We start from the raw sequence: 72089 nt of genomic DNA, 5'->3' as shown, positions 1-72089 counted from the left end.
TGGTTAAAACCTCTCGAGATTGGTCAAAGAAACTCTCTTTTGTGTTATGGGCATACCGTATCTCTTTTCACAGCTCTACAAGAGCTACACCTTATTCTCTAGTGTATGGCATGGAGGTTGTTTTGCCAGTCGAGACAAAGATGGGTTCATTGAGAGTAGATCTCGAGCAGCAGATTTCTGAGACAAAGTGGGCTCATGCTAGATTTGATCAGCTTAACCTTTTAGATGAGAAGAGATTGAGAGCAGCAAATCATGTTCATGCCTATCAGATAAAGATGGCTAGTGCTTTCAGGAAACAGGTTAAGCCTGGACCATTACAAAAAGGAGATTTGGTTTTGAGGATTCTCAAAGGCTTAGTTGGAGACCCTAGAGGGAAGTTCAGACCTAGTTGGAGTAGGTCTTATGTTATTCGAGAGTTGACTTCAAAAGAGGCTGCATGGTTGACTGACTTAGATGGAACTAGTTTTCAGAGCCTACCAATGTGGACCAACTAAAGAAATATTACGTTTGAGATTATGGTCGCAAAATGGGTTGCCATCATTTCAGTTAGCCTTACACCTTATCACATTTATTAATATATTAGACCGTTGCTAGCCCATTGAGCCTCACGTGGTATGTTATAGCATTTTCTTTTCTATAGCCCTACTTATCATTTCTACACCCGAGTTGGGACCCTTTGATGTATAGTTATACTTTGCTAGGAAAGACTCATGAGCTTTGGACTTATAGGCTTATCTTTCTCATCTTTTCTATTATCACATCACCACCCTGTCTATTACGTTCCACTATTTTCACATTTTCATCTCTATCTTGGCTTTCATTATTAGTCGTTACACTTCATATTCTCTTCACTAGGAATGCTGATTTTTCACATATTGATGCATAGAGGGCAGTCGTATCACCCCTTTCATTCCATCATTTAGCATTGATTCGGAGATTTTAGCTTAAGAGGTTGTCTCATGGATTGGAGTTCATGTATTCATTAGTGATTGGAGAGAATTGATTCATTCCTTTTAGTTTCTCATTGGAGTAGACTTATTGATGACTAGAGTATGTTCATGCAAAAAAAAAAAAAAAAAGTGATATGTTTGTACTTGACATCCTACTCCATTGAGCAAGTGTTATTATTTGAGGGTTGTTTATTGGGTTTATCATTAAGGGTTTGTGCTAGTTTTCCATGAGGACTTTTCGTTCCTTGAGCCACTTTTGTTATGCATTTGGAGTGTCAAGAGTTCATATGAGAGGTCTATGATATCCTATGCTTCTTGGATCATAGTTGACATGTATTAGGTATGAGATATGAGTAACCTTTTAGTAGGGTCTTTGGGTCATTGTCTTACCCACCATTCCATCATTGGTGATATTACTTTCCTTTATTGCACTAATATGTGTTGATCATCATTCATTCCACTTTCTCATTGCCTTCTTTTGTGTGTCATCACCTCTATCCAAATCTTTGTTCCACTTTTTATCCATTTCCTACATATTGATACACATTTCTGATTTGATACCTTCTTCACATCATTCACATGTTTCATTGATGGTTTGACCACTTATCATTTCTCTTGTTTCTCCATCGACATTTCCTTTTATTACCTTTAGGTCCATGGCTCGTGAGATTTTTTCTATGCATTACATCTTGTACACGAGTGTATGGTTTGATTAATGGGTATTTGAGCCTAGTTTCCCTTCATTTCTTTCACCCTATCACTCTGGCCTACATTACATCCCTTGTCTTAAGACCACCCTAAGGTCGCAAGATCAGACGTTATCTTTGACAGTTTTCACTTGGACGGGCTTATGTAGATTGGTTGAAGTATAGTCATTACCATGTTTTCTTTTATGGGAAATACTTTTGGAAGCATTTGGTTTCTCCCTCCTAATTAAAATATCGATGTTTTCTGGATTTTTTAGTTGGAGACAGGCCATTGATGATGTTAGATTCATCCTATTGTTGTGCATCAGATATCTACACTAGGGAATATTTTCCCTTTGCTCTAAGATCCTTAGTCGTGGTTGGGTTGTGTGGCTATTCTTGATCTTGATCATTAAGATGTTTAATTGATGTTATCAGGTGATTCATTGACGTTGACAGATGTTTGGTTGACGATGTCATGTTGTGTACCAGATATCCATACTGGGGCATATTTCCTCTTTGCTCTAAGATCCTTAGTCATGGTTGGGTTGTGTTGCTATGCTTGATTTTGATCATTGAGATGTTTGATTGATGTTATCAGGTAATCAATTGACATTGACAGATGTTGGGTTGACGATGTCATGTTCTTTATTATGTACCAAATGTCCATATTAGGGCATATTCCCCTCTCCTTGATGAGATCGTGCATAGATGGATGATTATTGTTGGTTGTTTACCTCATGATTCCAACATCAAATACTATATTGAGGCATACTACGCTCCTTGATGAGATTTTGTTTGCGCAGTAGTACAAGGATGAATGATAAGTGTTGGTTATTTACCTCATGACTTTGACACCAGATCTTATATTAGGGCATATTTCCCCATTTTCTTTAGGTATCCTTTAGATTGGGAGAGCGGACAGCTTGGCTTTAGATCGAGTACTAGTATAGGGCTTCTAATGTTTGACTGTATCAGGACCCCTCCTACATGGATTTGTTGAGATAGAGATGACTCGCGTCAGGTTTCATCCGAGGAGCATAGGTGGATCCTCTAGTTAGATGCTCATGAGATAGATTACTTTTGTCATTGATTACCTTGCAGATTGGGTTATCCGGATGAGTAGTATTTTTCTGCACTTTGAGATATGCTTTTAAATGAGTTGCGATACACATTCCGAGGTTTACCTTTTGAGGTTTGTTACCAGTACAACTTGTGAGACATAGAGAGTTCATTCAGTTCAGATTTTTTAGAGGTTCGCCATGATGCATCGGTTTCGGACTCATTGATTTCAGTGGATGATTGGTTTATTGGTTGTTTTAGCAGTGTGAGCACCTTGGATACTAGGGCACATTTCATTTCCTACCTAGTAGTCCCACACTTGGCATTTCGAGTATACGGCTTTGAGCCTATTTGCTTCCTATCCACTTTCGAGTTGGTTTTCATTTCTTTTCCATTTAGAGCCCAGAGCTCTCGACCCAGAGTCGTTTTTCATTTACGACCCAGAGTCGTTTTTCATTTATGACCCAGAGTCATTTCTTTTTCATTTAGAGCACAGAGCTCTTGACCTAGAGTCGTTTTTCATTTATAACCCAGAGTCATTTCTTTTTCATTTAAAGCCTAGAGCTCTCGACCTAGAGTAGTTTTTCATTTATGACCCAAAGTCATTTCTTTTCCATTTAAAGCCTAGAGCTCTCGACCCAAAGTCATTTTTCATTTATAACCCAGAGTCATTTATTTTCCATTTAGAGCTTAAAGCTCTCGACCTAGGGTTAATTTTCATTTATGACCTAGAGTCATTTTTTTTCCATTTAGAGCCCAGAGCTCTCAACCTAGAGTCGTTTTTCATTTATGACCCATAGTCATTTCTTTTCCATTTAAAGCCCAGAGCTCTCGACCCAGAGTCGTTTTTCATTTATGACCCAGAGTCATTTCTTTTCCATTTAGAGCCTAAAGCTCTCGACCTAGAGTCGATTTTCATTTATGACCTAGAGTCATTTTTTTTCCATTTAGAGCCCAGAGCTCTCAACCTAGAGTCGTTTTTCATTTATGACCTATAGTAATTTCTTTTTCATTTAGAGCCTAGAATCATTTTCTATTTATGACCCAAAGTCATTTCTTTTTCATCTAAAGCCTAAAGCTCTCGACCTAGAGTCAATTTTCATTTATGACCTAGAGTCATTTCTTTTCCATTTAAAGCCTAGAGCTCTTCACCCAAAGTCGATTTTCATTTATGACCCAAAGTCATTTCTTTTCCATTTAGAGCCCAAAGCTCTCGACCAATAGTCAATTTTCATTTATGACCCAGAGTCATTCCTTTTCCATTTAGAGCCCAAAGCTCTTGACCCATAGTCTTTTTTCATTTATGACCCTGGGTCATTTCTTTTCCATTTAGAGCCCAAAGCTCTCAACCCATAGTCGATTTTTATTTATGACCCAGTGTCATTTCTTTTCCATTTAGAGCCCAGAGCTCTCAACCCAGAGTTGGTTTTCATTTATGACCTAGAGTCATTTCTTTTTCATTTAGAGCCTAGAGCTCTCGATCCAAAGTCGATTTTCATTTATGACCCAGAGTAATTTCTTTTTCATTTAGAGCTTAGAGCTCTCAACCTATAGTTGTTTTTCATTTATGACCCAAAGTCATTTCTTTTTCATTTAGAGTCAGGAGCTCTCGATTCATAGTTGATTTTCATTTATGACCTAGAGTCATTTCTTTTTCATTTAGAGCCCAAAGCTCTCAACCTAAAGTCGTTTTTCATTTATGACCTAAAGTCATTTCTTTTCCATTTAGAGCTCAGAGCTCTCGACCCAGAGTCGATTTTCATTTATGACCCAAAGTCATTTCTTTTTCATTTAAAGCCTAGAGCTCTCAACCCAGAGTCGTTTTTCATTTATGACCCAAAGTCATTTCTTTTCCATTTAGAGCCTAAAGCTTTCGACCCGGAGTCGATTTTCATTTATGACCCAAAGTAATTGCTTTTTCATTTAGAGCCCAAAGTTCCTGACCCAATGTCGTTTTTCATTTATAACCCAGAGTCATTTCTTTTCCATTTAGAGCCCAGAGCTCTCGACCTAGAGTTATTTTTCATTTATGACCCAGAGTCATTTCTTTTCCATTTAAATCCAAGAGCTCACGACCTAGAGTCTTTTTTCTCATCTATGACCTGGAGCCATCCTTTTCCACGTAGAACCTTGAGCTCACGACCTAGAGTTGTTCCATTTTTATGATCACGACCCCATGTTCTGAGCTTACTCTCGTCATGTGCTAGGACAAAATCTCTAGTCCTTTTATTTTAGTTCTTCGATATAATACACTTCGTTCCGCTGATTATTTGTATTTTTACTCACATTCTCTACACCCATGATCTCTACCAAAAATTGGCATATTTGTAGACCCTCCATTTTGTCCTCCTAGCATATGTCCTATTAGGTGTTTGTTCTGTATTGTACAGCAATTCCCTAGTGGCCCATTACTACTCATGTAGCCTTTTTTTTCTAAGCCACCTTGGGGACTTTGGTTAAGGGATTTATCTAACTCCATTGTGACTCTTGGCAACCCTAATTTAGACTTAGGCTCACTTAGGCACCTTAATGTCACGGACTTAGTCGTTCACTAAGCTCGTGCGGCACTTAGACAAGCCAAGACGCTTGATCTTGCTAAGTCAGCCTTGCTCCCCCAATGCTTAGCTCGCTCGGCTAAGACACTTGCGACTCAAAAGCTTAAGAAGCTTGGTAGGCAACTCTTGAAAGAATGGAAGCTTTCACTAACTCAAGGAAACCTTTACAAGTGCTTGGATGCTCACTTGCTTGGTGCCTTGGCCAAATGAGGCCCTCACCTATTTATAGGCACCAATGGAACTCTTTGGAACCTTAGAGGGTTCCTTACAACTCAAGACTATTCTAGAATGTCCTACACCATTCTAGGTACAAGCCTATATACAAGTATATACAAGAGTCTTCTAGATTTCTCTAGAAAGCCCCGGACTCCTCTCGTGCCTTCCATCATGGTGTAGAATTGTGTGGATTCCTCCAGGCTTCTCTAGAACCTTCCACACCCTTCCCACTCTAGGAGTCTCCAGAAGCTTCCTTGCTCTATATAAGGCCATGGGAAGGCTCATTTGAATCAGCTTGTGACACTCTCCCCCACCTATGCCGTAGACGTCCTCGTCGCGCCTTCTGCCCAGAACCACTCGATCTGCTCCTGGAACTGCCATAGTGCCTCTGCTGGCTCCCAGCTAGCCTCGCTTTCTAGTAGTCCCTTCCACTTCACTAAGTATTCTGTAGCAGGAGGTACCCCTCGTCTCCTGATGACCCTATCTGCGAGGACGTGTTCTACCTCCTTATCATAGGAGGTCACGACCGCTGTAGGTGCCCTCTTAGACAACCCTCGGCTTGGATCATCCTTGTCTCCGTGATAGGGTTTCAAGTAGCTTGCGTGGAAGACAGGATGAATCTTCAACCTCGGGGGCAGCTCGACTCTATAGGACACCTTGCCGACCTTTCCAAGTATGGGGAAGGGTTAGGGACTTGAATTGCTGAGGAAGGAGCTTGACAAGCACCATGTCTCCGACCTTGTATTCCATGTGTCGTCGCTTCTTGTCAGCCCACTTCTTCATTTTCTTAGCTGCCTTGTCCAAGTATGAGCGTGCTATGTCAGCTTGCTCGTGCCACCCTTTCGCGAACTTGAAAGTTGCTGGACTTCTCCCCGTGTAGCCAATCGTTAGAGTGTGAGGAGTTAACGGTTGCTCCCTTATGGCTAACTCGAACGGGCTCTTATTGGTTGCCTCACTCCTTTGCAGGTTGTATGAGAATTGGGCTATGTCTAGCAGCTTAGCCCAATCCTTCTGATTGGCACTCACGAAATGCCTTAGGTAGAGCTCCAGTAAGGCATTCACCCTCTCAGTCTGCCCATCCGTCTGTGGGTGAAAGCTTGTGGAGAAGTGAAGCTCCGAACCCATAAGCTTGAAGAGCTCTGTCCAAAACTTCCCAGTGAAACGCGGATCGCGATCACTAATAATGAACTTTGGCAACCCCTAATACTTGACTACGTGTTTTAGGAATAGCCTCGCCATCTCTTCAGCAGTGCATTCAGTCGGAGCTGCTATGAAGGTCGCGTACTTAGAGAACCCGTCCACCACCACTATGATCGACCCACTGTCTTCCGACTTGGGTAGCCCGATGATGAAGTCCATGGTGATGCTGTCCCATGGACGCTCTGCTATGGGTAGTGGCTCCAACAGGCCTCTAGGCTGTCGTTGCTCCACCTTGTCTTGTTGGCACACAAGACAAGTCCTCACATAGGCCTCAACCTCATCCCGTATCTGAGGCCAATAGTAAGCCGACTCAAGTAGTGCCCTTGTGTGTCGTTGCCCAGGGTGCCCTACCCACTTAGTGTCATGGCACTCCTTTATCAGATTTCTCCTTATGTTCCCCCACTTAGGCACGTAGAGTCGTCTCCCCTTAGTGTAGAGTAAGTCGTCCTCCACCCAGAACTGCTTAGTCTTCCCTTCATGAGCCAGGGCGATGAGGCTCTTAGCCACTGGATCATGTTGCAGTCCCTCCCTTAGAAGATCCATTATGTCTCCTTGGGGCTGACTCGTCATGGACGCTAGCTCGGCTTTGCGACTTAGGGCATCGGCCACATGATTAGCACTTCCTGCCTTATACTCCAGTGTATAGTCGAACTCGGCCAGGAAGTCTTACCACCTAGCTTGTTTAGGACTCAGCTTCTTCTGTGTCTGGAAGTAGCTAGTGGCCACGTTGTCGGTCTTCACTATGAAGTGAGACCCTAGCAAATAGTGCCTCCAGGTGCGCAAGCAGTGGACGATAGCGGTCATCTCCTTTTCCTGCACCGTGTAACGCTTCTCCGTGTCGTTCAGCTTGCGACTCTCAAATGTGATTGGGTGCCTTTCTTGCATAAGGACTCCCCCAATAGCAAAGTCTGAGGCATTTGTGTGTACCTCAAAGACCTTGGTGTGGTCGGGTAGTGCCAACACTGGCTCCTCAGTCACAGCCTTCTTCAGATCCTCAAAGGCTTGTTGGCACCTTTCATCCCATTCTCATGCCTTATTTTTCTTAAGAAAATCAGTGAGTGGAACGACCCTTGCCGAATAACCCTTTATGAACCGCCGGTAGTAATTAACTAAACCAAGGAAAGATCTGAGTTGAGGTACCTTGGTTGGTGGATCCCATTCTTGGATGGCCTTCACCTTGCTATTATCCATCATCAGCTTGCCATCTCTGATGCGATGCCCAAGGAAGCTCACTTCCTCCTTAGCAAACGAACACTTCTCCTTCTTCACGTATAGCTCGTTCTACCTCAAGATCTTAAAGACCTTCCTCAAGTGCTCTACGTGCTCCTTTAGAGTGTTACTATAGATGACTATGTCATCCAAGTATACCACCACAAACTTGTCTAAGTATGGGTGGAAGATCTTGTTCATGAGGGTGCAGAACGTTGCTGGGGCATTGGTGAGTCCGAAAGGCATCACTAAGAATTCATACGAGCCGTACCTGATCACACATGTAGTCTTCGGCTCATCTCCCTTCGCAATCCTGACTTGGTAGTAGCCGGACCTTAAGTCTAGCTTCGTCAAGTACCTTGCCCTTCCAAGTTGATCGAACAAGTCAGCAATGAGCGGGATGGGATACTTGTTCTTCACCGTCACCATGTTGAGTGCCCGGTAATCTATGCACATTCGTAGGGACCCATCATGTTTCTTCTAAAATAGGACCGGCGCGCCATAGGGAGCCTTGGATGGTTGGATGAACCCCGCATCTAGCAACTCCTTGAGTTGTCTCCTTAGCTCCTCCAACTCGAGTGGTGCCATCCTATATGGCCCCATAGCAGGGGGCTTGGCTCCCGGCTCCAGCTCAATCTTGTGATCTTCCTCTCTCCTAGGAAGAAGTCTCTTGGGCAACTCGGGCGGCATCACGTCCTTGAACTCATCAAGGACCCCCTCGATTTCCTTAGGCATGGGTTCTCCCGACCCATCATCCCTTTCTTCCTTAAGGGTGGCAAGGTAGGTCACCTCTTCCCTCTTTAACCCCTTCTTTACTTGCATAGTGGATAGCATAGGGGTCTTGAGCGTACCTTCAGTGACCGTAGAGACCATGCATGGCTTCTCCTCCTCTAGGATAGCCATTGAGCGTAAGAAAGGTAGTGGCATGGCCTTGACCTTCTGTAGGAAGTCCATTCCTAGCACCATCTTGAAGTCGTTCATGGGTGCCACTGTGAAGTCGACCCTTCCTTCCCACGAGCCGATGTGCATAGTCACCCCACGAGCTACTCCATGTGATGGCTTGGCAGCTGAATCGACTGCCTTGAGCCATCCTCCTTCCTTGGATGCTTGGAGCTCCAACCTTCTTGCCTCATCCTCCGAGACAAAGTTGTGAGTGGCACCTCTGTCCACCAGGGCCTTGGTGGTTTTCCCATTGACAAGGGCTTCCACATACATCAGCCCTTTGCTTTGAGGCGTCTTAGGCAACGGCTAGGCCTTAAGGGCATTTAGGAGCTGCAACGATCCCACTTTAGCATCGCCTTCCTGCTCATTTTCCTCAATCATAGCATTTAAAGCCTTCCTCTTAGGGCAGTCCCATGCCCAGTGCGGACCATCGCACAGGAAGCAATTGGTCCTGGGCGTGAACTCCTTCCGCTTGTCCTTGCCTTTGCCATCCTTGCCACTAGGGCCCTTGCTTGACCCTTCCTTAGAAGTATGGCCTTGTGACCTCTTGTCTCCCCCACCTTTGGCCTGGTTACCCTTTGGTGGTGGCTTGGGCTTGGAGAAGTCTCCTCTTCTATAATCCACCAAGGATTCGGCTACCGCCATGGCCGTGGCTAGGTCTTGGACACCACGTCTCCTCAACTCTTGCTCGGCCCAACTTTGTAAGTTGTCCATGAAGTTAAACAGTAGCTCCTCCTCGGCATCGTATGCATGCTTGTGAGTTTAGAAATAGCAAGCTGCATATTATCAATCTTTTGTGTGAGATTGGTTTGCAAGCTATCAAATTTCTTATTGAAAGATGTCTCCACATGATCTATTCTTTGATTTATTTAAGTATTGATATTCTTTTGATCACCAATAAAATCTCCCAAAATTTTACTCAAGTTTTCAATAGCTTGCTCAACCAAAGAAACTTATTGTGGAGAGTCTTCCATGAATTGTTGGTTTTGTGAGTATTGCCTTGAAGAAAATTGCTCTTGTCCACAATTCCATGACATGTTCGGATGATTCTCAACAAGTCTTTCCCCCATAGCTGGTATTGTAGGACAATCATTCACTTTATGTTCTATACATTGACAACTAGAACATTGCTCCATATAAATTGGATTATCATATATTGCATTCACCTCATGAAATCCTTAGCTTCAAGTTCCTCTAGCCTTTTTGTCAAAGCTATCATTTTAGCTTGTAGATCAACATCTTCTTTCAACGTATACATTCCTCCTTTTGAATTGCTTCGAGACTTGGACTTGTGTAAATCCCTTTCATGCAGCTCATCCCATGACCTTGATATTTCAGCCACATAATTCAAAAATTCAAAGGCTTCATCGGGACTTTTGCTCATAAAGTCACCTCCACACATGGTTTCTAGCAATTGCTTCATAGTTGGCGACATGCCCTCATAGAAGTAACTCACCAATATCCATGTGTCAAAACCATGATGAGGACATGCATTGACTACTTTCATATATCTTTCCCAACAAGCATAAAATTTTTCATTGTCCAATGCCACAAAGTTGGTAATTTGCCTTTTCAAGCCACTTGTGCAATGTATGGGGAAAATTTTCTTTAAGAAGGTTGTTTGTAGTTCCAACCATGACCTTATGCTTTGGGGCCTCAATGAGTTGAACCACAACTTAACCTTATCCTTCAATGTGAATGGAAAAGTGATTACTACTCAAAAAGTGCTATTTGATAGCTTTTAATTAATCCTTTTTAACACTTTTGAGTAGTAGTTAGTGCCTTTTAACCCAATTAGCATGTTAAGGCCCCTTGCAATCAATTATAATCAAATAGCCTTAAGTTTTGGTGTTTTGATAGCATTTTGACCACCAAAGCATTACGAGATTGAGGAGAGTGATATGGAATCCTTAGAAAGCTATGGGAAGCTAAGAGGCATGAAGAATCAGAGCCTTGAAGCTCTTATGCCATAAGCAAAGTGGAAATGCAAAAGGGGAAGCAAAGAGGATTCAGCCGTGGAGCACTCTTGATGACAGTCACTGCAGCTAATTTTGGAGCCCTTCCCGAAGTCCATTTCCTTCATACAATATGTCATTTGAAAGCTTGGGAGTCAACAATCCAATGCCTCAAACCGTGTGCAATTTGGATCTGAAATGAGGAAGCTACAGCCGTTGGAAGATAACTGCTCCAAGCTGAAGGAAGGAAGACTTCAGTAAAGTGCTGCGAAATCACCATTCTTGTTGCAGAATGGTTTCGCAGCCTTTTTGCACAGTGCTATGGAGTTCCCCTGAAGCTTCGCGCCGCGATGGAAGCCAAACACCTCAAGTTGGAAGTTCACTTTGCAAAGGTGTTGAAGCAGCTGGCTGCTATGAAGGAATTTCGCAGCTCCTCTTGTGCACCTGCGAAATTCCGCAGACCTCATCTTTCACCTGCGAAGTGGTCCTTAGTGCTTCCTGATATTTGTAACCGACTCTTGGAGATATTTTTCATTAGATTTTTGTTGCTTAAATGCCTAAATTCTCCTTGTAAGTCACCAATGATAGATTTCCTTAGCTTTTAAGTTAGGAATTTAGCAAAATACCATGATATAGCTGTACTTGGGATTTTTGGTATAAAAGAGAGCCCGAGGAGCCTGTTCTGTGGGTGTTCTGGCTGTTGAACTTTTGTAAGTTTCCAAAGAAAGAAATACAAAGAGCTTTAGCTCTTGACTACCTTACCTTCTCACTTCGTATTTTAATATTTTTTCTAAGTTATGCACTCTCTGAGGAATTTTCCCCAGAGAATGAGTAGCTAAACCTTTTAGTTCCTTGGAGTTAAGGTTGCCGGGAAAGGTTCCAAGTGCATCAAGCAGAAGCTTTGTGGTTTCAGCTATGAATGAAGAGTAAGTGTGTCCCGTGAATGGTTTCTAATGTTTTTAGTTAACTTAAAACACCTTGGAGTCACCTGGGCCAACACTTGGTAAGGCAAGTGATCTTCACCCATGGAGATGCACTAGTTTACCCCTTGCGAGCCTCTGGTAGGTGACTTGAAGGTAGGATTTTCTAGAATAGCCAACACTTGGTAAGCTTTTGGACTCTTAGGAGACATCCATTAGTTACCTCTTGCGAGCTTTTGACGGGTAATCCAAGGTTAAAGATCACCTTGAATGGTAAAGGCTAGTGAGAGGCTCAAACCATTACAAGTTGCATCAGTGAGAGAATTAAAGCTGAAATCCAATTGAGGGATGCATTTATGCAGCACCCGTTAGAGAATTGACTTAATGTTAAGTCTCTAATGTGAGGAATTGAACCAAGTGACCGGAGCTATGCTTTTGCATGAGAAACCTCCCCTGTATACCTGAATCTCCAAGGAATGCTTTTCTTCTTAAGTTATTTTCATCACTTGTTGTGTTGTTAATCTAAGTTCAACCCTTTTTCAACCAAAGTTTGTGTTTTATTTCTTAAGCTAATCTTGAAATGAAACAACACCAATTCACTTTGAATTGGTATCATTTTTTACTTGAGTGTCCTTCCCAGTGGAACGATCCTAGAGCCACTATGCTATAGTAGCTTTGTATTTGCTACCCTAGTTTATGGTGTTATAGGTTAAAAATTTTGTTGATTACACCTGCCATCAAGGAGCACCAGCTGGACATACATCAGCTGAGACACCAATTAGGCATGAATCAAATGGCGCCGTTGTCGGGGAAGGTGTCAAGAATCAGTGATACTATTTCAGTGTACTTGTGATTTTCATCACAAGTGTGGTAAAGTTTCTTTAACTTTATTAATTCTCATTATTTTCGATTTACTAACTCATAATCTAAAGTTAGTTTTAAATTCAGCTTAGTTTTATTTTGTTTTGGTAGCCCTGTTTTCTTTTGTTGTCCTGTATTTTCATTTTAGTTTTAAATAGTTGCTAGTTGTGTATGCCAAAGTGGATACGAGGTAGTAGAGGAAGGCTTGTTAGAATTGATTCACCTCATACTAAGGAATTGGAATTGAGCTTGAATATCATGGAAACTGCTCCTGAAGATCAGCATAGTCACCAAGTTCGTCAAGACAATCTCAATGAATTTGGATCAATGAGGGACCGTATGCATCCACCTCGTATGAGTGCACCATCATGTATAATACCCCCTACAGAGCAGCTAGTTATCAGACCATATATTGTTCCACTTCTACCAACTTTCCATGGAATGGAAAGTGAGAATCCCTATGCACATATTAAGGAATTTGAAGATGTTTGTAATACATTCCAAGAGGGAGGAGCTTCAATTGATTTGATGAGGCTTAAGCTATTTCCTTTTACTTTAAAGGATAAAGCCAAAATTTGGCTTAATTCTTTAAGGCCAAGGAGTATCCGTACTTGGACTGACTTACAAGCTGAATTCCTTAAGAAATTTTTTCCCACTCATAGAACAAATGGCTTGAAAAGGCAAATTTCAAATTTCTCAGCTAAGGAGAATGAGAAATTCTATGAGTGTTGGGAAAGATATATGGAAGCCATAAATGCATGTCCTCACCATGGCTTTGATACTTGGCTGTTGGTGAGTTATTTTTATGATGGGATGTCATCCTCAATGAAGCAACTCCTGGAGACAATGTGTGGAGGAGATTTCATGAGCAAAAATCCGGAGGAAGCTATGGATTTCTTGAATTATGTAGCTGAAGTTTCAAGGGGATGGGATGAGCCAACCAAAGGAGAAATGGGAAAAATGAAGTCTCAACTGAATGTTTTCAATGCTAAGGCTGGGATGTATACTTTGAAAGAAGAGGATGATACAAAAGCAAAGTTTGCAGCTGTGACAAGAAGATTAGAGGAGCTGGAACTGAAAAAAATGCATGAAGTGCAAGCTGTTGCTGAATCACCAGTGCAAGTGAAGCTTTGTCCTAATTGTCAATCCTATGAACACTTGGTGGAGGAATGCCCTATAGTTTCAGCTGAAAGGGAAATGTTTGGAGAGCAAGCAAATGTAGTTGGACAGTTCAAGCCCAATAACAATGCACCTTATGGAAATACTTACAACTCAAGTTGGAGGAATCATCCAAATTTTTCATGGAAGCCTAGAGTACCTCAATACCAACAGCCGGATCAGCCATCTCAGCAATCTTCAAGTCTTGAACAAGCCATTTTGAATCTCAGCAAGGTAGTGGGAGACTTTGTTGGAGAACAAAAAGCCATCAATAATCAGCTTAATCAAAGAATTGACAGAGTGGAGAATATTCTGAACAAAAGGATGGATGGAATGCAAAATGATATGACTCAAAGATTTGATAATCTCCAGTACTCAATATCAAGGCTCACAAATTTGAATACAGTGCAAGAAAAGGGAAGATTTCCTTCTCAACCCCACCAAAACCCCAAGGGTGTCCAAGAAGTGGAAAGCCATGAGGGGGAATCATCACAGATGAAAGATGTCAAAGCCTTGATCACTCTGAGGAGTGGTAAAAAAATTGAGCAGCCACCACCTAAGCCACCTGTTGAAGAAGAAGAGACAATGAAGGACCAGGAAATGAAAGTCAAAGAAGGAGAGATCAGTGATAAGAGAGAGGACTCTGAGTCAACAGTGAATGCCAATCCAGAGAAGGAACTTCTGAAGGAAGAAAAGCTGAAGAAATCAACTTCTCCACCTTTTCCTCAAGCATTGCATGGGAAGAAGGGGGTTAGAAATGCAGCTGAAATCCTTGAAGTATTGAGACAAGTTAAAGTCAATATCCCGCTGTTGGATATGATTAAGCAAGTCCCAACATATGCAAAATTCCTAAAGGATCTGTGTACCATCAAAAGAGGGTTGACTGTAACTAAGAAAGCCTTCTTGACTGAGCAAGTAAGTGCAATCTTACAGTGTAAATCTCCTTTGAAGTACAAAGATCCGGGAAGTCCTACCATTTCAGTCATGATTGGAGGAAAAGTAGTGGAAAAAGCTTTATTGGACTTGGGAGCAAGTGTGAATTTGCTTCCATATACTGTCTATAAGCAATTGGGGCTTGGTGAGTTGAAGCCAACAGCAATCACTCTATCTCTAGCAGATAGATCAGTAAAAATTCCCAGAGGAGTAATTGAGGATGTCTTGGTTCAAGTTGATAATTTCTACTATCCAGTGGATTTTATTGTTCTTGATACGGATCCTACTGTTAAGGAAGCTAATTTAGTTCCTATCATCCTGGGAAGGCCATTCCTTGCTACTTCAAATGCAATCATCAACTGTAGGAATGGGCTCATGCAACTCACTTTTGGCAATATGACACTTGATCTCAATATCTTTTATATGTCTAAAAAGCAAATCATTCCGGAAGAAGAAGAAGGTCCAGAAGAAGTGTGTATTATTGATACTCTGGTTGAGGAGCACTGTAATCAGAATGTTCAAGACAAGCTGAATGAAAGTTTTGAGGATTGTGAGGAAGGTTTGTTTGAACTTCCTAAGGAGCTTGCTACTTTACAAAGTTGGAAGAGGATAGAGGAAATTCTACCCTTGTTCAATAAAGAAGAGGGAGCAGATGCTGAAAAAGGAATCCCAAAACTCAATTTGAAGCCTCTACCTGTGGAGCTGAAATACACATATATTGAAGAAGATAACCAATGCCCTGTTGTAATATCTTCATCTCTGACCAATCATCAAGAGAAGTGTTTAATGGAAGTTCTCAAGAAGTGTAAGAAAGCAATAGGATGGCAAATATCTGATTTGAAAGGCATTAGTCCTTTAGTTTGCACACATCATATATATATGGAGGAGGAAGCTAAGCCAATTCGTCAATTTCAAAGAAGATTGAATCCTCATTTACAAGAAGTTGTGCGAGCTGAGGTGCTGAAGCTACTTCAAGCAGGTATTATCTACCCTATATCTGACAGCTCTTGGGTGAGTCCTACTCAAGTGGTACCAAAGAAGTCAGGGATCACTGTAGTTCAGAATGAAGAGGGGGAAGAAATCACTACACGTCTCACTTCAGGGTGGAGGGTGTGTATTGATTATAGAAAGTTGAATGCAGTAACCAGAAAAGATCATTTTCCATTGCCATTTATTGATCAAGTTTTGGAGAGAGTCTCTGGCCACCCTTTCTATTGTTTTTTGGATGGGTATTCAGGGTATTTTCAGATTGAAATTGCTGTGGAAGATCAGGAAAAGACTACTTTTACATGTCCATTTGGAACCTATGCTTATAGGAGAATGCCTTTTGGTTTATGTAATGCACCTGCTACTTTCCAAAGATGTATGTTGAGTATCTTCAGTGATATGGTGGAGCGAATTATGGAGGTTTTCATGGATGACATCACCGTATATGGAGGTACATTTGAGGAGTGTTTAGCCAATTTGGAAGCAGTTCTTCACAGATGCATTGAAAAAGACTTGGTGCTTAATTGGGAAAAATGCCATTTCATGGTACAGCAAGGAATTGTCCTTGGTCATATCATATCTGAAAAGGGTATTGAAGTTGATAAAGCAAAGGTGGAGCTTATTTCCAAATTGCCATCCCCAACAACTGTAAAAGGAGTAAGGCAGTTCCTTGGCCATGCAGGTTTTTATAGGAGGTTTATAAAAGACTTTTCAAAGCTTTCCAAACCTCTTTGTGAGCTTTTAGCTAAGGATGCTAAGTTCGTATGGGATGAAAGATGTCAAAATAGCTTTGATCAACTGAAGAAATTTTTGACAACAACTCCAATAGTGAGGGCCCCTAACTGGCAATTACCTTTTGAACTAATGTGTGATGCCAGTGACTTTGCTATAGGAGCTGTGCTTGGTCAAAGAGAAGATGGGAAGCCATATGTGATCTACTATGCAAGCAAAACATTGAATGAAGCCCAAAGGAATTACACAACTACAGAAAAAGAATTGTTAGCTGTGGTATTTGCCTTGGACAAATTTCGTGCTTATTTGGTAGGGTCTTTCATCATTGTTTTTACTGACCATTCAGCCTTGAAGTATCTATTGACAAAGCAAGATGCAAAAGCAAGGTTGATAAGATGGATTCTTTTGTTACAAGAATTCGATCTTCAAATCAAAGATAAGAAAGGAGTTGAGAATGTGGTAGCTGACCACCTCTCAAGGTTAGCTATAGCACATAATTCTCATTCCTTGCCTATTAATGATGATTTTCCTGAGGAATCACTTATGTTCCTAGTCAAAACTCCTTGGTATGCTCATATGGCTAATTATTTAGTCACTGGTGAAGTTCCAAGTGAGTGGAATGCACAGGACAGGAAGCACTTCTTTGCAAAAATCCATACTTATTATTGGGAAGAGCCTTTCCTTTTTAAATATTGTGCAGATCAGATTATAAGGAAGTGTGTGCCTGAGGAAGAGCAACAAGGAATTCTAATCCATTGTCATGAGAATGCATGTGGAGGTCACTTTGCCTCTCAGAAAACAGCCATGAAGGTGTTGCAATCAGGCTTTACTTGGCCATCTTTGTTCAAAGATGCCCACATCATGTGTAGAAATTGTGATAGATGCCAAAGGCTTGGCAAGTTGACAAAAAGAAATCAAATGCCCATGAACCCTATACTGATAGTTGAATTATTTGATGTGTGGGGCATTGACTTTATGGGACCTTTTCCAATGTCTTTTGGTAATTCTTACATCCTGGTGGGGGTAGATTATGTTTCTAAGTGGGTTGAGGCAGTCCCCTGTAAGCAAAATGATCATAAAGTGGTTCTCAAGTTTTTGAAAGAGAACATTTTTGCAAGATTTGGGGTGCCAAAAGCTATAATCAGTGATGGAGGTTCTCATTTTTGCAATAAGCCTTTTGAAAGTTTGTTAGCCAAGTATGGAGTGAAGCATAAGGTAGCTACACCTTATCATCCCCAGACTTCTGGCCAAGTTGAGCTAGCAAATAGGGAGATAAAGAACATACTGATGAAAGTGGTGAGTACAAGCAGGAAGGATTGGTCTGTTAAGCTTCATGACTCATTATGGGCCTATAGAACAGCTTATAAGACTATTCTTGGCATGTCCCCTTATCGTCTTGTCTATGGTAAAGCTTGTCATCTCCCTGTAGAAGTTGAATACAAAGCTTGGTGGGCAATCAAAAAGCTGAATATGGATTTGATAAGGGCTGGGACAAAGAGGTGCTTAGACCTTAATGAGATGGAGGAATTGAGAAATGATGCTTATATCAACTCCAAAGTTGCAAAACAAAGGATGAAAAAGTGGCATGACCAACTGATTTCTACCAAGGAATTTCAAAAAGGCCAAAGAGTTTTACTCTATGACACAAGACTCCATATTTTTCCTGGAAAGCTTAAGTCCAGGTGGATTGGTCCATTCATTATCCATCAAGTACTTAATCATGGAGTAGTGGAATTATTGAATTCTGATGGCAAGGAAACCTTTAAAGTTAATGGATATCGTCTCAAGCCATATATGGAGCCTTTCAAATCAGACAAGGAGGAGATTAACCTCCTTGAGCCTCAAAAAGCCTAAACAAAGAAGGGTTTGCTGGACTTGGTTTTACCAAAGTCCAAAATTTTTGTAAATTTTGTAAATTTTAAAGTAATATTTCTACTTTTGATCTTAGTTTTTTATCTTAAATTATATGTTTTTGTGTAATTTCATCTATTTGAATGATTTCAGATGGGGGAAATTGCAAAGGAAAAAAATCGGGATGAAATTGGAGCCGAAACAGAGCTGAAACAGAGCAAAAACAGGGGAGAATAAGAGCTCTGCGAGATTTCGCAGCCAAAGAGGATTTCTCTGCGAAAATGGTTTTTTGTTGCGAAACCACTTCGCAACGCTTTTGAGCCCTCTGCGAAAATTTTCGCAGCTGCGAAACGACCTTTTGGCACACGAGTGCCACTTCGCAGCACAGGAACCTCAATTTCGCAGCTGCGAAGTGCTCTGCGAACCGCTAAGGCTTAAAAAGCGCCATTCCGCAGCATAGTGAATTCAATTTCGCAGCTGCGAAGTGAGCTGCGAAAGCGATTTTTGAATCTGAAGCGCCCAATTTTGCTGCGGAGCCGTTTTTCTTCTGCGAAACCCCAAATGACCTTTCATATTCTTATAACCGTTATAAATACCGGTCATTTGGGCTGCGAATCCATTTCAGAAAAGGGCAAAAATCGCAGCAACAGGCCGTTCGTCTCCTCTCCATAGTCCGACGCCGTTAGCAGCTCCAATCGCCCCTTCCGTTCATCGCCGCCGTCCTAACCCTCGTCAGTTCGCAATGGCACGAACCAGGGGCGCGAAGTCTTCATCCCCTTCCACCCGAAAGCGAACGCCGCGCGAAATGCCAGTGCAAGCTTCAAGTTCTGAGCCGCCGCGGCCAGAAACCGTTCCGCCGCCGGCAAAGCTCTCGCCAAAGAAGAAACAGGCCAAACCACCATTGCAAACCCCTCCGGCGAAGCGCTACCTTACCAGGTCAGGGGGCCGGCCCCTCCAAAAGCGAGCTAGGGTAGAAAGCTCGGAGCCTATCGATTTAACAGGGCAATCCCCTGTTCCATCCCCTGTTTCTTCCCCTGTTTTGTCCCCTGCTGCGTCTCCTGCCCCGTCTCCAATTCCATCTCCGGTGCCATCTCCGGCACCGCCTGCGAAGCTTCCAGCAATCCAGCCGCCGCCTGCTGTGCCTCAAATTCCATCCGAACCAACTCCGGAAGCGGTAATTAGGCGGCCAATTCTAGCTCAGCCTCCAATTGAAGGCAATTTGGATTGCCGAGACCGGCCATTCCATTCGGAGCTATGCTTTGACATAGCTGCTTTCCAGCTGCGCCCGGAGCTTGAAGAAACGTTCCAATTGCTGCGAAAATACCGAATGGAGCAATTTCTGACCCCGCGAGACTTCTTCTACCCCAGAATAGCAATGGATTTCTATCAATCCATGACTTCTCGACAGGTTAGGGATCCTACCTCAATTCATTTCGTTATTGATGGTAGGCATGGTATCTTGGGGGCTCGGCAAATAGCTGATGCTTTGAACATTCCATATGAGCCCAGTCATTTCGATGACTTCAGAGCTTGGGCCAATCCATCTCAGCTGGAGATGGTGCATGTTTTGTCTGGAGGAGCATCCAGAAACCCGTATTTGCTGAGGGGGGAACTACCCCCCAAAGATGTTCCTTATTGATGCCCTGTTGAGGCATAGTATCTATCCCCTTCAACATTGGACTCAGAGAAGGGGAATTATGTTGGAGACCCTGTTTAAAATGTCTGAGGGCTATTATTTTGGCCCTCACCACCTGATCCTGGCAGCCCTTCTTTATTTTGAAGAGAAGGTGCATAGAAAAAAATTGCAAAGGGCTGATTCTATCCCCCTTCTCTTCCCACGACTGTTGTGCCAAATCCTTGAGCACTTGGGATACCCAGCAGAGCCTCAGCAGGAGCAAAAGAGGATCTGTAGAGATGTTTTTACTTTTGAAAGGTGGAGCAACAAGAACTTCCACAACCAGTTCAGGCTCTACCTGCCAGGAGAGTATCCCCACGCCTCATACCTGAGGGTATGCCTGCAGCCTCTCCCTCCATGACCAGTGCATCTCCAGTTCCTCCAGCAGCCCCTGCTTCAGCACAGCCTTCTACATCAGCCGGGCCTAAGATGGTCGTCCCTATTTCTGAGTATAGGGATCTATGCCAGGCATTGGAGACATTGACAGCCTCTCAGAGCAGACTTGCTCAAGAGATGGCAACTTTGAGATCTCAACAGCAGCAGATGATGGCCACTCAGGCTCACCATACTTTCATTCTGAGGCAGCTTCAGCAGCATCTTGGCCTCCCATCAGCTGAGGAGGAGGCCACTCCTACCACCACAGAGCCTCATGCCCCTCATCAGTCAGCAGCTCCAGCTTCAGCAGAGCCATCTTCATAGGCTATCAGCTTTAGCATTTCCTTCCTCTGAACATTTCTATATCTTTAATATATTACTTTTTTGTGTATTTTGTTTTGGTTAGTCTTTTGTGAAATCTCCTACATTTTGATAATATATTTGTGTAGATTCTTTGGATTGTTGTATTACTCCCTTTTTATAGCTGTTCACAAATGAGTAAAGTAATACAAAATCTAATTTTTGTTGTTAATTCTTAACATCAATTTACTCTTTCTCTCTTTGCTCACATTGTTTATTCTTTTTGAAACATGTGGTTTCTCCATTCAATATTCGAAATTGAAATCGATCAGGAGGTACCACTTCCTCCCTTTATTTTTCGATCACCCATATCACATTGGGGACAATGCTTAGCTTGGTTGGGGGGGTGAAATGAGGAAGGAAGTTTGCTAAGTTGAAGGAAGTATGCTAAGTTATTTTGATATTTTAGCTTTGTCTAGTAAAATAGTTATGTTATTTTGATAATTCAGTTGTGCCTAGTAATTTAGTTGTAGTTTTTTTTGCTTGTTACTATAATCTCCATGGATTTTGAGGAAAAATTTTCGAATTAAAATAGGAGAAACTGAACTTTTGCTTTGCATCTAACTTAGAGTTTGGATTATGCTTGCTAAAGTGGTTCAATTGTTGAAACTTCTATTGAAATCAAATTTAGTCCTTCCACTTTAAGCTATCCACATACTGTGCACAATAGATTCCTTTTATAAAATGAGAAACTATTTCCCCCTTGACTTAGAAAATTTTGGGACTTGGTATCTTTGACCTCATTTTAATGATATTGAGACACCTTATGAAAGGCCAATGAGCCTTTGAAAAAAAAAAGAAGAGAAAAAAAAAAAGAAAGAAAGCAAAATGTTTGCTTGCCTTGAAACCCGAGCAAGGTCTGAAAGGGTATATGGTGAAAACCTTTTAAACCTGGTGCCCTAAGCCTTCATTGGTTGGGAGTCACCGGCCTCAATGCTCGTTACAAGGGTGAAAAGGTGGAGTTAGCATATGATAGGCAAAAAGGGTATATGAAAAAGTCCGGGGTGAAATCCGAGGAGTAAGTGGTTGAAAGATCCTTAAAGCTTGATGCCCTAAACCTTAATTGGTTGGGAGTCATCGATGGACCCCCGTTACATGGACAAAACAGAAAAGAATGCCCCTTAAGCCTGCTCATTAGCTAAAAAAAAAAAAAAAAAAAAAAAAAAAAAAAAATGTGTTCTCTGCTTATTGAATTGGGTCAGTTTACTAAAGTGTTGAAAAGAGATAGGTTGGGGGGAGAGATTAGTTTAGCATGCTATATTTGGAACCTATCATATTACACTTAGATTTTTGTGGAAGATTAAAGTTTGGTTCTTTGGAAGTGAAAATGATTCTAAAACTTCAATTTGCATAATGCATTCCCTTGATCAGTGGTATTTAGCAAGGTTGCTGATTTCTCTTGTTGAAATATTGAAGTTATAGTTCTTTAATGATCCATGTGAGAGTTTGATTAGTCATGCCACTTAAACATTTTTTGGAAGTGATTAGCATGATGTTGTAAATTATGGTAATTTTGTTTTGTTTTTCTCTCCTTCATTGCTAAGGGACTAGCAATAGGTCAGTTAGGGGGAGTGATTACTACTCAAAAAGTGCTATTTGATAGCTTTTAATTAATCCTTTTTAACACTTTTGAGTAGTAGTTAGTGCCTTTTAACCCAATTAGCATGTTAAGGCCCCTTGCAATCAATTATAATCAAATAGCCTTAAGTTTTGGTGTTTTGATAGCATTTTGACCACCAAAGCATTACGAGATTGAGGAGAGTGATATGGAATCCTTAGAAAGCTATGGGAAGCTAAGAGGCATGAAGAATCAGAGCCTTGAAGCTCTTATGCCATAAGCAAAGTGGAAATGCAAAAGGGGAAGCAAAGAGGATTCAGCCGTGGAGCACTCTTGATGACAGTCACTGCAGCTAATTTTGGAGCCCTTCCCGAAGTCCATTTCCTGCATACAATATGTCATTTGAAAGCTTGGGGAGTCAACAATCCAATGCCTCAAACCGTGTGCAATTTGGATCTGAAATGAGGAAGCTACAGCCGTTGGAAGATAACTGCTCCAAGCTGAAGGAAGGAAGACTTCAGTAAAGTGCTGCGAAATCACCATTCTTGTTGCGGAATGGTTTCGCAGCCTTTTTGCACAGTGCTATGGAGTTCCCCTGAAGCTTCGCGCCGCGATGGAAGCCAAACACCTCAAGTTGGAAGTTCACTTTGCAAAGGTGTTGAAGCAGCTGGCTGCTATGAAGGAATTTCGCAGCTCCTCTTGTGCACCTGCGAAATTCCGCAGACCTCATCTTTCACCTGCGAAGTGGTCCTTAGTGCTTCCTGATATTTGTAACCGACTCTTGGAGATATTTTTCATTAGATTTTTTGTTGCTTAAATGCCTAAATTCTCCTTGTAAGTCACCAATGATAGATTTCCTTAGCTTTTAAGTTAGGAATTTAGCAAAATACCATGATATAGCTGTACTTGGGATTTTTGGTATAAAAGAGAGCCCGAGGAGCCTGTTCTGTGGGTGTTCTGGCTGTTGAACTTTTTGTAAATTCCAAAGAAAGAAATACAAAGAGCTTTAGCTCTTGACTACCTTACCTTCTCACTTCGTATTTTAATATTTTTTCTAAGTTATGCACTCTCTGAGGAATTTTCCCCAGAGAATGAGTAGCTAAACCTTTTAGTTCCTTGGAGTTAAGGTTGCCGGGAAAGGTTCCAAGTGCATCAAGCAGAAGCTTTGTGGTTTCAGCTATGAATGAAGAGTAAGTGTGTCCCGTGAATGGTTTCTAATGTTTTTAGTTAACTTAAAACACCTTGGAGTCACCTGGGCCAACACTTGGTAAGGCAAGTGATCTTCACCCATGGAGATGCACTAGTTTACCCCTTGCGAGCCTCTGGTAGGTGACTTGAAGGTAGGATTTTCTAGAATAGCCAACACTTGGTAAGCTTTTGGACTCTTAGGAGACATCCATTAGTTACCTCTTGCGAGCTTTTGACGGGTAATCCAAGGTTAAAGATCACCTTGAATGGTAAAGGCTAGTGAGAGGCTCAAACCATTACAAGTTGCATCAGTGAGAGAATTAAAGCTGAAATCCAATTGAGGGATGCATTTATGCAGCACCCGTTAGAGAATTGACTTAATGTTAAGTCTCTAATGTGAGGAATTGAACCAAGTGACCGGAGCTATGCTTTTGCATGAGAAACCTCCCCTGTATACCTGAATCTCCAAGGAATGCTTTTCTTCTTAAGTTATTTTCATCACTTGTTGTGTTGTTAATCTAAGTTCAACCCTTTTTCAACCAAAGTTTGTGTTTTATTTCTTAAGCTAATCTTGAAATGAAACAACACCAATTCACTTTGAATTGGTATCATTTTTTACTTGAGTGTCCTTCCCAGTGGAACGATCCTAGAGCCACTATGCTATAGTAGCTTTGTATTTGCTACCCTAGTTTATGGTGTTATAGGTTAAAAATTTTGTTGATTACACCTGCCATCAAGGAGCACCAGCTGGACATACATCAGCTGAGACACCAATTAGGCATGAATCAAAAAGGCTTTAATCTCATAAGCTCAATGGATGTGTTTTCCTCGTGAAATGTATGACAAACCTCTTCAAAATCCTTGATGTGAGTATAAGGATTCTCATTCTCCATTCCATGAAATTGAGGTAGAAGGGGTACCAAGTGAGTTTTATCACAATAGGCTCATTAGGAAGAACTATACATGATCCCATTCCTATCCTTTGAGGATGCATATATTCTCTCATTGATCTAGACATGTGAGAATTGTCATTGTTTGGTCCTTATTAGGTTTGTTGATTTTTCCATTGATTTTCCATTTCCTCAACAATTGGATCACAAACCAAAAATGATTAGCAATATAAGTCCTTTTCAATCTCTCCCTTGAGTTTTATTCTCAATGTAGCATGCAATGGAGAGCCTACAAAACAAGCCAAGAAAAACCAAACCAAAACAAAAAGAACAAAAGAGAAAAATAAAAGATAAAAAATGGAATTAAAAAAAAATGGAGAATCGGTAAAGAGAACTTCACCAATCTTGTGATGTGGATCAAAAGGGTTAATCCTCACCAAAAAAAATGCCTAATCACCTAGGCACCATCCTCAGCAACGACGCTATTTTTGATCGCTCAGATTTTTGTCATTTATTAGTTAAAACAAAATTTATAACCTAATTCAATATTCTATAGTAGCTTGTACCCGATCAAAAAGTGGTTTTAGTACAAACTACTGTAGTATAGTGGTTTTTAGGTGTCGTCCACAAGGATGGATTATTCTCAGTAATTAAGGCTTGAATGAGATGATAAGAAATGATTGTGATCAAGTGAAATTGATTTGAAAAGGCATGATAAAATTTCAAAATAACAGTGATTTCAAATTGAGAGGAAAATGAAGAGTAAAATAAAAGAAAATTAATAGGAGGTGAAATTCTTGGAGTTAGGATTTTCTAGAAAGCAATTTCCATGGTGAATGGATGTTGAGATCTAATTTTCATCAAGTTAGATTGAAAACCTAATTTTTCATCTAAACCAATTTTTTATTTAGTTTTAGGTCTAGATCTAATTTCTCTTCAAATTAGGTCATTTAATCCAAGAGATGAATTCAAATCATATGTTCAATTCATCTTAAATTATTTTCCAATGATTCACACAATGCAACTATTCAATCTCATCAAATCTAGCATTAAGAATTTGATGAATCTACCTAGCTTGCATTATAGTAATCATCCAAGACAATTTGAAGAGAAAAATCCCCAAATTTCAATTAATCAATCAATCGGATCAAATTACCTTTTCAATTCAATCTCAATTCTCTAATTCACCATAGATCGTGCCTCTAGATCCTTCCTCCTTCGAGAAAAACGAGATTTAGCCACTCATGCTTAGAGATTTGATCTCACAAGACATGTTTGGCTACCAAAAAAATGAGAGAAAATGAAGGAAATTGGAGAATTATATAGAGAGAAGAAATCTGGAAAGTTCTACAATTAGGAAATGTATCAAAATTCATTAAATGAGTTAATCAAGTTTCAATTTATAGGCCAAGGTCAAGTGGACACTTAGCATCATCTAAGATGTCTTCCGGAGGCTTTCTCACCAAGGAATCTGGAGAAAATACAGTTTTACACGAGCTCTAACAAGTTCGCACGATTGTGCGAAGTGGAGAATACATGAGCACGAATTTTGTCTTCCTAGAGCATTTCGCATGACTGTGTGAAAATTTCGCATGGTCATGCGAAGTTAGTTTTCACTTCTCCTCTTTAGTTGCAGCCAAAATCCCCTCCTGGTCCATTTCGCACGTCTGTGCGAATTTTTCGCATGTTCATGCGAAATTGAAAAAAAATTTCAACTTCTTTTTGTCATTTCTCCCATTTCTTTCTCTTGATTCCACTTCCACTACCTCCAAATCAACTCCAAATCCCGGTCCAAACCGATTGCATTGCTTCTTTCATTATGCATTTGGATCATCATTAACTTTATTTGTTTTCTTCAATTTGATTCATCTCTTTTGTCACCAATTTATCAAAATCATACCTTGAAATGACTCCAAAACTTCATAAAACTTGTTAGTAACTCTTGCAAGGGCAACAACATGTTAATTGAGTGTTTTAGGCATAATTACTACTCAAAATATGTGAAACTCATGAGAATTATTATATAAAATATGCTCTTTTTGAGTAGTAATCAAACCCCAACATAAAATAATATTTCTAAAACTCATCTTTTATGCCACTTTAGCTACTTTTTATAATCAAAATCATCAAAAATTTTGGGAATTGTATACAAGATGTGTGTGATAATGGATGTTTTCGTATACTTTAATCATTTTTTCTATGCTAATTAGATAACAAGCATGCTAGGATTTTTTTTATTTTATTATTATCTAACCCCTCATGTCTTATGGAAGCGCATTATAAGTTATCTATGCTATCCAAGTACGCCCCCTAACACCCACAAACTAAATTTGGTGAATATGTTTGTCATTGTGAACTATGCCTATGATTGATAGTGCTTGGGTGTTTTGATATTTGTTTCATTGTTCAATTATTTCTAATAAAGTGCATTCTGGATGATATATTATTTGAACTAACTTTGGTGTCTTGTGATAACGCATAAGAAGCAGTCCAGCTACGTACCCTAAATTTTCTTTTTGATTTGTAATTGGTTTTCTTGTTTAGCATGTTATTTTTTAGAAATCACCTTAGTCTACCTAGATACCCTCAATCAATTGATTAATTGTCACATTCCCCTCAACTTAGTTAGTAAAGACCTCTTTAGGGCTTAGAGGGGTGCTACCTCTTAGAGGTACCTTCCCAATAGGTTACCTGATCCCCGGACCTAGACTCGGGTTTTTCAAAGACACGCTTTTCCAAAAACTATGAAGTTATTTTTAGGGTTTTATTTCTTGTTTTATTTTCCATTTAAAATAAAAATAAAATAAGTGGTGACTTTGACTTTTCCAAAAAAAAAACACTAATCAATTTTTCACAAAATAAAAAGCGAGTCTCACCCATTGAGTGGGGACACATGTGAAAAATGCGGGTCCACAAATTGGCAATTCTGACTTTTCCAAAACTAAAATTTTTCACAATATAAAAGCTAGTCTCGCCGATTGAGTGGGACGCATCATGAAAAATACGGGTCCACACATTCTTTTCTATTATGTTAGATCTAAAGATCCCTAGGGATAGATGCATACACCCTATGAGATCTAAGGCATGGGAACGAAGTAATCCAAGGGTCCCAACAATAATAAAGTATTTATAGTCAAACAACCTGAAGAGTTTTAGTTTTGGAAAAGTTCTAAACTAATTTTGCGTGAAAAAACTCAACAAAATCAACATTACAGCTCGAGCTCATTGAAGGACCGCTTAAGCACCTCGAACGCTTGAGCAGTCTTCAACACTTAAGCGTTTCAGCCCACTTGAGCGGTCCTACCCTTTTATAAAAAACTTAATATAAGTTATTTTAAGTTCAAAAACAAATTGATTCTCTTTATATCTTATAGGAGTCTAACTTACCACAAGTCAAACCTTTTTAAACGTACTTATGACTTCCTGATTGGACAAACAATAACCTTTGATCTTTAATGGAAAGAAAATCACTATCTAAAAGGATTTCTATAGCCATACATTAAAAGGAACAAATTTGCCAACATATAAACAAGACATAATGTCCTAACATAAAGGTTTTAAGAATTTGCACATAAGTTGTAAGAAGTTCTAAACCTCAAGCTAGGTTTTTTAAGCACTTTACAATGTAATTGGCTAAGGTAGGAAAGAACTTGTTAAGTAGGTTGGGCCTGACTAATCAAGGTGCTTTTAGTATACACTCTCTTTTCTAAAGCCTTAATCAATTGAAGTAGAGCCTTAACTAGTTCATAAACCATTGAACTAATTGCTCAATGGAATAAGGGTCTAAGCCTAAACGATAACTAGTTAGTCTTTAAATGCTTAACAACTAGTGAATCAATCAAATCGGTTGTTCTATTGGTTGAGCCTTTTTTGAGGGTTTTAAGGTCTTTAAGTTGGAAAACTATAAATTGAAGTGTTTTAAAGCATTTATTAACATGATACTTACTACATTGAATTGAAAAACCTTCTTTCTTTTCATTCAAAGCTTTTCCAAGTACATTCAATTCTAAATCTACAAATCTTTTTTATGTTCATTCATGTCTTTCCTAGTTTTTCTTGTATTAAGAGCCAAACTAGTTACTAGAATTGGAGTTCATAAATTCACCCCTATTTACTCTTGTGAGAGAAGTTATTCAAGTAGGTAGATCACTTGAAGAGTTTGTGAAGTTTCATTAGAACCTTAAAATCCAAACGTAGACATTGAAGGCTCATGGTTTAGGTCTTGAAGATAGTAAACTCTTGACTTGGTTAGGAGTTTGAGGAAATGGACATAAGCGACTTGTTTAACCACTATAAAAGAGTTTGCAATCTTATTCTCTGAATTTCTTGATATTGTTCTTTAGTTGTTCATTATCCTCTTCATGATTTTTTTGTAATTGATTATTTTTGGAAAAAAAAAAAAACTTAATACCCAAGTCACCTTTCTCTTCCTCATTAGGCGATTGTTTAAATTGAATTAGCTTATTTTCACAACTAGATCGAGTTTTGAACATTTCATCTAAAAACAATTGGTGTCTAGTGAAAGTAGGTCAAGTCTTTTATAACATTCAATCACCATCATTTAGGTAACCTATCTACCATTACTCGGTTAGGAGTTTGAGAAAAGTGGATGTAGGTGGCTTGTTGAACTATTATCAAAGAGTTTGCAATCTGCTTCTCTTAATTTCTTGATATTGTTCTTTATTTCATCATTATCCTCTTCATAAATTAAAAATCTTAACACCTAATTCAACCCTCCCTCACACCCCCCCTCCCCCCCTTTCCTCCTTCTTGGATGATTATTTAAATTAAATTATCTTGTTTCCATAATTAGATCAAACTTTGACCATCTCATCTTAAAGTTAATTAGTGTCTAATGAGAGTAGCTGAAGTCTTTTATAGCTGCAACCACCATCATTTTGGGTGCCCTTCCCAAATGGCTTGAGAGCGGCCAACAACCTCATCACCCCCAACATGACATTCCCATAACTTGAACCCATGACCTAATACCAATTCTCGGATCAAGCTTTAACCATCTCATATGAAAATTAATTGGTCTAAGTAATAGAAGCAATACCAATTTTTTAAAAATTGATTTTTTTAGGGTTTAAGTACTAACATTTAGGCTTAGATGTTCCTAAACTTAATATTTCAATTGTTAAAGACAACCTTGAAGTTGTTGGAAGTCTCGTAAACTCATGATCTTCCACCCGATGACTTAACCTTGTGTTTGGCACACTTCTAGTGGGAATGAAAGAATGGTGGAGGCTATGGCTCTCTTTCGCTCTAGATGGTAGAAAACAAAAAGTTATGGAAAAACCTTAACCTTTATGAGGTATATATAAGGTTCCTAATGAGCTTAAATGACTTGAGCCCACATTGGCTTGGGTCACTTAATCTAGCCCAAATTGGGTTCTAATTGATTAATTAACCCAATAAGACCTACTAATTAATCATATAGTCTAATCTAGAGACTTTGTTCACTTACCCTTGTGCAACCTTACATAATTAACAAAATGCCCTTATGCACAAAAGTGAACTTAGAGTCAATCCAATCCTCATAATTCATGCCAACAAGGTATATGAGCTCAAAGTAAGGACTATTGGGATCCATAGGAGTACTAGCCCCCTTAGAATCCAATTCTGAAGTTGATTCAACATCCCACTATAGAGAATCAAATGAACTCCAGTATCTTATGTAAATAACAACGAGACATTATGTGTTTGGGTCTATGACATGCTATCCATTGTGTTCAATCTTCTCTGAACCGGTGTCCATAGTGTAATAAGGTGAAATCTATCAGCCTTTCAAGACCATCTTTACTATCCTTGAGTTACAGATCCTCTTATTCTGTATTCAATTGATATGTCTTAGTTTTCAAAGAGTTTATGTCAAGTTCCACTTAAGGAACTACAATGGTCATAGTATCCATGAACACACCTCCTTAGGATCACCCAAGAGGACACACTGTCTCAATCTCATGAGATATCATGATACTTCTATTGAGAATACCTATTGTTACCGACCTCCATCAATGGTGCTCCAATCCATAGAGAATATATGATCAACCTATGATCACACCTGTAGGTCAAAGTCACTACTAACTTTAGCACAAGTTTAAAATTCTCTTAAGGTTGAAAGACAACACAATGAAGCAGCTTGGTGAAGTCATGACTACTTAATAGCCTTAAGTCATGACTCACTATAGGTCATGTCCAATGTGTAATACACGATAGTGCACTCACCATGGGAAACCCATCCCGATAGCCAAGACCAATCATCCCTTCAATTAGGAGGTGGTGCACTACAACCTCTAATAGGTTGTCAAGACTCATGAACTGGTTGTGAACAAGTCATCTGTTTGCAAGAAATCCATGACTTAGATCTTTTGTGCAACTCTTAATACACCTAATTCACGTGCAATGCAAAAGATGCAGACAATAATGCTCAGAAAGTATAATACATGGAATAAGGATAAATAAAAGTGAAATTGGAACATCATTAAATAAATAACAAATTTCAAATTTATTACATTATGTCATGCTTTTAAGGGCTCTATCCTAACTGTTACACCCAAATAAGAATCAAAGCATAAATTAATAAGACCATGATACAAAATAATGAGATTAAGGTACAAAGTCATGAGATTAATGATACAAATCAATAGGACTAAAGATACAAAGGAATGAGATCAAAGTTACAAACAAAGATATCAAAGGTGAAAAACCGTTAAAAATCCAATGGGACACCCAAAAGGGAATGAATGGGTGATTTGAAAATTTTGAAAAATATTTAAAATATTATTCCAAATTCTTTTAACCTAATAGGTATCAGGAGTTTCCCAAATGACTAAATAGGTTATATTTAAAATCTTTAGATATATGAAAAAAAAAACTTATTTTTACCTTTTAGAAATATCTTGTGATTAGTTAGAGATAAAATAATATAATTATTAATATCCAAAAGATGTATTGAGAGATGTTAAGGATAACAATAATTAGTTCTAGGTATAACTACCATATCTCTCAATATAACTTACTCAACATCCTTAATAATTGTTAGAAATTTGAGGTTAATCCAAACTATGGTAATCACCCTAGAGGGGGGGGGGAGGTAAATAGGGTGATAGTCTCTTTTTCACAAATTTAAACTATGCAAAAATAAGAGACAATTATATGCAAGTATATAATAAACAAAATAAAGACAATTGCATATAATTTAAAAGAGTTAGGGAAGAGAGAGTGCAAACATGAGAGTTTATAGTGGTTCGGCACTTCCTTGCCTACATCCACTCTCCTCAACCTCCTAACCGAGTGAGGGTTCCACTATCTTGAAGCTTCAACCAAGCTTCCAATCTCTTTACAATTGGATTATGGTTCCAATTCACCCTCTTGGACTTTTGGCTCCAAGCACCCTTTACACTTCTCAAGAGTTATCCCACTCTTGAACAACCTCTCAAGTGATATCCCTCACTTGAGAAAATTCCTCTCAAAGATATACAAAGATTGATCTCACAAAAATCCTAGTAATAGAACTTTAGGCTCAAAGATACAAGAAAAACTAGGATTGAATGGTGCACTAAAGATATGCAAGTTATGAAACAATGGTGCACTCAAAAAACACTCTTCCAAGGCTCAAATATATTCAAGAATGATTTGGGAAGGTTAAGATTATGAAACAATGAAGATTGGAGCCTTTTTATAGAAGAAAAAAGTCATACTAGTCGTTGGGGGTTCGACCGGTCGAGTTAGGGGTCGACCGATTGACTAGCCGTTAGGAAAAGTGACCATTGGGCCTCAACCGGACCTCAACCAGACCTCAATCGGTTGAGGTTCAACCTTGATCGGGAAGAAAAGGCCGCTGGGAGAGAGAAAAACTTTTTGGCCTCCCTCAACCGGTCCTCGACCGGACGAGCACAACTGGTCGACCGGTTGAACCGGTTGAGCCATTTTTTGGCTCAACACTCAACCTTTTTTAACTTAAAACCTTTTAACACAAGTTTGAAAATCATTTAACACAAGGTTTTAGTTGAAAACATGAAATCATCCAATTCTTAATATATTTAAAACAATATTACTCTTGGATGATTTTGGTGCATAAATAAATAATGAAATGCATGAAAGTCCTAGTGCACCAACAACCTTACAAAGAGATCTTAAGAAGCTTTGGTCTTAAAAAACTCTTCTCTTTGAGGTGGTCTTCTTCTTCATGATTTCTCCTTAGCTTGATTTGTCTTTGGATTGCCACTTTGGAAATCGTCTTGCCTAATCACACTTGAAATATAATCATTAGTTCTAAACCTTGTTTTGTTATCATCAAAATCAAGATTAACCAAACCTTGGTTTCACAATAATGAATTAACCAATCAATCAAAAGGTTATCAATATCATTAAACATGATATAAATAGTAAAAAATATGCAATGAGACACAAGATTTTTACAAGGAAAACTCTCACAAACTACGAAGATAAAAAGTCACGAGGTCTAAGACCTATTAATCTAAATCCACTATTCAAAATCAAGTTACATAGATTTACTTGGTCGTTTTACCCTAAAAACTTACTCTTCATCACCCACAACTTGATTCACGTCCACAACGCAACAACTCCTTGTTGCTCCCTTGTAGATCCTTTAGCCACTCCAACGGGATTAAGGTCTTCAACCTAAGACTCCAAAATTAATTCCTTAAATGAGAAATCATGAATAATATGACAATTTAGGTTTTCTCTCAAGGCACTATAAGAAAAAAGGCTAACCATGACGTTTTTTAAGTGTCAAGAAATAAATTCAATGGCGTTTCCCCAAAGTCTCATCTACTGGCCTGTCATAATAAGTATTTGCCTACAATGACGCTTCTAGAGAGCGCCATTGAAAATAACCTTGACTCTTAAAAAAGTGTCATTGTTAGTTATATCAGATTACATTGACACTTTTATAAGCGTCATTGCTGAGTAGAAGAAACCTTGACACTTTCTATAAGTGCCATTGTTTAATGGTTTCAAATATCGAATTATAATGACACTTCTAGAAAGCACCATTGAAGAGAATTGCTCTCATTCCTTGACACTTAGTAAAAGCATCAAGGAAGATAATTGTTTAATTTAATAATTTTTTCACCTGCTATTGAAATAATACATACACATAAAAATAAAAAATAAAAAATTATGTACCAATGAAATTAGTTGTTGCACCTAATTTTTCACTTGGTAATACATTTCCAAATTGCAATATTTAATCACGGATAGAGAACTTGTATAAGAAACACAAAAAAAAAAAAAAAAAACTAAAAGATATTAAAATAACAACAAAAAAAAGTCACAACTTTAATGTTTAGTCCCTTAACATGGTCCATTTTTTCTTTACTTGCAACCCAATTTGCCTTGGTCTTCAACATACTGCTTCATGCTAGCTTATCCAACTATAAGGTTAATTTCCCAAAAAGATGACCTACATGCACAAAAAACTAAAATCAATTACAATTTCGAAAAAGATATATAAGCAAAGGACAAATTAAAAAAATAAAAACCTTTAATTTATACATGAAACAACTAATAAGCATAATTGAAATTTTAATTTTAATTTGCCTAATTACTATATGTCAATGCACTAGAACAATCATAAATTATATTATTAAAAAACATTAAAACTTGGATCCCTTGTTTTTTTTTATTAGAAATAAATATTTTTATAAAGATTGAATGTTTTTTAGTATCATAATGCTGAAGTTATTATTGCTAAGAATATTATTGATCTAATAGTCCCAAATGCAACAAACATGCACTATACACACATTCATCTGTGTTTTGTAATTGTAGGTGAGATATAGGTTGATCATATCACGAAGCTATAAACATGACAGTGTCCTTGTTTATGGTGGGTGTACTTCCAAATGCAACTACCATATTATTCTCTATGTCACTACCCTATCTATCCCAACTTATCAAGTACCCTGTAGGTGATAAATACACTTACATATAGGAATTTCGTTCACTTAGTAAAATAACTAATTGTAGTTAACTCAATTATTTAATCAAGAGTCGATAATTCTTCTAGAATTTGAATATTCCTTACAAGGCAAGGATTTCTGTTACTTAATACAAAATTCAAACTAATTAATTATAACAAAAAATAGGTATAGGTCTTGAAAAACCATGAGTTAATTAAAAGAAATAGTTTAAACATGTATTATAATGTGAAACTAAAACTGTACCTACTATTTGATAACATCATTTAAGTAAAATATATGTTGAACTTGAAGGAAATAAAACACTATCCTCACCTGACATTAGCATAGTGATTTAAAGTTCTTTCTAGTAAACCAAAGCCAGCACCTACATGTATAAAAAACAATTTGATACAACTTAGAGGTAGACATTAAAAGGATTTGCAAAGAAACTAACATCAATCGCAAGAGAATAGAAAATATTGTGGGAAAATACCAATACTCTAAAATCTTCTTATAATTAAATACTTATTGAGTGTACTATGGTATTTAATTTAATAGTGTAAAGATAAATATGATGTTATTGTAAAAGCAAGGTCAAAGAATCAACAATGTCATACAAATAAGCAAGGTTAAAAAATTGAAAGAATTTATGAGCACCCCCAAAAATACTTCATCTACTCAAAGTCAAACAATTGCTTTATTATTTCTCCTATTATGTACTTATTGTAATTCAATAAATTTGAATGAATGGAAAGTCATTACTGTTCAAATTATTACATAAAAATATAAATTAAAATTTTAATATTTTAAAATATTATGGGCTGTAAAAATTTTACCATGAATTTAAGTTTGTCAATTATGTCAAGTTTCAACTTTATGCAATGTCATGCCCTAAGGCCTAAATCAAGTTTGAATATTCTATTGTCCAAACAAAGTTGATTTTTCTATAATTGGGAACCTTTGCCTTCTATTTAATAAAATGATGAATATTAAAGAAATTTAAAAAAATGATTACACTTAAATTTACATTATTTTTGCTTTATCGCATTATCATTAAAAACTAATAAAAATATGAAATTTTAATGATAATACATTCAAATGCCTAAAGAAATAAATAAAAATAATTACTTGATTCATTATTAATTTATTATAGAGCTTCTAATATTTTTCTTCTATAAATTCTAAAAGTTTGAGGGGAATCAATTTAATTATTAATTATTGAAACTAGTTGATTTTTCTATAATTGGGATCCTTTGCCTTCTATTTAAGAAACTATCCAAAAAAAAATATATCAAAAGGCATTTTAGATGGCAAATGAGGATTAGATTTTAGTTTTTTGGTCCCTATAGTATACCAACAAGCTTGGTTTTATTAATATTTGAGACATGGCAGATGATGATTAGATTTTCATGGGTGAGCAAGTTAGTGGTCTGCATGTTGATGATGAAGTGTTTTTATTGGAAAAATCACAAAAACTAATAAGATAATCATCAAAGTCACAACCTTAGGCATGAAAACTCAAGGAAGTTCCATGCTAACAACTAAACCTTTTAGGATAACATAGCAAAAAGGTCCAGAAATGATAATTGTGAAATCACTAGAAAGAGGAGAAAAAAATCTATAGAGCTAATATGAAAAGCAATAATAGTGAATGAGTATGAGTTGATTCTTTTAAAGGGTGTTTTAGCATTTCTACATGGATGGTGGAACAAAAATAAAGTTTAAAAAAAATGGTAGTATCTGCTAGCGGTGCACTATGGAACTAAAATCATAAAATAAGCAAAAAAAAAAAAATAGCTTTACAACTAAAATTCTCAAAATCTAGAAGAAATACAATAAAAACACACAAACACACACCAAAAGTTAGAAGAAAAAAAAAAGTTTGAAAGCAAGGGGAAAATGAAAAAGGAAGATGATTACCCCTCCATTTGCCATAGCAATGGCCATGATAGCAGCAACTTCCATCACTCATGATAGAGGATTCCACATAAAGCCCAAGAATTTAAGCAACTTGTTTTCTTGTTTCGAAAAATTGTTCTTGCCATATCAGTTTTTCCATCATTATTAATAAAATAAAACTAGGGCACTACTCAACAACATAAAGAATAGCCTTTTTTCTCATCCAACTTGTTTGGACCAAAGATCTCTAACCTAGTTTCCCCTTCCTCTATTGCCAAACAGCTTGAATTAGAGCAACAACATGAACTGATTTTCTAAGCAGCTAAAGAGCATTTCAAAGGAAATATGCTCTTCTATCACCATCAACGTTCTATATTGAAATTTGAGCAGCCTTTTCAACTGCAATATTAGTAGAAACAGAGTCCATCGCATTCTCATTGGACTTAAAGAACAAAGGTGACTTGTTAAATGTGCTTCTGCCAAATATCCAACAATTTCTTTAAGGAAGTTTTATTGAAGATCCAGGCCCCAATTCCATTACAGCCACCTTTCCTCAAGTGAAGTAAAAGGGCCCCCACATGGCAGAGGACATTAGAGCCCAATAAAACTATCTAGCAACTCAACACAAACGGGAAGCATGTACTGGGCAGCCTGATTGTCGTCCAGAACTTGTAGCCGTATACAATAGAGTACACTAGGGTGGACAACATGATTTCTACTAATTGGAATGACTGTGAGAATTCAAGCCACATAAATAACATGCATAACAGCATTAAGTTCTTGAAAATGTTGAGTAAACCCAGCTTACGATGTCCTAATATGGTGAAGTATGTGCGGAACATGTAGAGGAAGTGAGAGAGGTAGTAGGCGTATGACCAGAAGAAGGGTCGCCCCGATGGTCGTGTCCCCAGAGGGAAGCATAACAACCATTGTAATGGGGTCTTGGACCTCTTCCAGAACCACCGGGTGTCCCGGATCTCAGCGGCGGTGGAGAAAAACGTCCCGATGAAGACGACAATTGAAATCAAGGCCATGGAGAGGCTGTAGAGAGCGAGAATGGGGCCCAGAGGCACGAGTCTACCAAAATTTTGAATGCACTTTCACAGTGGAATGGTGAGTACACTCTGCAACAGGTAATTCCAACTGAGAAATTGAAATCTATAAGAATGGTGTAAGGAAGAAATTAAAACCCTAAAATAAAAGAAATTGATCCCTAAAATGGTATAAGAGCATCAAAGGCCATCATGCAAATAGTGGAAAAACTAATTTCGAGGGAGATAAAAAGATATACCATGGTTACGCACAACAAATGTCCATTAGGGTTGGGTTTCAACATCACAATTTTTTGAAATCTCTCTCAACAAGAGAATGTTGGAAACCCAATACTACTAGGAGTGTTTTGGAAACTCGTGGGTATTAACAGAAATCATTTGGCTTTAGAACGAATGCTTGTCAATTTGTTGGAGGTGAGTGTGAGTATTGAGCATCGAGTGCAAGAACTATGAGGTTAAAGTGGAGATTGCGGGATTATGTGTACTTATAAGGGAAAACAGAAGATGACGCTCTTATAGAGAGCCAAGGTTAAGCTACTCGTTCAATGACGCTTCTAAGAGTGCCATCATTTAAATTTCATCTTACAATGACCCTTCTAAAAGCGCCATTGTTTAAAAGTGCCATTGTTTCTACCTACAAAGCGTCAAGGGAATGTAAGCGCCAAGAAAAGTCATTTTTATTAATAAGCAATGACGCTTTTTAAAAGAACCAAGAAATAAAATGCCATTGATTTCATTTTTTGTAGTAGTGAGTGGTCCTCTCTTGAGCATGAGAGGTCTCTTGAACGATCTATTTTCAATTGCCCAAAATCTCTAACCCTCAGGGGGTTAGTCGAGGGTACTTATAGGCAAAAACCCAAAGAGTTTCAATATTTTAAGTTTCCAAATTAGAGTTTAAGTGAAAATCATCTAAAATCTTATTCTAAACTTAGCAGGACTGTCATGACCGCTTGAGTGTTCACTACTTCTTTTGAAAAAATAATTTTAAAACATTTTAAGTACAAAAATAATATTGAACCTATTTATACCTCAAAGAAACATAATATGTCGCATGTCAAACCTCTTTAGACACACTTGTGACTAATGAATCAAACAAATAACAATCTTTAATCTTTAATGAAGAGTAAGTCACTATCTAAAAAGACTTTTATTGTCAAACATAAAAAGGAGAAAATTTGACAACATATAACTAAGACTCAATGTCCTAAGAAAAGACACACTAAAATGAGACCAACTTATCATGTTCTAATTTCATCATTGGAAGAAAATTTACAATTTTATGAAGTCAAATGATTAATTTTGGGAGCTTACTAATTTTCTAAGCATTTTTAGTCATTTTATGAGCAAAATAACAATATTTGGGAACATTATGTTAAAATTATGTTACAATAAAATTAGTTCTTTTTCTTTAATATTAATAAATAAAAAATGTCAAATAAATATTTTTTTTAAATAACATGAAATAAATATTTTTAATAATTTTTTTCTTTAACACAATATTTTATTTCATTTTGTTATTTTATTTTTGTCTAAATAATTAATGATTATGATAAATTGATTTTTTTTATGGTAAATAAATTTTAAGTAAATTTTAACTAATATTATATATATATATATATAATTTTTATCGGATAAAGATGAAGAATGAAAAAGAAAAGGGAGAATTGGGTTTTAGACCCATTTGGCTTTGATAATTAATAAAGAGTCCTTCAAACACCCATAATTGATTTCAAGGATATGAGATGGGAATAAACAAAAATACCCACTTGACTCATTTTTGTATTTATTCTACCACCCTTCACATGCCACTATTATTTCTTATTTAACCATTTTTGGATTTTTCGTTATTTTTTTAAACTCTTTTATAAATAATTGAAAAATCAAAATTATTTTTTTATTTTTAAATTATAAATAAACAAAAATTATATTAATGATTCAAAGACTATTTTGGAAAATACTTTTTAAAAAAATATTAATTTAAATAAATAAAAATTACATTTTACATTTATTTTTATTTTTTATATTTTAGAAGTAAATAATTTAATGATTAAAATACTATTTAAAATAAATATATTCACTATTTTAATTTTTTTATATTAAAAAGTATTTTAAAGTTTTTTTTACTATTATAAAATAAAACGTTTATTTTTTTTAATTTTCTTTCTTCCTTATTTTAATAACTTTTTGAACATGACTTTTAGTAATAAGTTATATGAAATGTTACAAATTTGTTTATTAGGGATTTATTTTAATGATTTGAATTAATTGAAAATTTATTAAAATAAGAAAAAGAAAAAGAAAGAAAGAGGATGGATGGAAAGTTTTTATTTTAAGTACTCAATTAAAATGTTTTCATATGACCGAACTTTAGAAGTGGATTATATCAATACATAGTAGAGATTGAATTTTTCTTATATAAAAGGGTTGAAAGGTATATTTACTTATTTTAGATGAAAACAAGTAGTTAAAAATTATATAGATTATATTTTAGTTTGGTTTTAAAATATTTTTCTAGTTTTTATTTTTTATTTTTAAAAATAATTTTTATTTTCTATACTGTCTCTTTTTGAAAATATTTTTAATTAAAAAATGAAAACTATTTTTTAAAATGAAATTGAAAACCTTATTTATTACTATTTTTTTATATGAAAATAAAAAAATAATAAATTTTATTTATTTATTTATTGCGTCACTATACAATTATATTACATTAACTGTATAAAGGAAATGTACTAAGTGTATAAAGGTGTACAAGGCTACTCTTTGTGAAATATTATAATCGATTATGAGTCATTCCTTTATTTTTTTTTATCACTCATGAATTGTACATATATGTCATGCACTTTATTTAATTCCCGCATGGAAATTCCAATATTTTTCCTAATAATAATATTTGGAGAAAAAAAAATTTGACCTTAAATCATCTACCATCTTCTCAACCAAATCATTGAAAATATGGTTAAACACTCTTACGTGGACACATAACTTAGGAAGGATATAAAATTTGTATCATTGTATAAGGGTATTACACTAACTGTGCAAGGGAAATGTAAAATTGTACAAAGGTGTACAAGATTACCCTTTGTGAATGAATTTAATTGATTATAAACTACTTTTTTATTTTCCTTGTCACCCAATGATTGTACACCTATGTCATGCACTTTATTTAACTCTTATATGAAAATTCTAATATTTTTCCCAATAATGATATTTGGGGAAAAAAATTGACCCTAAGTCATCCACCATTTTCTCAATCAAACCATTGAAAATATGATTAATACACCTACATGGATATATAAATTAGGAGATATATGAAATTTGTGTCATTGTACAAGAGTATTACACTAACTGTACAAGGGAAATGTGCTAAGTGTATAAGGGTGTACAAGGTTTTTAATAGGTTTTATACGATTTTTAAATAACTTGAATTTGACATTAAGACGATTATTGATTGTTTTGTTTTTCTTTTTTTACCAAACTATGTCATTAAGACATTCTCTACAAAAATTAACACATAGGAAATAAAATTAAAATCAATCATATTTGAATTGTTCATTATAAGTAAACTAAATGAAATATATATTTTTACTATTTTGCCTTTGTAAATATAATTTCATTGTTATCAATAGAGATTAAAAAAATCATATTTAAATGGCATTAAAAATAAACAAAAAATATTTTTATAACATTTTTATTTTTTAAAATCATTAATTTAAATTATGAAATTAATTTTAAAGTTAAAAATATTTGTTGTAATTATAGTTTTGAAGATTTCATGATTTTTATCTTATTACTTTGAAAAAATTGCTTTAATAAGAAATTATTTATTTTAATGGTTTTAAATATTTAAATCTTTCAAAAATATTAAGGATTAGTGTGGAGAGCAATTAGGTAATTTTGGAATGGAGAAATTTTGAATATTTTTGAAGACTTTAATTCGGTCAATTACCCTATTTACATTTTCAAAATTATTGGAAGGTTGGTAAATTAGTCTTATAAATATTGTCTTCTTGATTAATATTATATATATATATATATATATATATATATATATATATGCATGTGAGTATTTACTTTATATTCAAAAAAATAATAAACACCATGTGCCTAATTTGTAAGTTAGAAAAAAAAATTAATAATATTTTATAAGGTATTTAAAAAGTATTTATTATATGTTCTATAAATTTGAAAAAAATATAATATTTGATGATATCTAATTTACAAGTTAGAGTAAACAAATAATACTAATATTTTAGGAGGTGTTTAAAAATTATTTAATATATATGAGAAATAATATAGGTTTGAAATAAAGAATGATATTTATTATATATTATGTAAGTTTGAAAAAAAGAATAATATTTGATAAGGTTTTAAAAGTTATTCACTTCAAAAATACATTTGGTAATAATAATTTTTAATCATCTTTCATATTTGATGAAAAAAAATGATTCAAGTTGATTTCACTATCAAATAGGTGAGAGAATGGTAAAAGAGTCAAAGAGAGAATGAGAAAGGTGAGGTGATTGGTTAGTTTTTTCATTTAATAGTCAAGGGTATTTTAGGGATTTTTTAAAGACAATATCCTTACTATCCATTTTCATTCTTTCATTGGGTGTTGAGCCAAAACACAATTTTCCGAAAAGAAAAAGGGAATCCGGCTATAGCAAACACCCATTTCCTCTCAAAATCAAAATTTTTAATGAATGGTTAAGATTGTATCATCAGTAAAGTGTTCCGGTAATTTTCATTTATTGGTGACATATGCTTGAAAAAGTTTATTAAATATTAAATAATTATTTATAAAATATTAGAACATCGATGGAGAAAGAAACCGAAACAATAAAGGTAGGTGTAAATGAACTTTCGTCCATGCCCAGAGGCATTGAATGATAGATCATATCATACCTACCTGATTTAGAGGAAGAGCGAGAAGAGATGATGACTCCGGTTTTGCTAATCCCACAATGAGTGAATGACGAATGACATGATGGGATTGATTAGAAGACCACACCAGATATTTTCTGCCCACAGGCCACTTCTTCCCCCAATTTATCGCATCACGAGAAATTGAACGAGTCCTACACTGTGGGGTCACGAGTACGAGGGTACAACGCTGCCATTATTATTTCACTGCTGTGACGTGGCATGGTTAATTGACGGAAAAGCACACTTCCAGAATAAAAAAAGACCAAACAATTTTTAACTTAACCACGAAGTAATCATTCAACCTGGGTTTGGACATGGGTCCCACCCCTTGTACTAGGTTTCTAAATGTGGGATGACGATATTTTTTTAGCATAAAATAAACGTCACCCACAGATACACATTTCATACCATATAAATAAATAAATAAAATACAATATTTTATCAACTTTAACCACTCATCTATGTAACTTGGGTTTGAACGTGGATCCCACCACCTGTCCTAGGTTACCAAATGTGGGATTCGGACGTTAAATTAAAAATTGTGTTAGAATCGGATATACTAAGATAGTGTTTCAAGCATTTTATATGCCACCCCTACCCTAAAGTTTCCTTAAAATAAAAAATTATTTTATATTATTTGGTATAGTCTCATATTTTATTTTTTAACATTTAGTCCTTTTTTTTAAAATATTATTCTTTTTTAATTTTATTTAATAAATTAGGAAAAATGGAATTTCACGCTCTTACTTATAAATAATTATAAAATAATAATCCTATGAAAATAATTTAAATTTATTCACTCACCTATTAAAAATAGTTCCTAAAATGATCAAAAGTAATACTTATATCATTAAAATATAGTAGTTAAATGGTCAAGGTACTACGTTTGATAAATATATATATATATATATATATGAAATATTAATTATTTTTAAATAACTACTTAAAATTTATATTTTATAATCTTAAGTTCCTATAATGATTTTTTTATATTAAAATTTAGCATAATATCATCGTTTAAATTAACATAACTTCCAAGATTGACAAGCTAATATATATATATAATATTATGAAAATATAAAGTTTTAGTTATATCCTTTAATATTATTATTTTTAATGGACTTAATATTTTTTTTTTTCAATTTGAATCCAAAATATTTTTATGGTAAAAATAATGATGAACTTTTCATATAAAAATTAGCATAAATACGTCATTAACACTATTTCATTATCCTTCAAAATCTACCTAGTGTTACCATTTTAGCATATATCACATAAATTTCATACTATTGACCATAATGATAAAAATGACAATTAAAAGAAGATTCTTGAAAAAATAAGAAATTTACAACTCTTAGGTGGCATTTGTTTGTTTGTTTTTTTTACTTAGTTATAAATAGAATTTAAAACTAAATAGTATTTAATAACATTAAGTATTAGTTTGTTTGTTTGTTTTTATAATATTTTATTTTTATTAAATATAAAAAAGTAAACAAAACCAATATATTATTTTTTATTTAAAAAATGAAATAAAATATTTTGATTTTTTTTAATCAATAAAAAATTTATAATAAATTATAAAAAAAAAGTAGAAAAACAAACAATTTAAAGTTTAAAAGTAAACTATTTTAAGTAAAAGGTTAAAAAAATAAACACCCCCTTAATCCACTCAATAATTTGCTTATTCAAATCGGATTAATATACAGATTTTAAGGAAATAAAGCATTGAGAAAAAACAGATGTTGAATTTTTGAAAAAATAAAGCACAATAAAATTTTATTTTGTGGTACCTCCAAATTATTATATATAGAATTTAATATTTTATTGTACTAATGCTATAAAGTTATAAAAAGTTGAGATTTAGGTAATAACAAAAGGGTTGGATGCTGAAAACTATTTTATGTTGGTGGATAATCTGTATGATTTAAAAAAGGGAAGAAAAGGGTATGGACATATAAGGGCAAATACTAGATTTAATGCTGTTGTCAAATATTACTTCACACCAAGGACCATACATATGAGAGAAAGTTAAAGGAGGAGAGTGTTTGGCCATAAAAAGGAATCTTCTCTTCTCCCAACAGTGGTCACTGCTCTTTCTCTATCTTTCTTTTTCTCTCTTCCAAACAATTGGTGGCTGGGAGTGTGGGGTTTGTGACCTGTCCACACAACTGGAAGCAACATAGAAAGGTAAAAATGGAATGGAAATCTAGATAGCCAATCCACTATGCTAGCTCTATCTGTGAAAATTGCAGTGCTGATCAGCCCAATGTCTTTGGAATATTGCTAGGATTTTTCTTTTTCCTTCAGCTACCGCCTGGCTCCTTCAACCTTGGTTTCTCATCCAAGTCATATCTTTGGCTTTCTTTTTCTCTCTTTAGGGTTGGTTTTAGATTCTTTGCTTAATTTGGAAATGTGCTTCTTTCTTTTCATGTATGGTCGTTTGTTTATTTTTTCTCTTATCTCACACCCACATTTTTTTTTCTCTCTTTCCAAATCCCCATTTCTCTCTCTCTCTCCCTCTCTCTCCCTCTATTGAATTCTCTTTGAAGTACCAGTTTGATCTGTGAAGGGTCTGATTTTTTTTCCTTATTTGTTCTCTCCTCTCTCTCTCTCTCTCTCTCTCTACATGTTCTTTGGTCTGATACGGAGTTGTGTTGATTTTTTCTGTGAAGGGTTTGGTTGAAAATTTTCGAATGGCGCGGCAGAAGATTCAGATCAAGAAGATTGACAACACAGCAGCAAGGCAAGTAACCTTCTCAAAGAGGAGAAGAGGGCTTTTTAAGAAAGCACAGGAGCTCTCAACACTGTGTGACGCTGAGATAGCGCTTATTGTCTTCTCAGCAGCAGGAAAGCTCTTTGAGTATTCAAGCTCAAGGTTAGTTTTCTCATCTCTCCCATTCCTTCTTTTTATACATAGATTTATGAATCTCAGTGCATTTTGCAGGCAATCCTAGTACCTTTTCTTTATTTATTAGCATTTTTTTTTAATCAAGCTCAGACCCTCCCAAATCTAATAAACAAATGGATACCCTCCCAAATGCACAGTACTGTGTGAATTATTTTCTCAGAGTGGAGAGTATTCTACTATTTTGCACTGTGTCATGTGTTACGAATAAAAAATTAAGTTCAACATCATTCTCTATGATGTAGCTGCTTGTTATGGTGATTGTGCTATCCTGATTGTCTTCTGCTTAGCTTAATTTCCCCTCATGTTTTATATATCATTTTCTCAGCTGGTTCCCAAGATCACCTGACAGAAAAGAGAAGAAAATTTAACCTCAGAAGCATTTTTTTTTTCCCACTCCATTGGAGCAATCAAAGCTTTACAACCTAGAAATAATAATGTATAATTTTCTTTCCTAGATATACACATTGAAAAAGAACTATACATGGTACGTTTTCTGTGAAATATTATTTAGCTTAGGGCAGTGTTTGATCCATTGTTCTTGGTTTCATTTGAAGGCTCAAACTTTTTCAGATCTTTCAGTTTCCTTACACAGTGGTTCTCTTTCTTGCCAATTGTAAGCATGTGATAACATATGATTTGTGAATCACATGCATGTACTGTAGTACTATTAGATATGAGACTCTAATGAAGTATGAGCTATGAATTAATATTCCTTAATAATTAATCATAATCAATAATCGAGGTTTCTTCCTGCTTTTAATTAAATTAGGCACATATCCTAGACTGAAGATATGGTTTTTTTTTTTCTAACTATCATCTTTGTGTTTTGTGTATTGTCCTTCATTTTGACAAGGTGCTGGTTTTCTTCCTACTGACAATCATTAAGATGATTTTGTAAGGAATAAGAGGGATTAGGGAGACAGATGGAGCTTCAAAGAGCATCCTTTGTTGGGTAGATATAATTAGTTGGCTAAGCTAAAATCACAATGACCATGTTTTTAATAACATATTCTGCATTGATTCATATGTATATATAATTTGATTTGGGCATGGAATTTGTTTGATGATCTGTTGGAGTCATTAATCCAATATTTTTCATAGGCTTAAGTTCATATAGCTATAGATTTGTTTACAATTCAATATTAGGTTTTGGAAAATAGACAGGCTCATTGAATTGGTCCCATGATTAGCTTGGGTTTGACTTGATTTTAAGAAACCTATTATTTTTGTATGAACCTAATCTGAGTTTGAGCACTGTGAGAGGTAAAAGCTTGGGAAATCAATGCCATATTAGATACTGTAGGGCTTTGAAAAAGGAGTTCTACATCCAAGGTGATCTACCACATGGAGAAAAGATATCTACATTTATGAACATTTACATACAGTTCTCTCAGCTTTTGATCTATGAACTTTTGTTTTTGTAAAGGTAGTCTAAAAGAGGAAGTACTACAAATGCTCAACAGTGAGATTACAACATATCATAAGGGATTCATTGCATTAAATCTCATTACTTCATTGTACTACCTTGGATAGCTTTGAAACTAGGATGTATGAAAAATACTGAAAATAGCTTCAAAATTTGGCCACACATGCATGGAAAAATCAGTCCAAAACAAAATCAGACAATAAGTACTGCATATATCCAATTACATGCATGTTTGTTGTGTGTATATATAGACCGGAGTGTGCTAAAAGCCGAGAAGATTTGTGAAGGTAACAGGAAGTTTGAAGCTTTCCTAAACTCTTGTTCTTTAGTTGATGAGTGAAGAGATTCAGAAAAGAAGTTCAACTCAAATTTGAAGGGAAAATTTTCCCTAGACAAGTTAAGCACCATAGTTTATTAGCATAAGGTAAATATGCAGAAATGCCTGCTTACACAAACAAAGAAAAATAAAGGAATAATCTCCTCTTTCTTTGTTTCTGTTCCTCTTTCATTTTCCTTTTCTTTCCCTTATTTAGTTATGAACCAAAATTTTCAAACAATGATGAATATTTTCATTTAGATTATAAGAAATTTAATCTATAAACTGTATTGAGAAACTGTATAGACCATCAAAATCATTTGTGTACAGCCCTCTAACAACTGATGATTAATGAGCTTGCTAAAAGCCTCTAATAAATAATCATAAAGTTCTTGAGAAAATAACTTGGTAATAGTAAGCTTCTAGCAATCACTTTGTATTGAAACATACAGCTATTGCAGGAAACCTCAAATCCAGAAAATCATGCCAAGATTGGCTGATTCTGTTATCTGATCAGTCACAAAGTCATTCTCAAAATCCATAAAATCATGCCAAACTTGGCTGCTTTTGTTATCTGATCAGTCATTAAGTCATTACAGCCTCTGACTTCCATTTCAATATTTATCCCAAAGGGCTTCATCACTTGTATGTCATTATAGCCCAAACTATGCATACCCTACCTTCATTTTCTGTTCTAGTTTACTCATCTTAATTTCTTCACCTAAACCAATGCTTTGGATTATGACCCCAAAATTTCTTCATTCTCCCTTGCCTTGAAAAATATTTCTCACTCACATCTCCATCAAACTTGAATAGCATAGCCACATAGTTTAGAGTGTTGGCATCAAGAAAATATTTTGAGAATATATCTAATGTACAGCCTCCTTTTCACCATTGCCAACATATTTCATAGAATCAATCAACAAATGACTTGATAAAATTTAGTTTGTGAAGAGTTTGCATGAACTTGATCTAGAGTACTTGGGAGCTCAAATACCTTCAGCATCCCTATGGCAAAAGAGGTAATCAATTAGTCGTCCTTTCAGCTGTTATATCAACAATCCGTAGCCTTGAAACCCTGTCTTTATAATAAATTAGAAAATCTGATCAAAGGGGATGATTTTGGCCTTCAACTTTGCCGTTATTCGGTAACAATCATTCATGCTTGCTCTTCCAAATGTTGTTTTTGTTGACAGCTCAAACCTACTAGATATATTCCAAAACATACATGTGATAACAGCTGTTTTGCTGAAAGCTCTTCTACATGATCTTTTGTTAAGTATTGCCAATCCAATACTCCTACACTAAGGCAACCACTCTTTATCTTTTCTGACTTATTACACTTTTTAGGGCATTAAGAAGTAATTAGCATGCTGTGTGTCTTTGTTCTTATTACAAACTTCTTTGCTTACCCAGAAAACTTTGATCTGCTAGCTGTTAACAACAAAAGAAGGGGTTCCTTTTCTGCATCTATTAAAATTTCAGTTGCCTTTTGAAACTCTTAAAATACCATATAGATGCAAAAAGGGACACTACTACTGTCACATGTGAATCAGTTGATGGAGTAGCCACTTGTCACAATTATCCAAGATTTCATAGAGAAGTTATTTGAAAAAATGTCATAAAAATTAGGCATGGCACCACAGTTGCTGTCTTTCACCACTCGTATTCAAAAATTACATTGTAGATATTCACACTTAACAAAGCAGAAACTTGTAACAGCAAAAATATAGAAACTCCTATTAATAAAATATAGAAATCTTTTAGTACTCGACTACTTAAATATAGAAACTAAATCAACTACTCAAAATAAAATGTTTTGTTTGACTTTTAGAAAGTAAATCTAATTATAATATTTAGAAGCTCATGACTCTTAACCACCAATTTTTCTTTGTATCTATCTACTTCTCCTTTTACATTCTTCTATGTCTCTTATATTCAACTTATTCTAATTGCCTTTTCCCTTTTGGAAGAGGTGTTATTTCTCATTGACATTCGTCTTTATTGTTTTTATTTTCTCGTCCATAACCTCTTTTCATCTTTTATTTTGAATTGTTTTTTCAAAATATATTGGTTTACAATTTGCAAAAAGACAAAAGAGGATTCGATTGTTTTGATTTTTTGTTACCTCATAAATCTCTTGTAAACTTCCAAAATGTGTTGTCCTTTCGTTTGAGTTTTTCAATGAAGATGATGTTGTTGGAACTTCAATGATGGAGGTGTTGATAAAGGAGGAGTAACAATCTCTTGCAAGCTTTCTCTAATTTATTCTTCTTCTTCATAGAGGGGAGGAATATCGTAGTTATCTTCTTGAGCACCCTAATTTTATGTTTCATTTTCATTAAACTTGATATCTCAACTAATAATAATATTTCCATTGTTTGGATTGTATAACTTGTAGTCTTTGGAGCTTTAGTCATAATCAATGAAAATATTTTTTTGCTCTTGTCATTTGATGTAAGTTGCTTTTGATCTAGAACATGAGCATATGCAATACCTTCAAACACTCTCAAATATGAAATATTTGACTTTCTTTCATTTCAAGCTTGTTATGATGTTTTATTCCTTACACTTCAATTAGGAAAATGATTTAATAAATAAACCATTTTAGCATAAAATTCTTCAGTCATCTTATTTTTCAATATGCTTTGAGACATGTGAAGAATAGTTTTATTTTTCTTTCAACTACATCACTTTGTTGTGGAGATTATGGAATTGTTAAAGGTGGACAAATCTCATGATTTTCACAATATTCTTCAAATTCTTTTAATGTCAATTTAACTCCTTTATCACATCTCAATGTCTTTATATTATAGTCACTTTCCTTTTCTACAAGTGTTTTAAATTCCTTAAAAGCTTTGAATACTTAAGATTTTTCCTTGAAAAAATGTACTCTTGTTTTTCTTCTAAAATCATTAATAAAAAGTAAAAAAAAATGTTTCTTCTTACCAAAAGTGTTTGGATGAATTAGGTCGCATACATCTAATGAATGAGCTTTGAGGTCCTTTGCTTTTGTCATTGCTTCCTTTGAAAAACCTTTTTAGGGATGTTTTCCAAGTAAGCATCCTTCACATAATTGATTCAATTGATATATTGAGGCCAATCCTTTCACTATATTTTTTCCTTGCTCAACAATTTTAAACCTCCAAAATTAGATTTTCAAATCTTAATTATCAAATTCTAGAATCACTGACATAGGATTTTAGATATTTTACATCATTTTGAATGTTTAATAAACATATTTTATTTTTTATCATAGACACATTAATAATTAAATTGGCATGCTGATTTCTTATTGAGAGACTTTGATTTTTCACATGAATATTATATTCATTTTTTAAGAGTTGACCTAAACTTAATATATTATTTTTCATGTTGCGCACATGGTAAACATTTGAGATAAATTGATGTTTTTTATGTTTCAAATGAATTAAGATTTTATCTTTATGGTTTACCAAAATTTTGGATGCATCTCCAAAATAAACATGGCAACTTTCTGATTCATTAAGTTCCCCAACCATGTTTTTGAATCCACACTTATGATTGTTTGCTTTGATGTCAAGATATCATGTGTTTTTCTCCTCGCTTTCTCTTTTATATGCCAATAATACAATAGCTTCTTGTTGATTTTTCTTTTCAATATAGTTGATTTGTCTTTCCTTATTGTTAGTGTCACTTCTATATTCATAAGCATAATGACCTTATTTTTTATAGTTATAACATTGAATTTTGGATTTATCATACTATCGTCTTTCATTTTATCTTGAGTTGCATCATTTTCCATTCTCTCTCGAGGAATATGAGTTTTGGTTTGTTCCTTCATGTTTGATGAATTGAAACCATCTCTTCCTCTATTGCCTTGATCACGTCCACACCACGTCCACTATTATTTTGACTTCTTTTATTAAGATTTTCTTCATGCTCTTTTATTGACTTCTTTTATTAAGAGTTGATATAAACTTATTATATTATTTTTCTTCTTAGGCACATGGTAAATATCTGAGATAAATTGATATCTTCTATTTTCAAATGAATTAAAATTTTATCTTTACCTTTTATTGAAATTTTGGATACATCTCCAAAAGTAACATGGTCACTTTCTGATTCATTAAATTCCACAAATCTATTTTTGAATCCACATGTATGATTGTTCGCTTTAATGTCAAGATACCATGTGTTTTTCTTCTCATTTTCTCTTTAATATGCAAACAATACAGTAGGTTCTTCTTGATTTTTCTTTTCAACATGGTTGGCTTGCCATTCCTTATTGTTAGTGGCACTTTTATATTTATAAGTATTATGAACATATTTTTTTTTTTAAATTATAATATTAAATTTAGGACTTATCATACCTTCTCGTCTCATTTGTTTTGAGTTGTGCCATCTTTCAATCCTTTTTAAGCGATATGAGTTTTGGTTTGTTCCTTTATTGTTTGATGAATTGAAACCATCTCTTCCTCTATTGCCTTGACCACATCCACAACAATGTCCATGATTATTTTGACTTCTTTTATTAAAATTTACTTCATTCTCTTTTATAATAAGTTTTGTTTGGAGAACCTTTTCTAATTTTTCTTGGTTCTTCTTTTTCAATCTCTCTTCATAGGCTTGTAATGATATTATAAGTTGATCAATTGTCATAGAATCTAAATCTTTAGATTCTTCAATGGCCATAATAGTATATATAATCAAACTTCAAATCTAAAGATTAAGGTATTTTTTCAATCACACGAATGTTGTTTAAACTTTCACCTTAATTTTCCTTTTAATAAATTTACAATAGTCAATACTTTAGAAAAGATAATTGGAGATTAATTATGATACTTTCATGTACAAACCTTTAAGTTCTCCTTTAACAGTTTGAGCACAAACTTTCACACCTTATCAACTATATTTTGTAATATCTCTCTTGCTTCTTTGGAGATGCCTGTACTTAAAATCTTCTTAGAAGTAACTTTATCCATTGCTTCATAGATGATGGTGAGAGCTTTCTTGTCTCTCTTTCTTGTATTTTTCAAAAAATCCATTTGATTTGGGGATAGAGTGGTTTCATTTGATGACTCTTTGTAACTTTTCTCCACAACCTCCCATACATCTTGTAAACCAAACAAAACTTTTATCTTGATACTCTAATTATCTTAATTGTTTTTTTATAAGTTGGGGACTTGAAACGGATATATTCCACTTGCGATTTTTTTTGTATGACTGATACCAGTCTCTTGAAGTAATAGTATTGAAAGAGAAAAACAAACAATTACATAAAGGAAGATAAAAAATCAAGGAGAATTACAAATTTACCGCCTTCTACCACTTCTGTTTAACAAAATAAAAACTCCTAATAATAAAAATATAAAAATTTCTAAATAAAATAAAAACCTTTTAAGATTCAACTACTTAAATATGAAAACCGAATCAATCACTAAAAATAAAATGTTCTTTTTAACTTTCAGAATCTAAATCTAATTTTAGCTTTTAGAAACTTCTTAAATCAAATTTAACTTTCTAACACTACTTTGGCATGTGAATTAGTTGATGCAGTAGCCACTTGTGACAATTATCTAAGATTTCATAGAGAAGTTATTTGAAAAAATGTCACAAGAATTAGGCATGGCACCACAATTGTTTGTCTAAACATTCTTATACAGAATGAGTATTCAATCCATGAGGAAAGGTGACAATTAAGAAGTTTTTAATATTGTATCATTTTATTGAACAATATTACTCATACATCACTTGGTTTCATCCACTGGAAGACACAATTTAGATGCTTCCACATGCTTTTGCTGTTTAAACACAAAGGCTGAAAGCATCTTTTGCAAATCCTCTTCAAGATGATGGTGCTGTGAACTATTGCTCTTTCATTGCATGTGAAATTCCTTATCCCATTTTGCATTTGTCCTATGGGTACTGCCCATGCTGTGCTTTAAGGTGTCTGCTAATTTCCATGTCTTCATGTTATGGCTTCTACTGCTTTTATTCTTTAAACTGATGAGTCTCATGAGATGTTATAATTTGGTTCCATGTTCACATTTTCAATTTGGATTATATTAATTCTAAATAAAATTTTGTCTTCTCCTAGTCATAATTTCCAATTTATCTGATTTTATTTATTATTATTTTTAATTACTCATTGAAGGAGAGAAATTATGCTTTGCTTAATTCTTATTTCACTTACCCAAAAAATTTAATTAATTAAATTGAATATTCACATAATTGATATGTACAAATAGTGTGTATAATGCTATTTTAGTGAGACCAAGTACATATAGTGGCATTCACTTTTCATCTATCTCACCAAAGATAATGTAGTGTAGAAGAATATGATTAAATTTGGATGGCATTACATGTAATTTATATGATTTAAATGCTTATGCTTGGGGATAAAAATATTTGCAGTTGTTCAGTTCAAACTATGATTGTACAATATTTTGAGTCTATAACAAAAATAAAAATATCTTCCATTTAACACTCATGCATGATCATTCTGAACAATGATTAGTAATCTGTGGGGGCTCTCTATCACTCTTGTTGTTGATCCTTCACCTTGTACCTACAAGTTGTCCATACCAGTAGATCACAAGACAAAGGTTGTAAGCCAAAGGCTATTTTTCTATCAAACATACTATATACTCCTTTTGCATTTCTGTTCATTTGTCTGATTAACCCACAACTTGTATTTCCTGGATGATGTCTTCCATGCATGATTTGAATTTCAAGACCTTCCTTTGTATTAAAATAACATTGATGTTTGCCCTAGCTCATCCTTGGATGAAAATATTTTGTCCGGATGCAGATGAATATATATCCCTCCAGGCCTCAATTCTACAGAAACCTTCAATTTAGTTGTTAACCCTTCTATAGTTCTTGATGGGCACTTCCACAAACACCACTTACTTCCAGTTTTCATCAAGCATCTCAACTCTTTACAGAAATTTGCTATGACTGATCTTGGAGACATGACCTTTTTCATCCCAAACCAAGTACACCAACTAAGTCAGATGAACTTGCCAACATAAAATGCCTCCCAGACAAATGTTATTTCATAAAACATCAAGCTTGCTTATGTTGACCACTTTTTAAGACTTGTCTTTACTGCTACTATTTGTTAGAGTATCAGATGACACTTGCAAAGATTGCATGCAAACTAACTATTTGTACATAGGCTTTGACATTGTCAAGGAAGTCATAGTTAGTTCCATAACAAGTGTACATTAAGACCTGTAGCTGTTAGAGACTTATCTTTTGTGCCAATAGATTAGATCAATGTCAAAGTGATCACATGTGTATCTTCCAATATTATTTTCTTAATTTGTACTCTCTTTTAAATTTTCTTGTTCAAATTTTCTATAGGAAATTGTAATAGCCCATCTAAATATGATGTTTGTTTTTTATTGTACATGTTGTATGTTATTGAGGATGTGAAAATTGTCTATAACATCATAGCAAGGTTTATTGATTTTTTTTGAAGTTTTGAATGGAGAATTGAGTTTTTTGGTTGTATGCCTAAAATTTGTTTATTACATCAAGAAAAGGTTAAGGTTGTCGGCAATTTCTTCTTTTAATGGGCCTCTTAATGGAGAATTGAATTGTTTCCTACATAAGTGCTTGCCGAGACATGGCTTGTGTCACTACTAGTCTTTTGTATGTATAATGAACCTTAGTAACCTTAGGTTAATCAGCAGAATATGTACTGCAAAAAGATCACATTACTTCAGTCAATGTAGTTGGCTGTACTGGTAGCACAAGTCCACCATCATTTTTGATCTTTAACTTATAGATGGAATCATCTCCAAAACCTAGCCTGCAGCAATGAACTCTTACATGCAAACAAATTAGTTTTCACACTCTGGTATAAAGAGTCTTTTAATAGAACATATAGAAAAGGGCTGGATAGGACCTTTGAGGAACAATTTTTTCATGCATTATTCATAAGTAAACTACAACTAAGAGATAGCACTAAAACACATGCTGGGAAGCTTCAAGGGGTTTTTTTAGCTATATTCTGGTCTCTAAACTCAAAGCCTTGGAGATGGACCTAAAAGCTTGGAACAAAGAGGTTTTTGGTAGTGCTGTAGTTAGGAAGGAATTGAAGTTTTTTGAATTGAAAGGAGAGGTAAGCTACGCACTTTGTTGAAGAGGATGAAGCTAGAAGGGTGGTATTGGAAGAATAAGCTGGCTATGCTGGGAAAAAGAAAAAGAAAAAAACTTCTCATAGGCAGAAGTCTGGAGAGTTTGGTTGAAGGAGGAGAATAAAAGACCAAATTTTTCCCCAAAATGGCTGATTTTCATAGAGGAAGCAATTACATGACTAGAACAAGAGTGAATGGTTTTTGGCTCATAGAGGATGTTGAAATTAAGGTGTCTAATTTCTTTCAAAGTCTCTTGTCTAATCTAGGGGATTAGGGACCTAGTATCAATGGGATGTCCTTCGATTCTTTATGGATAGAGGATTCAAGGGGTTATAGCTGTCTTTTCATGATCAGAGGAGGATGCCTTCTTTCACTTTATCCTAGTTGTTTAGGGATAAATCTTCTGTGCTGCAAGATAGATTTCACAAAAGGCTAGCTATGCATAAACAAAAATTCTTATCTAGCATGCTAATTTACTTGTGTCATAGTTTGAAATTCCAAGAAAGGTAAGTTGAGACTTGGGAAAATTCAAAGAGGTTTTCTTTGGAAATGAGGAGCCCTTGAGAAAAAGTTTCACTTGAGAAAATAGACCATTGCTTACATGAAAAGAAGGAAGATAGACTCAGAATCAAAACATATTTGTCCTTAGCAAGACTCTTCCTAGTGAGTGGAGCTGGTAGTTTACTTCAAAAATAGAGCCCATATGGAAATGAGTTATTATTAGGAAGTCTAGGAAGAAGTTGGCTGTTCATATTCATGTAAAGTGAGGGATGAGTTTGAAGTAGGGTTATAGAAGGCAATTAGCATGGGTAGGATATTTTAAAAATATAACTTGTTTTATTGCGGAGTATTAGAAGGATATGTGGTGTGGTGATTCAGCTTTGAGCACTTATTTTTTCTACTATATGCCATAACCAACTCAAATGATTCCTGGATTTCAGTTATGTGGAGATGTTGAAGAATTTGTTGCTTGAAATAATTCCATGATCAAAAATTGGGAAAAGTATCAAAGACATTTACTTTGGTCTTGCAAGGGAGATTAATTTGAAGGGATAGTGAGAAAAAGGTAGTTGGGATAGATTCAAAGAGCAAAAAATTCTCAATCAAATCCTCGTATTCTTTTTTTGAGTTTAAGGCAAAATAGAGTTTTCATAATAAATAGCTTGGAATTCTTAGGTTTAGATGAAAATAGGTTTTGTCAATTAGGAAATAGCTTGGGGGAAGATCGTGACCTTGGATCAGTCAAAAAAAGAAAAAGGAAAAAAAAAAAAAGACAAGGGACCTTAATTAGAATAAGTTTTATCTTTTAAAATATGAAGAAAGATCATTTTATCACAATCTCATTCAATGTACTAAACCAATATTCTTATGAAAACTCATATTCTCTTTGTTGGGCAGAAAGTAGTTGTTGCCTTCTCTTGTAAGAGAGATTGATCTTTTAAATTGGTATAGAACTTTTGCAGGGAAGAAGTAAACGAAGGCATGGAGGGCTCCGATTTTTGTGCTTAATTTGGACATTTTGAAAGGAGAGAAAGCAAATTATTTGAAAGTGTGGATCCAATGGACCAAGCTCCCAAACTCTAATTTTTTTTTCTACCTTATTACTCTAGGCGAGAAAGTACAAGAAAGCTTATAGATGAGACTTCATTGTCTATGATAAATTTTGTTGAGTGATTTATTACTTAGCAAATGGAGTAAGTCCTTTTTTCCTTTTTTTTCCTTTTTTTCTCTTTTGCTTTGTGGCTATTTTTTTTTTTTTTTTTTTTTTGCATCATTGTATTGTCTTATTTTCTAAATGTTGTTATTAATTTATTTTTTTTGTCTAAAAAAATATTAGCATGAAAATGTTGGATAATGTCTCAAATATTAGTATGAAAAAGTTATAAAGTTATTAGAAATATTTATATAAATATTTTAAGTTATGAGAGGAAAAAGGTTATGAGATGGAGATAAATTTATAAAGATTATACTATAAAGCAATAAGCTCATCGTAGATTCAAGGAGTAGAAAAATGTGGGATGTTTCAAACCCAATATCATTGTTATTTAGTTTTTATCCTTTATAATATATATATTTTTTATAATAGAGTGGAATTATCTCTTTCATCCATGCATGTAGGAATAGTTGGAAAACCTTCGATATCTTTGTGTTTTTGTATCAATATGTTGGTAGTAAAACTATAGCCTACACAATTGGTACAACCAAAATTTTAACTCCTCAAATGAGACTAAAAGGGAAAAGGGAAATTCATCATTTCTCAAGCTCATTTAAAAAACAATCAGGGGATCTTATTCTAATGAACATTTCTGAAATTGATTCAAGATATCAAAATTGTGAAATACTTTGTATCCTTGTATGTTTTAATCACTTATATTCTTTGTATGTATATTCAACCGGAGGAAAGTTGAGAATTGGCCTCAATAACAATTAATGACCTGATTGATGGAGAATGGTATCTTAAAAAGGGGGCCACTGCACGTATAGCAAATGTTCTAGGTGATCTCAGCCACTTTGGATAAGGTTTTTTCACCTACTTCTTCTTCCTGTTCTCTCCTCGATATAATAGAGAAAATCTTTTATCCGTATCCAATTTTCTATTGATAATAAAATGATTATTTTTCTTCTATTGTTATATCCATATCAACAAGCAATGAGGAGAATTATGGGAAAAAGAAAAAATAGATTTAAAATCGATAAATTATTTTTATATACTTTTTCAAACTCATTTAACTTATTTTCCTTCATTATATAAAGATTAAATAATTAAAAATATACGAATTTCTAATTAATTTTAATTATATTTAATTTTTTTTTCATATTTTCATAGTGAAAGGAAATATGAGAATTATTTTATTTATCATTTTTTCTTTCCTTAATACTTTTTGAGAACCAAACATAATCTTAATTTAGGGGTGGTGATTCGTGTTTGTGGGTTATATTCATGTCAAGTCAAAACTTAGGTATTCTATTACATAGGTCAATCTAAACCTAACATGAATAATAGTTGTATAAAAAATATAGACCCAAATGCTATCTAATTATTAAACATGTAACACGTTTGTATAATTCATTTAACCCATTTGATGATCAGGTCCTATTTAATAATTAGGTGAAGTTAGGTCTCATATATATCTATATGATTTATATCTTAATCAAATATGTTTATAACTTAATTGACATATTTATTTAAAAACAAAATTAAAATGAGATAAATATAAATTAAATAGTTTTAAAATATAATTAGGTTAATCAATAAGATTATTAAATGGATCATTTCAAGTTAAATTTATATTATATAGATTGATAAAAAAACTACTTATTTATTAAATGAGTTATACAGGTCAACACGAATTTGACTAAAACCCATTTCTAATCAACCCAAACTTGTAACAATCATATTGGATTCAATTCGTGTTAACGAATCGTATCATTTTTGTTGATGATTTAGTGATTTTTGTTAGTTTTATCCTATATAACGCAGATCGGATTTTCCTTTTTGGTTTCTTATATTTCAATATTTTGTAGTAGATTGAGATGGCCGTATACATTTTTGTTTCTTGGATGAGATGTATTTAATTAGTTGTGCAGTTTCCTTTGGTTTTTAGCCTTTCTTTTTCTTAATTATGATGACTGCTAGCAGTACTCTATGCCTGTCTAGTAGCTTGTTTTTATCATCAAAATGAAATAATTAAAATGATCAAACTATGAACGTGCTGGAGCCTTTTTTGTAAGAATTTAGGAACATCATCAGCTACCAGTCGAGCATCCTCCTATTTGAGTCATCCAACATCAAATTGATATGATTTTCATGAGTCTTTTCTCCAAATGAGTGCAAAATAACACAATCAACTTAATTAATACAGCATAAGATTTTCAAATAATCATGATTCAAAGTTGTGATAGGAGATTATTTATTCGAGAGATCAAGACACATCATCAGTCAATATTGGATGATATGTAAAATAATATCAATAAAAATTAAAATTTTAAAAAAAATTATATATGTAATTTAAAAAATTAATAAAAAATATTATGCGAATTAAAATTGTTTAATATTTAATATTAAAATTGAAAACAAACCTAACTCTTCATTCACAAAATTCAATTATAAAATTAAAAAATTGGAATTTTATACCACAAATATTCATTAGCATTTAAAACACATTAGTAATATTCAATATATATCACACCTATCAACATTTAAAAGGGTAAGAGTCCATGTATTCAAATCCATAATTGTGAAACCCACATGAGAGAGAGAGAGAGAGAGAGAGAGAGAGCACCCCGGCTTGGCAGAGGAGGGCTACCTCTGCAGCATGCAATGAAGCAAAGAGATAGAGAGATGGGAGACCAGGTTGTCAATGGAAGAGGAAGGATATGATATTTCTCATCAGTCACCACTGACACGAAATCATTGCAGTCCTTCCGTTGTGAGGTTAGCGATGAAATACTCTCAACCTTCCCACATGAGAGAGAGAGAGAGAGAGAGAGAGAGAGAGAGGAGCACCCCGGCTTGGCAGTGGCAGAGGCAGAGGGCGACCTCTACGGCATACAATGAAGCAAAGAGATAGAGAGATGGGAGACCAGGTTGTCAACGGAAGAGGAAGGATATGATATTTCTCGCCGTCACCACAATGGCACCACTGACACGAAGGCATGGCAGTCCATCCGTTGTGAGGTTAGCGATGAAATTCTCTCAACCTTCCCTTATAAGCCTCAAAGACAACCACGGGTTGGATTGAAAAACTTTTCAAAGCCTTCATAGGACCATCTTTTTCATCACTTGTCTTCAACCATAGGTTCTGAGAAATTTTCCCTTGTGAAGAGAATCATTGATTTTTCAGATATTTCTCAATTTTGGTTGTTATCTCGTGTTCTTTTGTTGTTATTTTGAAGGAAAAGTTTAATTTTTGAGTAATGATTTGGTAACTCGGAATACTTGGCCGAGTCCATTCGGACGACATGGCCACTTGGTCGAGTACCGAGTCTACCCAAGTTTAATTGATTTTTGATGAATCTTTGTTTAAAATGGTATTGGGTATCAGACTCGGAGCAGAAAGGCCAAGTCGTATCGGACTCAAACACTTTGAACTTTGCAAAGAACAGGATAGTAGTGGTGGTAGTTGTGCAATTAGGCGGTTTTACAGTTTATAGTTTTTGATTCTGAGATTATATGATATGTTTGCATGCTTTCTAGAGATCTTAAGTCTTCCTGGTTTTGAAATTCATCATGGGTCAAACTATCTGGCTAATGGAAGACCATTTTCAAAATCCTTGAGGTTGTGTGAATAGTGTTATGTTGCGTGATTCTTATTCTATGGAGGAAAATTTAATCATTCCCATGAGGAATAGGCTTACTTTATGTGTTTTCAATGACGTTTTCTTATTGGTAAACTTAGGAACTTACTATCTCAAAGCCAAATTGATTGATTAATTTGCAAAACATGAAAAAGATTTTTACCAAGCCTTAATAACTTGGACTATTAACCATCTTTCAAAGGGTGCCTAATATTTACCTTTTTTATCCTTCTGTTTTTTCTTTCTCTGTGCTCTACTCTGCTATGGTCATAAGCATGTAGCAAATATAAGGGTCTCGTCAAAAACATCTTCGAAGTTCATAATCTCTTCATCCATTTCAACATCTAATTGAAAACAAAACTCTTGGCTCCACTAGAGAAAATCAAACTAGAGTATTCCCACCCAATATCGGGCTATAGGGAAGCAGCCAAGCAATTTGATGATCATGGGATCTGGACATGATAACTGTATTTCCTCAACAGCCTTGTGATGAAAGAGATTATGCAACTCTCTCACACCTTCATTTCTAGTTTTAGACAATGTCTGTTTTGTATTCTTTTTCTTATACTAAAATGGAAATAGAAGTATTGTATAGAAATTATAATTGAAAACAACATCAGCACATGGCGTTTTTAAAGCAAAAGAATAGATAGAGATAAGCAGACATGCAAAATGGCTAGTGGTTGGTACTTCCTGATATTACTTGCAAGTTCACCTTCATATATGTTCTATTCATTTTATTTATCAAGTGAATGTGCCATGCTTTTTGTTTTGAAGTGTGAGCCAGGTGATTGAAAGGCACAATCAGCATCCACAGACTCCAGAGAAACCAGAACCACCATCTCTGGAGCTGCAGGTAAGATGTGGCCTCTTCTATAGTCCTTGTGTATATTTAAGTGTTCTCTGTCTTTGGACAACATAAATAAATGAACTGAAACAAAGGGAAACCTAAACTTTCTGGATAAAAAAAAAATTCTAAGATCATTGACAGTGTTTCCTTGAACATTTCATTTTGGAAGGCATTTGATAAAGTACTTTTTCCTAATGTTTTTTTGTCTCATATGTATACTTGTGAGGTAAATAGTACCTCACATAATCTCACCATATCTTTTATTTGTATCTTTACTCTTCTTGGTTATTTTTCATTCAAATGTTTTCGAGTTTTACTTCCTAAATATTAGGTCTTGGTGTGTTTGGATTAAATTCTAATAAAAGATTTCATTTTCCAATTTTCTTAACAAAATGATCCAATACATGCATACACCTAACGGGGGATTCGAAAAGTCCAATGCAAACCAATATTCTTTTGTCTGAAGTTTGGTTCATTGATATCTGAAGCAATTTTAGGGAGATGACTTCTAATTGTCCCTATATTCATATTACAACATGGTACTGCAGATGCCTTTCTTGTGAGAAAGGAACAGTGACTGCAAATATAATGCACCTGAAATTGCAACTTCAGACCCTGACAAGTGACATCCAGAAAAGCCCTTAAAATTTCTTCCTAACGGCGGGTAATGCCTTTCTTTAAACAGGGACACATCCATTCCAAACTTGACTGGGGTGGTACATGATCCTACGTTTGTAAGATCAATTAAAAGTCATTTTCTTGGGGGTTACTTACAAGAACTTTAAGTTCTGTACTGGACCAACTAAAGTGGGAACATGATCTTTAGCTTGCATAAGACCATTTGGAATTGGTTTTTCATGGGAGTTACTTGCATGCACCCTAATTTATATTCATAGTGCATATAAATACTAAAGAATTTTCGATTGGAACTCTTTCTAGCTGGAGAACAGCACCTGTGCAGCCTTGAGCAAAGAAATTGCCCAGCAGACTCAGAGGCTGAGGTATAACAGTACAACTATGACATTACTGGGATGTACAGTAAAAAGATGCAGGGGATATATTTGATATTATCATACTTCCATTCACTTTCTCCATTACATACCACATTGTAATTCTGAGACATAATCCCATCTACAACAGGCAAATGAAAGGAGAAGAGCTCCAGGGATTAAAAATAGAAGAATTGATTGAACTAGAGGAATTACTTGAAGCAGGTCTGTGCAGCGTCATGGAAGAAAAGGTCTGTTTTATCGAATTATGATTATGACATTTTCTGACATACTTTAACTTGTCGAACTTTCTTTTGGTTTCAGGCTGAAAGAATTCGAACAGAGATCAGTGACCTCCAGAGAAAGGTCAAGAACCTAGCTTCTAAATTTTCCTAAGCATTCCATATACAAATTTTTAGAGTAAAAGAGAAAACCAAAGAAAATGGAGACTAGCTAGTATCAGGTTTACATTGAAAAGTTTGACTTTGTGATTGGTTCTTAAGTGATGATTTCCGCCATTTATGATGCTTCCTGGCTCTTTTAACCTTTTGTTAAAAGTCTTAACCAATGCATTTGTTTACGGAAAAAAATTAATTACTATTGCAACTGCAGTAGTGCCAATACAAGTTGCAGTAAGTCTATAAAGATCAAATTTGCTATTGGAAATAAATATTTCAGGGAAATTTGCAAAAAGAAGGTTTGAACTTGGAAACTACGACAAATTGAACAATGACGAGACCAATAAAACTCAGGAGGGACTTGGGACTTGTTGGATTACGCACACTCTGATTGTTTTGACAATAGCTCTAGGAAGGCTCAAGACGTAATTAGATTACACAAACATTTTTTTTGGGATGTTTTGCTTGTCTATGTACGCAAGCTTTCCCAAGCCTAGGGTTTTCTAGTTTGGCACCTCAAAGGGTTCCCAAGTGAAAGGGATGAGCACATGAGGGCCTCCCCTTAATAATTTTAATTTGTTGACAATAATTGTTGAAACGAACCTGATAAAATTTAGTTAGATGCTTTGGTAAATGAACATCTTAAGAAACAAGGTAAAGTTTCTGCACATTTTTTAGATTTTATGCAGTCAGGGTCAAGATGCATGTTTTATGCTTTCACTGTGCTTTCTGTAGAAGAAGAGGCTTGGAAGGAATAAAAGGTATAAAATTATTTTCTTTTTTTTTTTTTTTGTTTTCAGCCTGTACAGTGACCCACATATATATAAAAATTCCTAACAAAAAAAATTAGGAACTTTCCTAACCTAATTATACTAGATCTCTTTGATTAGGGTATTGCCTAATTTTCTTCTCAATTATAAAATTATGGTTTTCCTAATTTCATTCTTCCACATTTCCCCTCAAAGCTGGTGAATAGATGTTTTTCATTCCCAACCTGGATACACTTACTTGAAACGTTGTACTGCTTAAGCCTTTTGTGAGTATATTTGCAAGTTGGCGATTAATAGATACACAAGGAGTACAGATCAATTCATTATCTAGTTTCGCTTTAATAAAATGTCTATCTGCCTCTATGTGTTTTGTTTGACCGTGTTGCACTAAATTATGTGCCATGTTGATTGACTAATTGCAGATTTGTTGTTGCAATAAAATCTCATTGGGTCATCCTATTTAATCTTCAAATGTTCTAAAGTGATCTTTAACCATAGTAGTTCACAAACTCCCTAAGCCATTGCATGAAATTCTGTTTCTATACTGGACCTTGCCACCAACTCTATTTCTTGCTCCTCCATGTCACCAGATTCCCACTAAGAAAGGTGTAATACCCAGTGGTTGATCTTTTGTCAACCACAAATCCAACATAATTTGCATATGTAAATGTTTCAAGTACTAGTCCTGATCTTCATTTAAATAGGATGCCCTTTCCTGGAGGCCCTCCCCTTAAGGTACTGTAGCATTGGATTAGCAGTTTGTAGAAGAACCTCTTTTGGATGTGTATGAATTGACTAATCACACTCATAGCATATGCTCTATCCGGTCTTGTGTGAGAGAAAAATGAGTCTTCTTACGGGATTTTGATACACCTCTTTATCTACCACAACATCTTCCTCGGCCTCTCCAAGCTTATGATTAGGATCTATTGGTGTGCCTGTTGGTTTACACGCTAACTTCCCTATTTGCTTGAGAAGGTTAGTTACATATTTTTGTTGAAAAATGAAAATTCCTTGTATAGAAATAAAAATTTCTTGCTTAGAATGTACAACCTTGATTCCTAAGAAGTATTTCAACATTCCTAACTCTTTAATCTCAAACTCCATGGTCAAGCATTGCCACAAAGTCTGTCTCTCATTTTCATCATTTCCCATCATGATGATGTTGTCTACATATCCCAAAAGGGTTGTAACTCCTAAATTTGAATGTTTGATGAACAATGTATGATTTTCTTAACTTTGTCTATATCCCATGTTTTTCATCACTTTAGCAAACTTTCCAAACTACACCATTGGAGACTATTTTAGCACGTACAAAGCTTTCTTCAGTTTATACACATTTTTAGTGGTTAGGTTACGTCCAAATCCTAGAAGGACTTGGACGTATTGTAGATCCCAATTATAATTTGTTGCCAATGATAACAAAATTATGATTGTGTTCATCTTGGAAATCAAAGTAAATGTCTAGATAATCCACGTTATATGTCTGAGTGTATCCTTTAGCCACCAATCTCGCCTTATACCTCTCTAATATCCCAACTGCTTTATGCTTAACAATATAAACCCACTTACATCCCATTGACCTTTTTCCTGCAAGCAAATGCACCATCTTCCGAGTTTTATTCTTCTTCAAGGCCTCCATTTCTACATTCATGGTTTGTCTCGAATTTTCATTAGATAAAGCCTCGGATAGAGTGGTAGGAATATGAATATGGTTCAAACTTATAAGAAAACTTTTAGGGGATGAAGACAACTTTTCAAATGACACAATATGGGAAAGTAGATACAAAGGATGTTTAGTGCATTCCCTTGTTCCATTCTTGATGGCAATAAAGAGGTTTTGATATATGGGTTTTTCAGGCTAAAGTTCTAACTCAGTTTGTAAGGGAGGAGGAGATACTGTTACCTCATTTCCAGAAGTTGATTTAGATTCTTGGACATGTATAAGTCTAGGGATTGCAACTTTCTTCCTTGAGTACACTTTGCTAGTCATTTGATTCTTAGGTGCAGGTTCAATGGACGATGACTTAAGTTCGGAGAAGGAGGGTACAAATACTGAATCAGATACTTTAGGAGGGTCAATGAGAAAGGGTTCAATGAAATAGAAATCTCGATCATTGTCTTCCTTGATGGAATCCTCCACCTAAAGATAAGGTTGGGGAAAATAAGACTCACTTTCATTGAAAGTAACATCAACTAAAACAAAATTTTTTAGATAGTGGATGGTAACACTTATATCCTTTTTGAGTTTAATAATATCCCATAAAAATACATTTGATTGCTCTTAGGTCTAATTTTCCCCTGTTTGAACTGTAAACATGCACAAAGGACATGCACCCAAATACTTTAAGAAGGAGATGGTTTGTGGTTCTCATATGAGGATAAAATAATGAGAGTATTTCCATGAGACTTTTGAAACCTAAGACTCTAAAAGGTAATTGGTTTATGAAATGTGGCGATTAGAACAGTTTCACCATAATAAGATTTAGGCATATGTTTTTGGAACAAAAACGCTCATGTCGTATCGAGAAGGTGGCCATTTTAAATAATTCTTTCCATTAAGTCTGCATGCTGCTTGGATATTATGCAATTATCCAGTGTTGTGATTGGTAATCACACTTTTAGATTGAGTAGTGACAACGGTAACTTGGACATTTTTCCTTCTTTTTTTTAGGGAAAATATAAAAAAGCTATTAGGTAAAAAAAAAAAAAAAAAAAAAAAAAAAAAAACTCACTAAAGACTACCCATAGGGCTTAGAGAACCATGTTAGCAATCCCATTGGCTTTGATGTGGGATATTGATGGCCGCAGCAGCTGTGTTGGAGGTCTAGCACTCTCGGCAGTCACGAAAGTACGTCGAAGGTCTAACACCCTTGATTTTCAACGATATTTACAGTGCAAGGAAGGGCTGTAGAAGGAAAAATCTTCACTTGCAGCAACAGTGAGAAAGAAATTTAGTGTGAGGCGGAGATGTTACATGCAAGGATCCTCATTGTTGGTAGAGACAATGGGGTGACAACAAGGGTTTTGTTGAGGTCTTCAACTATTTTCACGATCAGTTTTTCTAAGGCTTTGTTTGCAACAATGGCACAATGCAAACGAGAGGCAAATTCTTAAGGTCGACAATAAAAATTAACTAAAATCTTCCACTTGGCAATGAAGGCCAAAACAAAAAATATTCTTCTCTTCCCAGATTCACGAGCCTAGGGCTCTAATATTATGTAGAAGAAGAGAGATGGAAGGAATAAAAGGTATAAAATTCTTTTGTTTCATTTTCGGCCTGTACAATGACCCACATATATACAAAAATTCCTAGCTACAAAATTAGGAACTTTTTTAACCTACTTACACCAGATCCCTTTGATTATAAGATTGCCTAATTTTCTTATCAATTACAAAATGATGGTTTTCCTAATTTCATTCTTCCACACTTGTTAATTTCTCTTATTTTCTTTATATTTAATTTTCATGCAGGGAGACCTGCTGTGGGAAGAGAATGAAAGGTTGAGAAAGGAGGTAAGAACTTTAACTATACCTTCTTTTTGCTTTTTATTTTTCGATCTTTTGTGCTTCATGTTTACAAGAATGCTAAACTTTCCTTTTGCAGATGGAGAATATTTCTGAAGCACAACCTCTTCTTCAACAGGGCCACTCATCTGAATCAATCACAAATAATATTTGCAGCTTATCAGATCGTAATCAAGGCCTTCACAATTCTGATACTTCTCTCAAGCTGGGGTATGTTTATTTGATATATTTGCATGTCAAATCTGAGATCTTATTTCAATTCAAAACAGTCCGTAGTCTTGCCTATGCAGATGCATTTTTTATAGGTAAAGGAACATATGCCCATGCATGCAACTTGACTGCACCCTGAAATACTTTGGAAATTTAAATTTTTTAGATTAATGTTATGTTTGGTTCTCAAAAATTACCAAGGAAAGAAAAAAAAATACTAAAGAAAATGATTTTTTTTGTGTTTGATTATACTGAAAAAAATTAAATACAATTAAAATTAGTTAGAAACTTATGTATTTTTAAATTATTTAATCTCTAAGGCTATGTTTGGTTCTAAAAAAATTTGAGGTAAAATGTAAGGGGAAAAAAATACAAAGAAAAGTTTAAGGAAAGAAAAAGTAAAAAGAAATAAAAAAATAGATCAAAAGTAGATAAATTATTTTTATTTACTAATTCAAACTCAATTTACTTGTTTTAACTCATCAATATAAAGATTAAATAATTTAAAAATACATAAGTTTTTAACTAGTTTTAATTATATTTGATTTATTTTTTTTTATTTTTTATAATACAATCAAATATGAAAAATTCATTTTCCTTTATGTTTTTTTTCTTTCCTTACTATCTTTTGGAAACCAAATATAACCTAAATTATAGAGTTAAAATAAGTGAAACGAGTTTAAAGAAACATATAAAAATAATTTAGTGACTTCAAATTAGTCTTTATTTTCTTTCCCTTGAATTTTTCCTCAAAATTTCCCGGAACGAAACATGGTCTATGTCTTTTCTGGCCTGAGAGCTGCTTTCACTGTCTGTCAGGTTACCATTCTCCAACTGAATCTGAATGGGATGGAGAAGCAAGAGGGATGAATGCCTTAGAGAAACGAAGAATAAAGAGTGGAGAGGCATGGGGAATAAACGGCGGAGCTTAATCATTTTCAAATAAAAGACATACAATTTGATGGCATCTCTCTATTTCTAATATTTACGCTCTATGTAATCTGCAGCTACTTCATCCCATGCTACTCAGAAGTCAGAACTGCCTTATTGTACATTTTTAGACGCTTTAGGGTGTAAGGCTGATGGCATCATCAAGGTGCTCTCTTGGAAACTGTACTTTAGTTGTGGAAGTTTCTAGAAGTTGACTATATATATGAATGGAATATTTAAGTTCCATATGAAAGTATATTTTTATTATTAGGAGTTTGTGTGGTTATATGTAAAGAGGGGTAGTGTAATTATTTCTCTTCATGTGATTGTTGTTTGATAAGCCTTTGGTATGAGAGGTATAAGAAAAAAGATCAAGTAGGCAAGTGGAATGTTTTTGTGGTACATCCTTGACAAAGAGAATTACAAGATTTTGCTTAGTTGGTAAGACATATGGGAGCTTGCAGGGAATCTACAATAGGTTGCCCTAAAATTCAAGGAAGATAAGAAAACTCTTATGATATGTCCTTGAATGAAAGTTTTGTGATATTTTGTTGAAATATTAGATATCGGTGGGGTTCAATGAAAGAGCAAGGGAAAAGTTTTGCAAAAAAAACAAAAAAAAAAAAAAGTTGAAATATTGGTGAAATGTTGCCAAAAAAAATGTGGATATGTAATTTAAATTTTTTTTCTAATTTATCTTTTATTTTAAATTTATATTACCCTTTTATTTTATATCATTTTTTATTTTTAATTATTTTTTATATTTATCTCATTCATCCTATTATAAAAAATTACTATCACTTCACCTTTTATTTTATTTAATTTAAATATTTTTATTTTAAAATATTAAAAATATAAATTTATTCAAAAATTGCTAAAATATAAAAAATTTAATGAAGTTCTAATATTTTATAAATTAAAATTAATTTGATAAGATAAATTGTTGATATAATTTTTAATAATTTTAATTATTTTATATAAATTAATGTTAAAAGTAAATAGTTATCACCACAAATTTGTAATAAAATTTTAGAAATTAAATCTCAATTAAAATATTTTATATAAATCGATTTAATTTTTTATTTAAAATGTAATAAACCATGTTTTAATAAAATTAGTTTTTAATTTTTAAAATAAATAAATATAAATACATTAAAAGAATTCAAGCTAATTTTTTCTAAAAAAATGTGATAAATATTATCCTTGATTATACCTATGTCAATTACACTTACAAAAGAACTTTAGTATGTGTATTCTTGCTTACTTTATCATTTTTTTTAAAGTTTTTCTAACTATTTCCATGAATTTTGAACAATTTCCGTTCCACCGATATTTTTGTCAAAATATCTATTAGTATTTTATTAATATTTCCGATATATCCATAAAATCCAAGTATCGATATATCCATGTTTACCAATATTTTCATTTATGGTAAGAAAAGTCTTAAAAGATTTCAAGTTTAAGTACCACCAAATAAGTATATAAGATATATTATAAAATACACGTAAAGGAGTCCCGCGAAAAAAGTTTATATTCAAATTCTTAAAAAAGAATTTTAGGTTGTATTTGGTTCTCGGAAAGCACTAGGAAAAAACAATGTTAATGAAAATGATTTTCTCATATTTAATTGTTTTATGAAAAATACTAAAGAAAATTAAATCTTTATTAATAAGGCTAAGGTAGCTATGACAATTAATTAGAAAATCAATGGATATCGAGGAAAAGTCAAAATATGCCAAGACCAAAACATGTATCAAAAGATAATCAAATGAGTAAAGGAATGTACCTGAGCAGTAAGTCGAAATGTGCTCCCATGGAAAACAAGGTTAGTGAACCATAATAAGTATGAAATATCTCATATATCACAACTACAAGGCCTAATCAAGGTTAGTTAACATCAAACAAGCATTCGCTTGCATTATTATAAAAAAAAAACAAATATCATGGATGTTAGGCTTCCACTAAGGCCCAATTTATTTTTGCATGAATTAATTTTATAAATTTCTTTCATGCTTATTGAAAATGGAGAAAAACATGAAAATTATTAAAAGAAACAAAGAAAATGCACATTAGAAGGAAATTTGATAGCAAAACATTTATTAAAAATAAGGATTTTATTGTCTAGAAGAAGTTTATTAAAAAAAACTGAGATTATTTTAATGGAAGAAGGTTTTGAAAACCCGATTTAAAGCATATAAAATCACAAGAAAACGGGAAATGTACACCATGAGGAGGGAAGATGGACCATGCAAGTCATGCAGAAGTGGGGTCTAAGGTGCAAAGAGGTTACACTGTTGGTGTTAGCAGTTGCAGCTTCAAGGAAAAGTGTAAACTCCGCAATATTGTTGATTGAACCATTAGTTAATGTGCTTAGGACACCATTTACATGTCTATGGATTGAAGAGATTCCACTAGTGGTGGTAATGCTCAATACTGCCAAAGTTCTCCAAATAATTCTGCATGTGCTTCTCACTCGGTTTATTTGGATTCTATGAATGACTTTTATAGGGGGCTTCCCTCCACATATCCTTCCCAGACTCAAGACCCTTTGGCCAACCAAGGCAAACATCTAACCCATCTGGGATCACTTTGTTTGGACTAAAATAAGCTTCGTTTGGCACCAGAAGTTTTCCTTCTTCCACAATGCCAGACGGAATGGACAGACTAAGCTGACTAGACCTATCAGACGGGCAAATCAATCCAGTCAAGTCCTCAAGATTTCTAGCATATGTGGTCAACCACACCTGATGTCTAAGCGTCGACCTAGATGCCTAATGTTTGAGCGCCGAACTAGATGCTTGATGTTTGAGCGACGACCTAAACGCCTAACGTTTGAGCGGCAGACTAGATGGCTGACATCTGAGCGACAGCTTAGACGCCTAACGTTTGAGCTGCGAACTAGACGCCATTTACACCTAAAATTCAATGTCAATCAATTGTTACACACAATTCCAAACATTAGCAAGCTAAATGGATAGTCAGCTACATGGCCCGAGATTTTGGCACAATAGTCAGCAAATGACACCAGTCAATAGCCTTTACTTGATGTGATTGCCTAGTCAAGGCAGCAGTGACGACGTTGATTGTCCTATCAAGGCTCAATTTCCATCGGGCAATCATCATTACAAGAAAGACAATGACGGTGTCATTAGCTCTATATAAACCCCTCAAAAAGCACGAACAAGGTACACATGCTCATTCCCTCCCACAAAAATAGTTATAACTATCCTCATCTGACTTAAACTTTAGAGGGACGTGCCCGGACCACTCATTCAGACATCCTTTTATGCAGGAAAGAAGTCCATTTGAGCGTGCCCGAACTACCCGTCCGGACATCCTTTTGTGTATGGAAGAAGTCTGTCTGACTCCAATGAAGTTGGATGGACTCCTTAAGAAACACGGACAAGGGAAGAAGTTTGCTTGACTCTAGTGAAGCTGGACGGACCTGACTCCAATTGGGAATGACACCAACATTAGTGCCATCTGTGGTAAGGACTACGGATGTCAACACCCTCCAAAATCCGATCATCAACTATGAGTGGCGAAGACTACTTTGCCTAGCGTGAAAAGATGGAGAGACGTCAATAAGAGAATGATAAGCAGATGCATTCTCTACTATTCTAAACGAAGCGACTCAAATAAGAGAATGAAGAGTTGCAGGCACAAATGTCAGCATCGGACCCCTCTAAAAGTAGACACCCTCAAAGCCAACAAACAGCCTCAAGACAGACTGATGAGGCATCTTTCCTTGGGAACACAGAGTTCTCCTTTGGAAGCTACACGACACGATCTGAGGAGGAGCTTTCGCCATCTCGCCAAACGCAGTTGGACGAAGGCACCGACTCTACCCAGACATCAATGAAGAGGAGGCGCGACAGAAGGTCATGTTTGTCAGATACGATGTGAGCCCTATTGAGACCTCAGGCACCAGGCATGGAGGGGCAACCTTGCATATTAGAAACCCTGAAGGCCCATCTAGGTCCCCCAACCACAGTAGTTATGTCAGGATGACCCTCTCAGCCACCAAAGTAGTAGCAAGCTGAGGCCCCGACGATTCAAGTTTCTCCCGGCTTTGTCAGACGGCGGTTGAATGACAGGCTCTCCACACCGTTCAACCCTTATATTATTAACTATGAGTCGTCTAGGGGGTTCATAGTGACAAAATTCACAATGTACGACGGAACAAGCAATCTGTTCGATCACATCATGCACTTCAAGCAGCTCATGACCCTCGATATAGGGAATGATGCACTGTTGTGCAAGGTCTTTCT

At 35.1% G+C, this 72089-nt stretch overlaps 2 protein-coding genes, 1 long non-coding RNA gene and 1 pseudogene across 8 annotated transcripts; 2 read left to right on the top strand and 2 right to left on the bottom strand.

Annotated features, from left to right (window-relative positions):
- The first annotated feature begins 18959 nt into the window (after positions 1–18959).
- Positions 18960–20591, top strand: LOC117910989 (proline-rich protein 36-like). Its single transcript, XM_034825158.1, has 2 exons — positions 18960–19775; positions 20151–20591. Exons 1-2 carry the CDS (start codon positions 18960–18962, stop codon positions 20589–20591), a joined length of 1257 nt encoding a protein of 418 aa, XP_034681049.1.
- Positions 20592–33428: 12837 nt separating this feature from the next.
- LOC117911767 lies at positions 33429–36476 on the bottom strand. 2 transcript variants are annotated; one of them, XR_004650914.1, is made up of 3 exons: positions 36110–36476; positions 34523–34574; positions 33429–33690 (listed from the first exon to the last, which is right to left on the bottom strand). It is a non-coding gene; the product is annotated as an uncharacterized LOC117911767 (long non-coding RNA). The 2 variants fall into 2 exon arrangements; XR_004650913.1 differs by lacking the exon at positions 36110–36476 and having other exon boundaries at positions 34523–34710.
- Positions 36477–36505: 29 nt separating this feature from the next.
- On the bottom strand, positions 36506–37765 carry LOC117910988 (annotated as a pseudogene).
- A 6379-nt stretch (positions 37766–44144) lies between these two features.
- On the top strand, positions 44145–68088 carry LOC117911100 (MADS-box protein JOINTLESS-like). Of its 5 annotated transcripts, XM_034825295.1 has the most exons (10): positions 44295–44445; positions 44622–44636; positions 44739–44941; positions 60921–60999; positions 61933–61994; positions 62134–62233; positions 62307–62348; positions 66625–66666; positions 66758–66888; positions 67708–68088. In XM_034825295.1, exons 3-10 carry the CDS (start codon positions 44760–44762, stop codon positions 67724–67726), a joined length of 657 nt encoding a protein of 218 aa, XP_034681186.1. In that variant the 5' UTR covers positions 44295–44445; positions 44622–44636; positions 44739–44759; the 3' UTR covers positions 67727–68088. The 5 variants fall into 5 exon arrangements, with proteins under 5 accessions (XP_034681183.1, XP_034681186.1, XP_034681184.1 ...); XM_034825292.1 differs by lacking the exons at positions 44295–44445; positions 44622–44636 and adding an exon at positions 44145–44253; XM_034825293.1 differs by lacking the exon at positions 44622–44636 and having other exon boundaries at positions 44296–44445.
- The last annotated feature ends 4001 nt before the right edge of the window (positions 68089–72089 follow it).

Source organism: Vitis riparia, chromosome 3 (genome assembly GCF_004353265.1).
Source record: "Vitis riparia cultivar Riparia Gloire de Montpellier isolate 1030 chromosome 3, EGFV_Vit.rip_1.0, whole genome shotgun sequence".
Classification (NCBI taxonomy): domain Eukaryota; kingdom Viridiplantae; phylum Streptophyta; class Magnoliopsida; order Vitales; family Vitaceae; genus Vitis; species Vitis riparia.
Note: the sequence above shows the minus strand (reverse complement) of the source record. Positions and strands in the feature narration are given on the sequence as shown.

Coding starts and splice junctions, on each gene's coding strand:
- LOC117911100 (XM_034825292.1), top strand. CDS start 44,760: ATGGCGCGGCAGAAGATTCAGATCAAGAAGATTGACAACACAGCAGCA. Junction 62,349..66,624: donor TCAGTGACCTCCAGAGAAAG/GTCAAGAACCTA, acceptor ATTTTCATGCAG/GGAGACCTGCTGTGGGAAGA. Junction 66,667..66,757: donor ATGAAAGGTTGAGAAAGGAG/GTAAGAACTTTA, acceptor TTCCTTTTGCAG/ATGGAGAATATTTCTGAAGC.
- LOC117910989 (XM_034825158.1), top strand. CDS start 18,960: ATGGCACGAACCAGGGGCGCGAAGTCTTCATCCCCTTCCACCCGAAAG. Junction 19,776..20,150: donor ATCCATCTCAGCTGGAGATG/GTGCATGTTTTG, acceptor TACTTTTGAAAG/GTGGAGCAACAAGAACTTCC.